Below are 72,089 nucleotides of genomic sequence, written 5' to 3' on the forward strand. Positions count from 1 at the left end.
TCATTTGTGACCTATGTATTTGATTTACAAGAATGATTTTCCTGTGGTGTTCCCGGAATCAAATATTATTCTCAGAATGTGTTACTGGTGAAAAAAATGGAACTCTTATGTCTGCTGGACCTGAAATGGTATCCATTGAAGTTAGAAATGACATTTACTTGGCTTAATATAGGAACCAGACCACCTATATGCTCACTTAGTGAATTCTGTCTCTGATATGTGTTCTATGTCATTTGGTTTGTTGTGCATCACAAGTCTCATAATATGCTTTAAAGGGATTAAAAGGATTCAGATTTAACTTCAGCATTCGTGAACCGGTACCAATACTATGTGATCATTCCTTGTTAAATGTAAACCTGATTAGGCTCACTTAAGAAGATTCTAGGATTAGATGGGTACATGCCTTTGTATGATGTTTTGCTGGGATTTATAAAGATGTTGAGATTACTATGTCCAGCTAATGTGTTAAAAAAGGAAGATGCCAAAGGCCTGTTCACATGACCAAATTCTATGCCTGCTGTCTGTTTGGTTTACATTTATGCTTCAAATGCACACGTCTGTTAGCAGGGTACTGCATATCGTGTCCCTCCCCGTATGGTTATCCATTGCAAATATGCATAATCCACTTGTCCACCTTGAATTTGCATTATACATGTTTAGTCGTATTTATGGGTTATGTCTTAATTCTTTTCTCTCTTTTCTTTCATTTTTTTTTTTTGCATGAACCTCACATATACGAGTCCGAGAGACTCGTTCTTCCTCCGCATTTGATGTTGGGGCTAAAAGCCCAACGAGATCTCTTCATCAACCCATCCCTGTCTGCAGCTCATTCTAAAGAAATAAACTTCTAGGCCGAAGCCCAATTGACAACAACAGCCGCAACAGGCTATATAAAGGAACTATTGGGCTAAAAGCCCAACAGCAGCAATCAACAGCCCATTTAATATTTCTTGCTTCCTTATCTCATTTTATACATTTGATTTGTATTTGTGCAACTAATACTCTTTTTATTTTTTCATTTTCCTGAACTTAGATGATTCTTAAATTAATTAGTAGGCTTAGTTTTTTTAGTAATGGGTAGTTAGTTTAAAGAAGATTAAAATTAATTCCATAAGTTTTATTGTTTTCTTTTCATGTTAAAACATCTAATATTTATTTTATTTTATATAATTGATTTGCAAAATGGCATGATCATATATTTTAAGTAAAAGAAATCATATTTTACTATCATAGACATTTCAAAAGCATTGTTAATACTCAAATATAAATTCAAGTATTATTTTCATAAATAACTCTTCAAGTTTGAATCAATCATATATATTTTAACCAAGCATAATTAAATAAAGTTTAAAAAAAAAAGGGAAAATTTATCATCTTTTGCATCCTATTTTAAGTCTATGATTTTCTACGCCATTGCACTCGTATGATGTAATTTTACTCTAAGTTTAAATTGGTTAGGTATTTTCTTAAAGGGTTCTATTTATGTACAAATTATTATATTTTGCAAGCCTCATTTTATAATAAAATTATCATCTCAAGCTTAACAACATTTATAAGTTTTATTTTTTAAGTGGACTACTATGTATTTTTCAAGTTAGTTTAAATAGCATCATTATGCTTTCCTTTAGAACCTCAACAACATTTACAACCTATTTTTTTCTTAAGATTTAAGCATTATATTTAATCTGAATTAATTAACCTAAGTTTGGTCGGATAACCGTAAGTTAACGGATCCTAAAGGATGCCTAATCCCTTCCCTTTAGGATAATATAGAGCTCTTACCTAGAATCACACTGGTTAAGCAGACTATTAACAGAGGTTTAGTTTCAACTTTACCTTAGTTAACATTTAGATGTCCTAATTCATCGTTAAATTAATTAGGTGGCGACTCCTTAAAAAAATAAACAGGAATCACCAATACGTCATACTCCTAAATCGACCCGGTTAAAATGGGGTGTGACAGCTTGGCGACTCTGCTGGGGAATTTAGGCTCTTAACCATAACAACTTAAGTTAATAAATCATTTGTTGGATGCTTTGTTTATTTTGCTTTATTCTGTCTATATTGTTGCTTTATATGCTTTTAAGTATTTTTATTCCTTATATGTATTTTCTGTGTAATATGTTATTACTGCTTTCCTTAAACTGGCATTCCGTTCATATTTCCTCCACTTTTGGAAAATTCACACTATCACACGTACACGCGAGGTGTGCTTAGCGCACCCGCAAATTTCTTCATAGAATCCAAATTTTAAGGGAGTTGGCGCATGCGCGGGGGTGCCCGAATAACGGGGACCGCGTAGCCTTCTCACTCGAGTAGTCCGCTCGGGAACCTTGTCTCTAGCAAACCCATTCTTAGTCTACTTAGGGTAGAGCGAAGCCAAAACCTTGTAAGAACATGCATCATTTTAAACCTAGGAGGCTTAATACCCTTGGTGTATTAAGTTCATTAGTCAACCTTACCAAATGTCCAAAAGAGTCCATGACTCTAAGTGACACTACTCACTATCTATGTGCATTATTTGAAGGATAAATATGTGGATTATGTAGACCTAGTACTCTATAGATAAGTATTTCAAGAAAAACTGACCTTTTGTTGCAGGTTGACGTGGAGCATCTAAAATTAATGTCGGAGGTTGAAGACAATTAAAAGAAATTAGTGGAGATAAAGCGTTAGATATCCTAGATCAACTTTAAATTGTATTATTAAACTGGCATGTAATAAACTTTATTTTCTTGTAAATTAGTTGTAAGAAGAGTTATGGAATGATACATAAAAGACATGTTTGTCCTTCAATGTTCGTTAGGCCTACCTCTGGCATAAAGAGGTCCCTTGCATTATAAAACGCGATGTATTATGTGCAATAATGGGTTTATATGCAATAATATTATCCTTACCGTATACTGACTCATTTTCCTTTTCTTTTTCTTGTTTTTATCCTTTTTCTTTTTAAACCTATTTTCAAAACGAAGAAGGTTGACTTGTGCTAAAAGAGAACTGGCGGAGCATCCATATTTCACACGGTCTAAAGCCAAAAAATTAGATTCTGACTCATCACTAATCACCTGGTTAACTAAAAGGACTCGTTCTAAAATGGAGCAAAGTTTGATCAATGCAACCACTTCATCTGAGCCATCTCTTAGTTTGCCGATCACGAGTGATCCCACATCTTCTAATCAACCAGAAACACATTTGGAGATCATTGCTCGTCTGGAGCGACGAGTTGCCGAACTAAGTCATATGGTACTTCATAACCGGTCATTTTCTCAAACACCGCCACATATGACTCCGCCTCAGGGAGTTCGTCAAACTTTGCCTGTGCCACATCCATTCCCAAATTTGGACGAATTTAACCAAGCAAATTATTTCACCACTTCTCAGCCAGTTCGTTCCGAACACCTCACTCAAAATGCTCCCTTTTTATTTACAACCACCTCTTCAAAAGCTCAATTCATACCGCCAGCACATGACACACATCAAGTTCCGCCGGTGTATACTTATACCACAGCTCCACCCATGACACAGATTCAAGGACAATGTCGCACAGATGTTGACCATTATGTCGAAGTTGAAAATGAGGCACGGTCAGTTAATGATGAAATGATAAATAGAAAGCTCAAAAGTTTGGAAGATGCCATGAGAAGTTTGCGTGGACTTGGTAGTAACCAAAGCGTGAGATATGAAGAATTATGTGCATTTCCTGAGGTAGAATTGCCACCAGGTTACAAGATTCCAAAATTTGAGAAGTTTGATGGGTCGGGGAACCCTTTCTTCCATTTGAAGGTCTATTGTGAAAAGTTGATTGGTGTGGGGAAGAATGAAGGGATAAGAGTCAAACTATTCAATCAGAGTTTGAGTGGAAAAGCCTTGGAGTGGTATTCTAAGCAAGATACAAACAAATGGCGTACTTGGGATGATTTGGCAAATGCTTTTGTGGATCACTACAAGTTTCATGTTGAGATCGCTCCTGACAGAATCTCAATTACAAAGTTGAAGAAGAAGTTCACCGAATCATTTCGAGAATATGCTATACGGTGGAGGGAAGAAGCATCTAGGGTACACCCACCCATGGAGGAGACAGAAATGGTTACTTTCTTCATTCAAGCACTAGAACCGGAATACTATGAACGTTTGGTGACAATGAGTGGAAAAACTTTTGCAGAAGTGATCAAAGCTGGGGACATGATCGAAGATGGCATTAAGACAGGGAGAATAACAAGTCTAGCAGCTTTGCAGTCTACCAGTAGGGCTATACAAACTGGTACTCTCGGAAATGGAAAGAAAAAAGAGAAAGAAGCAGCATCGGTGATGGCCTTGGGAAACACATCATACCACCATCAACGACCACCGCGATACCAGCCTAACGCTCACCACTCACAATATTTCCAATATTCTCCACATCCCTACGACCAAGCTTTGTCATCTTACCAACCTCAATCACCACAAATATCCTACCCTGTTTACAACACACAACCAGCATATCGAGCTCCACGACCACCAACATATCTAGCTCCACCATCACAAACTCATCATCCAAACAATGCATCTGCACCTCGTCCAAATAAACCGTTTCGCAATTTCACACCATTAGGAGAGCCACTGAGCGTTGTTTTTGAAAGGCTGCAAGCTTCAGGCTTAGTATATCCCGTGGAAGGTAGAATTCCAGATCCATTACCCAGAAGCTTTGATCCCACTAAAACATGTGCATATCATTCGGGGGTAAAAGGCCATTCCACTGATCGTTGTTACGCATTGAAGCATAAGGTTGAGGATCTTATTGAAGCAAAACAGATCACGGTCAAACCACCAACACCAAATATGGTTAACAATCCACTCCCGACCCATGATGGGGCCACGATAAATATGATTGGAATAGATGAAAATGTTGACGACCCAGCCGAATTTATAGTGCCTGTGGATCGTGTGGAGGATCATGATTTTGTAGCCGTTGCTTCTCCGGCTGTAGTGATAAGGGGTTGTGCGCCTGTCGAGATATTAGGAGCTTCATCAACGCCTGTGGAAGTAGTTCAAGCACCAAATCAGTTACCAGTGCTCGATACAAAAGCCGTACCATGGAATTATCAACAAACTGTGATGGAATGTCGAGGAAAGGACACGATCACTGACAAGGTTAAGACATCAGGAATGACAAGGTCTGGAAGATGCTATTCTCCAGAAGAGCTAGTTAGATTGGGGCAAGTTAAGGAAGCCAATGTACCTCCCAAAAGGGTCGTGACTGAAACCGAAGCAGAAGAATTTTTGAGGAAGATCAAGGCTAGTGAGTACTCAGTTGTGGATCAGTTGAAAAAGACCAATGCTCAAATTCCTATTCTCTCTTTGCTTTTGAGTTCAGATATGCACAGGAATGCATTGTTGAAGATCTTGAATGAAGCGTATGTTCCAAGCGAAACAACTAGTGAGGCGTTAGCTGGGATGATTGAGCGCGTACTTGACAGCCATCGAATCAGCTTCGATAATGAAGAACTGCCGCCGGAAGGATGCATGCATAACAAAGCACTCCATATAACTGTCAAGTGTCGTAACATGTTTGTGGCTAAGGTATTAGTTGATGGGGGTTCTGGACTCAACATCTGTCCATTAACAAGTCTGAAGAAGATCGGATATAATGTTAGCGAGCTCAAGACCAGTGATATGAATATTCGAGCATTTGATGGGGCTCCAAGGCGTCCTATTGGGGAAATAGAGTTGAAAGTGTTGATTGGCCCTGTTGAATTCATTATGGACTTTCAAGTACTTGATATTTCCACGTCATACAATATGCTGTTAGGTAGGCCGTGGATTCATCTGGCTGGGGCTGTACCATCTACTTTGCACCAAACTGTCAAATTCGAGTGGGATCAACAACAAATATGTATACATGGAGAAGGAGACACGTCTTTCTATATAGAGCAATCCACCCCATTCATCGAGGCAGAAGGAGGGTTCGACGGAGCAGCTTACCACGCTTGGGAGGTTGTGAATGTCACTAAGGAGAGTGAAGTATGTCAAACTCAAGAGTTCAAAAGATCATGTGCCGCAATTATGGTTGCAAAAGAAATGGTGAGAAATGGGTACCAACCTGGATTTGGGCTAGGGAAAACACTAAATGGGCGAGTTGAGCCAGTCGTTCTCCCTACGCAACAGTTTACATTCGGTTTGGGATATGAGCCAACTGAGGAAGAAGTGAAGAAAGCACGAAAGAATAAAAGGAAGGAGATTGCATTGCCAAAACCTATTCCTACCATTGATCAAACTTTCTCAAAACCTTCAGATCTGATTGTTGAAGTTGCCTATGATGATATCGTGGAGGGAGTCAAGAACCTGTTCGTGGAAGATGAAAATGATCATGCTGCGATAATCAAAGACTTTGCTGAAATATTGACTTTATAGGCTGCTGAGCCAGGACCTGAGTTGCAAAATTGAACTTCTATCTTAGCCCCGGTTCGCCGGGAGTTTCAGTATTTTAAGTTTAAATTTCCTTTTTGTAGTAGGCCGGAGGCATCAACTAGAACATTTAGTTCCTTTTGTCATGTTGCCTCTATGTTTTGTTACGGCCTTTTTAAATTAAGATTCTGTCATTTTGTTTGGAACGAACTACGTTTGGCCTGACTTCCTGTTGGATACGTAGGCAGCCCACATCGGGTTCGGCCACTTTTTCAAAATATTTCAGTGTTTTTGTTGTATGAACGAACTACGTTTGGCCTGACTTCCTGTTGGATACGTAGGCAGCCCACATCGGGTTCGGCCACTTTTTCAAAATATTTCAGTGTTTTGTTGTATGGGTGGAACTACGTGTGGCCTGATTTCCTTTTGGATACGTAGGCAACCCGAGGCGGGTTCGGCCCTTCTATCTTAAAATTTTTATCTTCAGTTTGTCCAAACATTTTGGTTCTTATAAAATACATAAGGATTTTTATACAAGACTTGGTCTTCCCACTACTTAAATTCATGTGTCTTAGTATCTTGAAACTGGGACAAATTTTTGAAATCGGTCAAATCACTTTCAAAAATTTTTCATTACAACTTTCTCACTTTTCGATCGTTTAGAACCAAGCGTTTCCAGGACTTGAAACTGGGACAAATTTCGAAGTCGGTCAAATCACTTTCGAAAACTTTCATTATAAGTTCTTATTTTTCATTTGTCCAGAATCAAGCATCTCTAAGACTGAAACTGGGACAAATTTTTAGAAGTAGCATAAAAGTGGTCTTAAACAAAAGTCCATCCATATTTCTAAAATGTGAGTAAATTCAAAAATTGAGTCTTCTTAATCATGTTACATATTAGAGCCACTAAGTATTTCCTTTCAAAGTCATCTAAATCTCATTACTTTTATTTTCAAAATACATTTTTTTTTATAACTGAAACTCCCCGGCAAAGCAAGATATGTGGTGAGACATCGAAGAACGCGGACGCGACCGAGACAAAAGTCAATTCAAGGGCCAAGTTTCCCCGACATGCACAAGTCAACCAATTTTCTTTTAAACTCACAATTTTTCTTTGTTGAGACAGGTCCAATTAACATGAACACGGTGCATGTATTAAATTATGGGCGTGATCAAAAAGTTAACTTTCTTCAAAATGCAAATACTCTTCAGCGTGGATGCAAAGGTAGCTTATGCCGAACGGTGGGCGTCGTTCCACTCATCACGAAATTTCAATTGCAACAGTGGACACAAGTTCATCTTCTCAACCAAGGGCTGTAAGTATAATTCTTTTAGACCCAGCTATTGATTCTTATCACTAACAGTTGTTTTAGCTCGTGACATTCATCGATGGATCGAATACATATAATCATGGACACTGACCTTGATCACCTGTTATTGGTTAGAATTCCTCAATTTCGTCATCACTTCATACATGTTCAAATCATTATCAAATTCTTTTAGAATGAAGTATGTTAATAAGATAACAAGATCGAAATATTGCATCGTATATCAAATTGTGGGGTTAATTATAGATTTAACCCCCGTCACAATGGGAGATCGAGTAAGATGTGGATATCTTTTTACAATATTATCTCTAGAGTGGACGTGGATTTACATTTATATTGTGGATACGAGTATGGGAGTGGGAGTAGAATTATATTACAGAAATATACATATAATTGTAGAAAGTGGATACAGATTTATGTTTCGAAAGTAAAAGTGAATTTATTTTTGCGCCGTATAATGCAGACGTGAAAGTAGATGTAAATTTACTGTTGTACCGTATAATACGGACGTCAAAGTCGACGTGGATTTATATTTTGTACCGTGAAATGCGGACGTAGATTTATATTTTGAACTGTGAAAGTGGACTTGGATTTATTTTTCTGCACCCTGAAAGTGGATGTGGATTTACATTTTTGCACCATGGGAAGTGGACATGATACAGGCACCCACCTTAGAATGCGGGTATTTCAATGTTCAATTCAGGCACCCACCTTAGAATGCGGGTATTTCAATGTTCAAATTAGGCGCCCACCTTAGAATGCGGGTATGTCAATTTCAATCTAGGCGCCCACCTTAGAATGCGGGTATGTCAATTTCAATCTAGGCGCCCACCTTAGAATGCGGGTATGTCAATTTCAATCTAGGCGCCCACCTTAGAATGCGGGTATGTCAATTTCAATCTAGGCGCCCACCTTAGAATGCGGGTATGTCAATTTCAATCAAGGCGCCCACCTTAGAATGCGGGTATGTCAATTTCAATCAAGGCACCCACCTTAGAATGCGGGTATTTCAATGTTCAATTCAGGCACCCACCTTAGAATGCGGGTATTTCAATGTTCAATTCAGGCACCCACCTTAGAATGCGGGTATTCCAATGTTCAATTCAGGCACCCACCTTAGAATGCGGGTATTTCAATGTTCAAATTGGGCACCCACCTTAGAATGCGGGTATTTCAATGTTCAAATTAGGCACCCACCTTAGAATGCGGGTATGTCAATTTCAATCCAGGCACCCACCTTAGAATGCGGGTATTTCAATGTTCAATTCAGGCACCCACCTTAGAATGCGGGTATTTCAATGTTCAATTCAGGCACCCACCTTAGAATGCGGGTATTTCAATGTTCAATTTAGGCACCCACCTTAGAATGCGGGTATGTCAATTTCAATCCAGGCACCCACCTTAGAATGCGGGTATTTCAATGTTCAATTCAGGCACCCACCTTAGAATGCGGGTATTTCAATGATCAATTTTAGGCACCCACCTTAGAATGCGGGTATGTCAATCTTCAATTTAGGCGCCCACCTTAGAATGCGGGTATTTCAATGTTCAGTTCAGGCGCCCACCTCCGAATGCGGGTATCTTATATTTCAAGTTCAGGCACCCACCTCCGAATGCGGGTATCTTATATTTCAAGTTCAGGCACCCACCTCCGAATGCGGGTATCTTATATTTCAGTTCAGGCACCCACCTCCGAATGCGGGTATCTTATATTTCAAGTTCAGGCGCCCACCTCCGAATGCGGGTATCTTATGTTTCAGTTCAGGCGCCCACCTCCGAATGCGGGTATCTCATATTTCAAGTTCAGGCGCCCACCTCCGAATGCGGGTATCTTATATTTCAAGTTCAGGCACCCACCTCCGAATGCGGGTATCTTATATTTCAGTTCCGGCATCCACCTCCGAATGTGGATTCAACTTTCGAAACAGGGGCTGCAAGTGTAACTTCTCCAACCCTGTCTTATTTACATATATTTCTTTATTGCTAACAATTGTTTTTAGCTGGTGGCTTTTGACAACATCAAAGTTGGCATCACACATCAAATCGTGGAACTATTTCTTCGGCAGCGAACTGGGGCAAGTTGTCGGGAAGGATAATCAAACTTCCCGACACGGGTCAAAGATCTACCTCGAACACTCGTCTCTAATTGCAAGTATTCTCTTGCGTTCCAGCAATTCAATTTTCAGAATTCTAAAGTTTCTATCACAATACCCAGTGTTATCATAATTCAGCACTGGGACAATATTTTGCAAGTTTTGCGCCAATTGGGGTTCAAATGTCGTAATTGTCCCAGAACTACACTCGACCTGATTCTCGTATAGCCCGAGATATGTAGGCAACTCAGAGACCGGAGTTCGGTCATAATCCTCTCAGATTTCCTTTAGCCGGGACAAAATAGGCTATTGAGTCAACGTCTTTGCCCGACAACTCTTTTCATCATTACCGGGCAAAGAGGGACAAGTTGTTGACACCCAATTTTGTCCCGCCTCTCTGCCAAAATACCTATTTTTAAGCTTCTAATATTTTTTTTGGAAAAAATAAAAAATATATATATATTATGTGTTTACTATAATTATTAGCCTCTTATCAATACCGCTATTGCATTATTCTATTAATTATTCTTATTACTATTACCGCATTTTATTATTATTATTATTATTATTATTATTATTATTATTATTATTATTATCATTATTATATATTACTATTATTATAATTCATAATTTTTTATCATTTCGGCATTTTACCAGCTTACGCACACGCATCGCATTTATCTTTGCATAATTAAATAATAGTATTTATTTTACTGTGGATTTTTCGCAATATTATTGCACTGCTATTACAACGCCATTTTTATCTAAGCATTAATGACGACATATTCCATATTGAGCAATATTTTAACAGAAGTTATTTAAACAAGTCTTTTATTTAAATTTAGAAGCCAAACTATTTCTTGCACTCGGTCCGTATTTTGACTTACCGGGCTCCAAATCAAATCCCGATTGACTCCTAATATTTTTTTGGACTAGTCCATATCTCTTATCTCAATTTTTAGAATAATTCGTGTTTTAATTTATTAGCCTATTGTTTTAATACCCAGTCTAAAATTGACCCGGTCCACTCGTGGACCGGGTCCGATCCATTTTGTCATTTGAATAAGGGAACCCTTTTAGGGTTCCCCTTCATTTGCCCCACTTTCTTCCGCCGCTCCCTCCTCACCTCCTCTCCTCGTCTCCCTCCCCATTTTCATCGTCATCTCCACCACCTCCTTTTCGCCATCCTCTCATCTTCCTCCCCTTTACCCCTAAACCCTAGCTATCTCCTCCCTTCTTATCACCACCATCACCACCGTCGCCACCACGTTACCTCCGCCTCCCTCTTCTTCGTCCCTTTCTTCTCTCCTCCCATCTCCGCCATCTCCATCTATCTCTCCGTCGCCTCCATCACCTACACCCACCTTACCCTCTGACACCCCACTAACTCCACCACGCCCCACTTCACTGACACCTCACCACCTTCGTCACCGACATCCCATCGAAATCCCACTCACCCCGACACCATCTGACATCCCACTCCCCTCTGCTCCACTCAACTTCACCACGTTACACCCACGCCTCCACTGCTCCGACACCGTCACACCACTTCACTTTGTCCCCCACTTCGTCACACCACCCGCTCCTCTCTCTCTTCTTTGTAATAAGCCCTAGAATCGCTATAAATAGAGGTTGGATAAGTCATCGGAGGGGGGACTGATAGAAAAAAAACCCACCCTTTTCCCTCAAAAATACGGAGGCTGGAAAACCCCCCGGGGAAAATTGAGGCTTTCGAATCGCAAAATCCCCCCCTGAAATTAAATTCTGAAACAAGCTTTTTTTTTTTCGCTGTTCTTGAAATCCTGAAAATCTCCAAAATATGAGTCTTTTAATCACCTAAATTCCGAGTTCTATTAGCACTTTGATCTTGTTTATTTATCAAATCAGAATACTACATCAATTCTATTCCATTTTCATTGGTTTTGGTATCATTGTGAACCCGAGCATCGCAAGCTCGGATTCGATAGTGTTCGAGTGGATATCGAGACCTTCGCCTCACTTCGCTGCACCCGAAGAAGGTAATTCTTCATTTTTTCTTAGCTGCTCTGTGTTATTTTAATTTGTTATTATGTGATTAAAACATGTTAATTTAGTCTGTCGAGTTAAGCATGGTAATAAGCTAGCTTAGTTGATGTTAGTTAAGCTTGTCTTATTTGTTAGTTTAGCTCAGTTTGTTTCTAGTTAAACATGTTCATATACGGATTTAGTAGAGTTTCATTGATTTAATCATTGTTTAGAATAATTCAGGTGTCATTAGTTTAAAGCCTACTGTAAGGTGCATATCAGTCCGATTCCTGCTCATCATTTTCCTAAGCATATGATATAATCCTATTCACTATCCTGTTAGTTCATTCATTAATGAAGTCTCATAGCCAGATTAAATGAGATGATGACATTGTAAAAGGACTAAGTATGTTAAGGTTAAGTATCCGAGCTTGTTCGAATCATGTTATTTGTCCTAAGCTAAACATGTCCAAAGTGTTTCAACACCACTTGTTTAGTTGGGATCTCATCTGATTAAGGCCTAATAAAGACCATTATCATGCCTATTTGGTTTACTTTTGCCTATTGTTAGAAGAATGATATTAATCCTCGTCTATTTTCTGGAACTTGGGTCTGTTGGCTCAATGTTATGACGTCAGATGAGTGTATGTCCATGTATGGCCTAGAAATCTGCTAATCAGGCTAATATGATTAAAATGTGCTATGCTTGGTAATCCTATTGACTGTTTGCGTCAAATCTGGATTGATGTGTGTTGGACTTGATCAATATGGTTAAATATACATTAGACAGTGTATAAGTTTTCCTGTTTTAACACTATAATTAGTGTACTCAACTCTTTGTCTGGTTTTAACTAGCATGGGAATTAATCTTGACTGCCTGAGACATACCTGTACCCCGTTTATTAAGTCCAGAGTCATTTGTGACCTATGTATTTGATTTACAAGAATGATTTTCCTGTGGTGTTCCCGGAATCAAATATTATTCTCAGAATGTGTTACTGGTGAAAAAAATGGAACTCTTATGTCTGCTGGACCTGAAATGGTATCCATTGAAGTTAGAAATGACATTTACTTGGCTTAATATAGGAACCAGACCACCTATATGCTCACTTAGTGAATTCTGTCTCTGATATGTGTTCTATGTCATTTGGTTTGTTGTGCATCACAAGTCTCATAATATGCTTTAAAGGGATTAAAAGGATTCAGATTTAACTTCAGCATTCGTGAACCGGTACCAATACTATGTGATCATTCCTTGTTAAATGTAAACCTGATTAGGCTCACTTAAGAAGATTCTAGGATTAGATGGGTACATGCCTTTGTATGATGTTTTGCTGGGATTTATAAAGATGTTGAGATTACTATGTCCAGCTAATGTGTTAAAAAAGGAAGATGCCAAAGGCCTGTTCACATGACCAAATTCTATGCCTGCTGTCTGTTTGGTTTACATTTATGCTTCAAATGCACACGTCTGTTAGCAGGGTACTGCATATCGTGTCCCTCCCCGTATGGTTATCCATTGCAAATATGCATAATCCACTTGTCCACCTTGAATTTGCATTATACATGTTTAGTCGTATTTATGGGTTATGTCTTAATTCTTTTCTCTCTTTTCTTTCATTTTTTTTTTTTGCATGAACCTCACATATACGAGTCCGAGAGACTCGTTCTTCCTCCGCATTTGATGTTGGGGCTAAAAGCCCAACGAGATCTCTTCATCAACCCATCCCTGTCTGCAGCTCATTCTAAAGAAATAAACTTCTAGGCCGAAGCCCAATTGACAACAACAGCCGCAACAGGCTATATAAAGGAACTATTGGGCTAAAAGCCCAACAGCAGCAATCAACAGCCCATTTAATATTTCTTGCTTCCTTATCTCATTTTATACATTTGATTTGTATTTGTGCAACTAATACTCTTTTTATTTTTTCATTTTCCTGAACTTAGATGATTCTTAAATTAATTAGTAGGCTTAGTTTTTTTAGTAATGGGTAGTTAGTTTAAAGAAGATTAAAATTAATTCCATAAGTTTTATTGTTTTCTTTTCATGTTAAAACATCTAATATTTATTTTATTTTATATAATTGATTTGCAAAATGGCATGATCATATATTTTAAGTAAAAGAAATCATATTTTACTATCATAGACATTTCAAAAGCATTGTTAATACTCAAATATAAATTCAAGTATTATTTTCATAAATAACTCTTCAAGTTTGAATCAATCATATATATTTTAACCAAGCATAATTAAATAAAGTTTAAAAAAAAAAGGGAAAATTTATCATCTTTTGCATCCTATTTTAAGTCTATGATTTTCTACGCCATTGCACTCGTATGATGTAATTTTACTCTAAGTTTAAATTGGTTAGGTATTTTCTTAAAGGGTTCTATTTATGTACAAATTATTATATTTTGCAAGCCTCATTTTATAATAAAATTATCATCTCAAGCTTAACAACATTTATAAGTTTTATTTTTTAAGTGGACTACTATGTATTTTTCAAGTTAGTTTAAATAGCATCATTATGCTTTCCTTTAGAACCTCAACAACATTTACAACCTATTTTTTTCTTAAGATTTAAGCATTATATTTAATCTGAATTAATTAACCTAAGTTTGGTCGGATAACCGTAAGTTAACGGATCCTAAAGGATGCCTAATCCCTTCCCTTTAGGATAATATAGAGCTCTTACCTAGAATCACACTGGTTAAGCAGACTATTAACAGAGGTTTAGTTTCAACTTTACCTTAGTTAACATTTAGATGTCCTAATTCATCGTTAAATTAATTAGGTGGCGACTCCTTAAAAAAATAAACAGGAATCACCAATACGTCATACTCCTAAATCGACCCGGTTAAAATGGGGTGTGACAACACTCTCATCCTAACCAATCAAAAATTTAAATCTGAAAATGACTAGGTGACCTTCCTGGTATTGAATACTCCAAAGCTACAATAGTAAATGTTCTTTGCTTTCTGCTATATATAACTCAGTATTATTGAATAGAGGAACAAAGAAAAAGTTTCTTGATTTCTTCTCTACCAACTAAATTTTTATAATTTTTAGTACAGAAATGGGTTATCAAAAACTTGCATTTTTTCTGCCATATATAGCCTTTCTCAGTCAACTTGTTTCCTCTTCATCCTTACCTCATTTGTTCCCCAATGATCAAACCCTTGCTCTTCTTCAATTCAAGCACATCTTTACCACAAATCCTAATGCTTCTGATGATTGTTTCAACAGTACAAACGACCAAATTAATTCATAGCCAAAAACACTATCATAGAACAAGAGCACAGATTGTTGCTCATGGGATGGAGTAAACTGTGACGAGATGACTGCATAGGTGATTGAGCTCAACCTCACTTGCAGCCAACTTCAAGGCAAGTTTTATTCTAACAGTAGCCTCTTTCAACTCTCCTATCTCAAAAGGCTTTATTTGTCTCTTAATGATTTTTCCGGGTCACTCATTTCACCTAAATTTGGTGAGTTTTCTAGTTTGATGCATCTTGGTTTGTCGTTTTCAAGTTTTTCTCGTCTAATCCCTTTTGAAGTCTCTCATCTTTCTAAATATCGGGATCTTCAAATCTCTGATCTTGGGCTTAGACTTAAACCTCACAATTTTAAATTGCTCCTTAAGAACTTGACCCAATTAAAAGAGCTTGACCTTAGCCTTGAGAACATCTCTTCCACCATTCCTTTAAATTTCTCTTCTTTTCTAATAACTCTATGGCTTCCAGACACACAGTTATTTGGTATATTGCCCGAAAGAGTTTTCCACCTTTCCAACTTGCAACATCTTGATTTATCATCCAATACCCAGCTCACTGTTGGGTTTCCCACAACCAAATGGAATAGCAGTGCATCTCTCGTATATTTAATTCTCAGTGGCATGAATTTTACTAGTAGGATATCTGAATCATTTAGCTATTTAACTTCATTGTAAATATTGTACATGAGGTCTTCAGATCTCTCAGGGCCCATTCCTAAACCTATATGGAATCTCTTCAGCATAACAAGCTTATATCTTGGGGAAAACAACTTGAATGGCCAAATTGAGTGCTTATCAAAGATGGTCCAACTAGAGTAGCTAGATTTTCCATCCAATTCCCTCACTAGTCTAATACGTTCTCATATATTCTCCCTGCCATCACTATATGAGTTAGACTTGAGCAATAACAGTTTCACTGGCAAAATTCAGTATTTCAAGTCCAAAACATTGGATACAGTTGTTTTAAAACACAATCAGCTACAAGGTCCTATTCCAAAGTCACTCCTAAACTGGCAGAGCCTAGAATTTCTTGTCCTTTCTCAAAATAATCTGTCACGACCCGACTAGGGCCGCGACGGGCACCCGGGCTAACCACCGAGCACCGCTCGTTTCCTCACTCGTCATAACCATTTTAAATTTCTTTATCATTCATAATCTCATAATCATAAGACAACCATTTTTCGTTTGAAAACACAAATAATTTTATATACACGTGCCCCTTAGGCTATCAAAATAACATATACAAATATAACATAGTAATCTTGTGAGACCATCTAACCCACACTGCGCCGCGCTATAGTCGGCCGGGCAGGCACGTAGATGTGCACACCACTATAGTGGGCAGCTTATACCCCGGACGCGGGAGGCCTGGACGCAGGCTATAATTATCACACCGCTCCTACATGGACGGGAAGCTTATACATTATCACCGTACCTGCATGGACGGGCATCTTATATATGTATAGATACATGACATGATAAATATTATGAGTAAGTCAGCATGCATTATTTCAGTTAGCTTTGATAGCCAGTACAGATTGCTCTTTCTTGATGCCTCCTTATCTCATTGATGCCTTCATATTTCATTGATATATTGTTACTGTTTATGCCTTTCATACTCAGTACAATATTCGTACTGACGTCCGTTTTCTTCGGACGCTGTGTTCATGCCCACAGGTAGACAGGGAGGTGAGCTTGATTCAGATTCTTAGTAGCTGTCAGCTGATTGAGAGCACTCCATTGTTCGGAGGTGCTTATGTTTATTCCTTTGGTTCCTTTATGTATTTCGCGCACGACGGAGTCTTGTTCCGTCTATATGTATAATATGTCAGTAGAGGCTCGTAGACGCGCAGTGTGGGTTAGATGGTCTCACAAGATTACTATGTTATATTTGTATATGTTATTTTGATAGCCTAAGGGGCACGTGTATATAAAATTATTTGTGTTTTCAAACGAAAAATGGTTGTCTTATGATTATGAGATTATGAATGATAAAGAAATGTAAAATGGTTATGACGAGTGAGGAAACGAGCGGTGCTCGGTGGTTAGCCCGGGTGCCCGTCGCGGCCCTAGTCGGGTCGTGACAGAAGTGGTATCAGAGCAGTTCGTCCTAGGAAGTGTCTACGAGCCGTGTCTAGTAGAGTCTTGTTTATGGTGTGTAGCGCGCCACACCAATAAACAGGAGGCTACCGGGCATTTAGGAAAAATGACCATCTTTCATCTTAAGAGATCGTGCGATAGAGCCAAAAGATAAAAAAATGGTATCCCTTATATACTGATCTTTGATTTCAGCAAGAGAGTGGTGTCGACAAGAGAAGACAAATAATGCTACTGGAAATTACAGAGATTAATATTTCATTGAGGTTACGTTATCAGAAATTGTATATACGGAATGACGACTGGTCATAATCACGGTTAGTAATTGTAAATATAGTAAGAAATACAGGGGAAACTGTGCCAAAATTTTCTTAAAAAAAAGGAATAATAATAATTATAAATCTTGAAAAGTCATGTCAACAGTGATAGAATTTGATCAAAGAATAAATTTTATGCATAATTGATTAAGGGGGCGTCTAGTGGAAGTAAATATATCGATTAATAGATAAGTTTTATTAAGGAATATGTAATCCACGTGCCACTGGTAAAATAGGACCAAGAGACTATTTACTATTAAGTGTAGCTAATGGTGACACATGTAGGACCAGACATTATTTCTTTAGAGTAATGGCAAAAGGGGGGGGAGACCCCACGGTCCACTAATATTCTATAACTATTGTCATACCATTGATGAATATACTTACCTCTTAAGAATGTATGTGTAAATGTTCCTATGACCAGCAAACGATGAGCTAGTATGGAAAAATATGTATTTTTCCTTTTTCTAAAATTAAGTTAGGCAAAGTCCCCTTAAAAAAAAAAAAAAAGGGAGCAGAAACGTTGGAGGTAGATATATCCTCTTATGTTAGAAGCGAAAACGTGAAGGACGACGCAGAGGCATACCCGCGTGGATTTCCTCCGAATAATAGAAAATCGGAGATTTGTTTAAAGTGAAATATGATGGAAGAAGAGGAGTTCTTAGCATATGAGGTAAAATCCTGCTCTACTAGATATATTTAAATTCGTCGAGGCCATAGTTAAATTGAGAGACGGGAATTACGAAATTAATTGCGAGAAATCGGATAAATTGTTATTGTTATCGTGTGGACTGTATGAACTATGTTAAAAGTGATTGAATATTTAAGTGAATCGGGGTCAAAAAAAATTAAATTAATTGTGTAATTGGCTAAATGAGAAATATAGTGGAGGAATAAATTAATTTATTAGTAATGGATAAGTGTTAATGTAACACTTCCAGGTGGTACCATTTTAAGGTCATTAGTGACTAAGTATTTAATTCATTAGTGTGTGCTAGGTAAAATCAATTGCATGGTCAAAGGACCAGCTATGTGTAAAATTCCTGCGCTCTCATTAAGTGGCTCAAGTCAAGTGAATGATTATAGTATAAGAGGTGGGGCATACGTGTTAACTATATATACTACCTGTATTATAATGTTGCCAACATATACTTATTAAGCTTATCTTGTTGTTTAGTTAATTAAAACAAAAACAAAATAAAAAAACACGAATAGTAGAAGTGCTAAGTGGACGACGTGGCATCACAAGGGCAGCAACATAAGCGACTATGCACTTTTAGGTGATTGGTGATATCATCTCTTGGTGGCTTAAAGAAGGAAGAGTCGAGTTATGACTAAGTGCATCAGGGAAAGAGTAAAATTTTAGCAGAAGAGCTCGCAACACAACTGTCAACCAACTGCGAAATAAAGAGAAGAGTAAAGACAAGGACGTGGAATTATTACCTCGAGAGGCAACATAAAGAGGAAATATTACGGGAATGGTTATTTAGAGATCTGGAATGCATTATAATAAATTGGAGGGCATCGACCAACGAAAGAGGCATGTGAAGGGAATAATTCAATAAAAGAACATTTAAGGAAGTATTGGGAGTGCACGACTAGTTTAACATTCGAGGACGAATGTTCAAAAGGGGGGAAGGATGTTATATCCCGTACTTTTGTACATTTGATTTGTCGTAAGTTAATCGACATAAGTTCAAGGGAAAGGTTAATTTTTGAGGCTATAAGTATTATGTGACGCTTAACGAGTGATAAGTAAGTGTCGTCAAAGGTTAAAGGTTAAACAAATTTGGGCTATAGTTCGAACCGCTCGCACCGGAGAATTTTTGTTATACTCAAGTATGCAAATAAAAAGGTAGGTGTAAAAAAAGATGAGGTTCTTAAATAATTTAGGACTTAAAAAGTATGACGGCAGTGATTAAGAATAATATTTGGTTTATGTATAAAGAGGCTAGGGACTAGAGTTTTACCACATGATTATAAAATAAAATGTGTTAGAAGTGAAAAATACTGAGTGAACTGACACAAAAAAAAAAAAAATTAATGATGTGTGTAAATTGTATGTTGGTTTATAAGGAGACGAGAAATAAATTGTGAAACAGCTGTAACGAACTTCATGTGGAGTCAACTACGTGGCCTTATGATAATGAAGCAAAGTAGTGACTAATACAATTAGATAAAGATGAAAGTTGTATTTAAAATGATAAATGCTTTAGGTGGTGGAACCCATATTTAAAAGAGAGGAAAAGGTGAAGGTTTATGCCTACAGATTTCACTTCTAATATAAATATACACGTTCAGCAACCTTCATTTGGAGGAAATTGGATATTCACTTAAGCATGGCATTAGCAACATATTACATCCCGTATTTTTTTTTTTTGGACTAGAAAATTTAATCGTCCAATATGAGAAAATTTACCCGAGCCCAGAAAATTCAATCATATCCAAGCATGAAAATCAAGAACTCAGTGTATACGAGGAATGAAGTCCCGAAATGATTTAAGATGGAAGAGTGTGACGACGGTAATTGGGAATAATATTTTGTGTGTGCCAAAAGAGATTATGGGCTAATGCTATATCTCATGATTATGATAATAAGTATATAAAGTGTGTTAAAAAGTAATCCATATTTAAATGGATTGAGATCAAGAAATTAATTATACGGATAAACTGCTAAGTGTTGAATTGTAAGTGAAGTATTAGTTAATCTTCGGACAAAAAGATAGGTATTATCTTTACATGTCTACGTGGGGCCTTGCCAAGGAATGGAAAAGATGACTAATGGCCTATATATGACACATGTGCTGAAAATAACTTGGGATAAGTTTGTGATATGGTAAAATATTGAAAAGGTGGGTGGACCCCACGGCTAATGAAATATGAAATATGAAATGCTTTGGATTGTCATTTTCTTTAGATCCAAAACGTGTTGCAACCACATGTGAGACCTTTTCACTTAGTGGAATATTGGTCCTTAAATACAAGCATGGCAGCAACGTTTTTTCTCCTCAGAAAGACACCAACAACACTTTCACTCCAAAAGAAACATAATAGTAACGTTATTTCCCAAAACACAGCAACAAGTTATCCTTCCAAAAGAGAACAACAATGTTTCCATTTACGTTGGGGAGATCGAAGGTTATTTTGTAGTAAAGTAAGGAGGAAGAAGATTATTTCTTGGCATATAAGGTAACAACGTGACATTGGGGAGAGCAAGTGAACGATAACATAGCTAAACGACAGAGGTATGTGAGGCTAGTCCTTTCTTTCTATGACATGAATCTTATAGCTTGACTCTCTTTTTATCCATGAGTTTCCTTAAGTTCCGAAAAATATGAGTCTATGTCCATAATTAGCCACACAAGGTAATGAGTAAAGTATAGAAATCTCAATACTCATGTTGTGATGATCCTATGATGTTAATGATGTTATTTATTGCTTACACTCACCTTATATGCTAATTCCTTCAAGGTGAGGCAGGATGTCAATGAATGTTCCATAATGACGTCGGAAGCCACCGACTTTACGTCACTCCGATATAGTTATGGCTTTGATTGGGCTCTTATGCATGCTTTATATATATATATATATATACGTATGTATTTTCTCACACCGCGCCGCGCTATAGTCGGCCGGGCAGGCACGTAGATGTGCACACCACTATAGTGGGCAGCTTATACCCCGGACGCGGGAGGCCTGGACGCAGGCTATAATTATCACACCGCTCCTACATGGACGGGCAGCTTATACATTATCACCGTACCTGCATGGACGGGCATCTTATATATGTATAGATACATCACATGATAAAGATTATGAGTAAGTCAGCATGCATTATTTCAGTTAGCTTTGATAACCAGTACAGATAGCTCTTTCTTGATGCCTCCTTATCTCATTGATGCCTTCATATTTCATTGATATATTGTTACTGTTTATGCCTTTCATACTCAGTACAATATTCGTACTGACGTCCGTTTTCTTCGGACGCTGTGTTCATGCCCACAGGTAGACAGGGAGGTGAGCTTGATTCAGATTCTTAGTAGTTGTCAGCTGATTGAGAGCACTCCATTGTTCGGAGGTGCTTATGTTTATTCCTTTGGTTCCTTTATGTATTTCGCGCACGACGGAGTCTTGTTCCGTCTATATGTATAATATGTCAGTAGAGGCTCGTAGACGCGCAGTGTGGGTTAGATGGTCTCACAAGATTACTATGTTATATTTGTATATGTTATTTTGATAGCCTAAGGGGCACGTGTATATAAAATTATTTGTGTTTTCAAACGAAAAATGGTTGTCTTATGATTATGAGATTATGAATGATAAAGAAATGTAAAATGGTTATGACGAGTGAGGAAACGAGCGGTGCTCGGTGGTTAGCCCGGGTGCCCGTCGCGGCCCTAGTCGGGTCGTGACATAATCTCAGCGGACATATTGATTCAACTATCAGCGGACAGATTGATTCAACTATCTGCAATCTGAAAATAGTGAAGGTGTTAGATCTGGGAAGCAATAATTTGGAAGGATCGATCCCGCGATGTTTTGGGCGAGATGAGTGAACTTTAGGCTTTGGATTTAAGCAATAATAGTCTAAGTGGGACAATTAATACAACTTTTAGAATTGGAAAGCAACTCAACACCATTAAATTGGACGGGAATAAGTTACAAGGAAAAGTCCCACCATCTTTGATCAATTGTAAATATTTGGAAGTTCTTGATTTAAGTAACAATGAGTTGAAGGACACATTTCCAAATTGGTTGGGAGCCCTACCTTCTTTGAAGATTTTAAGTTTGAGAACAAATAAATCGCATGGCCCTATAAAGATTCAAGGACTGAAAACTTGTTTGCTCAAATTCGAATAATAGATCTCTCATCCAATGGATTTAGTGGAGATTTACCTGTGAGACTTTTTGAAGCCATGAAAATAATTGGTGAGAACAGTGGAATCCGAGAGTATGTAGCAGATAGATATGCTTGTTATTACACAAATTCTTTGATAGTTACAACAAAGGGATTGGATCTTGAACTTCCTCGAGTTTTGACTACAAACAGAATCATCAATCTCTCGAAGAACAGATTTAAAGGTTAAATTTCAAGTATTGTTGGAGATCTCATTGAGCTTCGCACATTGAACTTATCTCACAATTGCTTGGAAGGTCTTATACCAGCATCACTGCAACATTTATCTGTACTTGAATCATTGGATCTCTCATTTAACAAAATTGGCAGAAAAATTTCGCAACAACTTGCATATCTCACATCACTTGAAGTCTTAAATCTTTCTCACAATCATCTTGTTGGATGCATCCCCAAAGGAAAAAAATTTAATACGTTTGAGAACATTTCATACCAAGGAAATGGTGGATTACGAGGATTTCCACTCTCAAAAGATTGTGGCGGTGATGATGGGGTACCATAAGGGACAACTCTAGTTGAGCCAGATCAAAGAGAAGAAGGAGATTCACCAATGATCAGTTGGCAGGCGGTTCTCATGGGTTACTGTTGTGGTCTAATTGTTGTACTGTCCGTAATATATATAATGCTGGCAACCCAAAATCCAGCATGGTTTTCGAGGATGGTTGACGAATTAGAACACAAAATTATTACGAGACTGCAAAAGCACAAGAAAAGAAAATAGTGTGTAACCTCAAGGTATCCAACTTGATCTTTATCCTTAAAAAGATTCTTTTTTAGATCAACGTATATATTCTACCTCCTTCATCCTTAAAGTTTTTTCCCAAGACCCCACATTGTGGAATTTCACTGGATATGTTGTTGTTGTTGTTCATCCTTAAAGCTCTTAAGTTTAATTATTCATTTTTGGGAAATTGCAAAATTCAAGTTGTTGGGGTTCAAATAAAGGCTTTTACTTTCCTAGTTTGTGATGTTTTATGAAGCGTTCGGTACCCTATGAATAAAGAGATGAGTTTTCGTTTATCAATAGTTTTTTTACACATTCAGCCTATATTATTAGTTAGCTAATTGGATTCAACTGTAAAGTTCAGTTAATTAATTGACGAAGTTATGTTTTTTTTTTTAAGTACATCAAGTGATTTCAATAGCAAGCTAAACACTTACCTATTAAAACTGTCCTTGATGATAATGATTAATTGGCTTAAATATCCTTATGGTATTAACTCAATTGATAAAGATTGCTCCAAAGTTCAAGCATATTACTTCTAAATATGAACACATTTAAGCATTTAACCCAAAATCTTAAGGCAATCAAGAAAGTAACTTGGGACTAACAAATCTCTATGCAATGGGATGTTCAAGTTTTCTGATGAATCAGTTTTGGAGCTTATTTTTCAATGCAATGAAGGCATTAGTACGCTGAATCAAAACCAAAGAAAAAATGTGTTCTGGTATCATCCGAAACTCGGCACAGACGGAAAACAAAGAGAAATTGTATCATGATTATCGATACTTCTATTTCTAACATTAGAAACTGATAACTCCATTAGCTCAAGGGTGGAATTACAGTGCTGGTTAACAATTTTTGTCAAGACTCCATAGATATTAACAAGTTCACTAAATATTTAATTGTGAACCTAATTATTATTGTATAGTATTAACATGAGATCGTTGTAGGAACCCATACACTTTAAATTCTAGATCTACCGATTTTCTCAAAAGTGAAAATATACGAGGAGAGAAGATGTGGAAAATGAGGTTCATCATCTACTCTATATATTTATTTTTTAAAATAATATTGACCTCGTACATTAAGTGTGAATTTCCGACAAAGGGGTTTCAATGAATGCCCCTCTAGCTCCTCCACAGGTACCAATCATCATTATTTTTAAATGAAAATTGCTCCGTAACAAATCGAACATCCAACAATAACTAAAGTAACTAATGAAAAATGGCCAACACCTTAAGTATATGTGTTGATTCTTCAAATAATACACATAAAGCATTCGCATCCATGCTTCTACATAAGTTGCAGTATAAAATTGTTACTTCATACAACCAGTACTAATGGTAAAAATCACATAACTCTCAAAGCTCATGGTCAAGCTGCTATGTAAGTTTGGTCCTGATTCCTGAAGCCTGAAAGTGTCAAAAATATCAACAACCTTGATGGCTTGATCATCGACACCTTTGTCTTCATCCGTACCTTCAACAGATGGGTTCGCCCCCGATGTGTTGTAGAAGAGTTATCTATCGGATAGATACCTTACCAATCTATTAATAAGAAGTAGATATGCGCCACGAGAATTAGTAATGTATCAGGAGAAATTAGTACAAGAAGCTGTGGAAACACTTCTTGACAATGGAATCTGAGGACAACCAATGAGGGACTGTCATAATAAAGTTTACAAGTCATTTTATGATGCAATTGAGGGCAAAGAGGGAAAATTCCATGAGACTATACTTGGCAAACGAGTCGATTATTCAAGACGTTCTATCATTGTCGTGGGTCCTTCACTTTCATTACATCAATGGCTCCCTGAACGACCCACTTCCTTTGTACTTCCGAGAGTACTCTATTCTCAAGTCTGTTTAAGGAAATGAATCTAAAAGGAGCTCATCACCGGAGAGAAGATCCTGATAAACCAACATGCTTGCATATAAGTTTTCTCTATTTCTACCTCTGAAGAACTTGCTTAAGAAAAACGCAGTAAAGTGCACCCGTTTTTCCAGCTCTCTAACAACTTCTTTTATTAGGATGTTGAGCAGGACAACCAGTTGCGCAATTTTATGCAAAATAACCACTTTGATTCACTCGTCAGTCTTAATTTGTTGACAACAAAACTGAGGTTGAGAGAAACTAAAATTTCGTTGAATGATAATGCCAACATTTGCACCATCCACCACAACATTGAATGAACCATGCTTCTGAAGCCACTCCTTGCCGCAACTATGAAGATAAAGCATCACAATTTTTCATCAATAACGTCCATACTAGAAAGAGGTTGATAATGACATTTGAGGCCACCACAAACTAGAAAGATACCATCTTTGCCAAAGTTCACTAATAAGAGCGCACCTGATATGGAGAAGGGAAAATAGGTAGGTCCATTATACACAGAGTTTGAAACTTGTGTTGGCTGGCTCTCGAGAATTTCTCGGTTATTTTAAAAAATACTATCAGAATCAAGGCATTGAAAATTCTGAAGACAGATTTATTGTCATGATCTGTCACCGCATTTTCCTCATTTTTGTTCCTTGTGTCCTAGAAATCTTGTGTGTGTTATAAGATACAATTTCATGTTATATTACTTGATGACATGAAAGAAAAAGAGTAATAGAGATATGCAACACAATGATAAATCCAGAAAGTACTAAAGCTGACATTTTATCTAAAATATTTGCAGAATTCCATTCCAATGATGTATGTTTCTTCTTCTTTTTTTTTTTTTTGGGATCATTCATTTTTATTAAAAGAAACAGTATCAAGGTGATACTGTTAAAAGTACACAAGAAGACGCTGGACTTGGTTACATTAAATAGCTAAGCTGTCTAGCAAGTCCAGCAAATTAAGCAAATTATGGGTTGCTCAGAACGCTTTGTGTCATTTAAGTACCTAGAGAAGAACTTGAGAGATTAGATTGGTAGAATTCTACTGGTTGATAGTAAACTCATTAGAGATCACGTACAACCCACAAGCACATGATCATACTAAAACATGAGAAATTTGCTAGAAAATTGGAATGACAGTAGAAAGCACATTAAAATTCCTAAAACAGTTCCAAATTCTCGTGTACTTTTAAATAGAGAAAGTATTCATTGATATTGGTTAACATATATTGCGACGATCACAATGGAGGTGGTATAGCAATTGAAAAGTTGGAGAAACAACCTCGGATACTAAGGTAATCGGCAGCACAAGCGAATGTATGTGGTGCAGTTCATTGTCTATCTTAACTTTTACCTCGTTCATGCATATTGAATTCTCATTTTGTAATCCCCTCTGCTATTTTTCCTTCCTATCCCCTGTGTATATATTAGAAAAATTTTAAACAAAAAAAAAATTCCTAATCGGCTTGCTACATTATTAAAAATGACAAGTGTTTTTGGCTTTGTAAGTTTAAAAGTTCTCCTATTTGGAACAAGATTGGTGGCAGCAAAATAAATTTTGATATTTTGAAGGATAGGAAAATAGGGTAACAAATGCTTTAATTTTTTATTTTATTTTTTGGTGACTGACTGCTAGTCAGAGTGTTATTGTCATTTGGATGTGAAGAAATTTGTTGAATAAAAAAATAGAAAATTCCAACAGTCTAAGGAGCATAACAGGTTATTGTTATAACACTGTTTATGTCTCCAAGGTTCAACTGCCAACAACACTTGCTGTTTAACATTTTAAAAAGGGAATATCTTCAAATAAAAAATTATGTTTATTAGACCGGTATTCAAATAAATTAATCTATCTGTCTTGGATGAGTTTTCATTGCTGAAAACAAGTACTAGTAAAGAGTAGGGAAAAAAGACTTTAGGTGAAAAATAGCTAATTTTTTTCGGTTTTCCATTCAATGTCCAGTATCTATTTTGAGGATATTTATTTAGGAGCTCAATTAATTCGGATTTGCATTGAAAAGGAAACAAATGCAGAAATAATCGACTTTGGGACCCCCATTTAACCATAGTCACAACTTATAAAAATTTGCAACTCTTCGAATCTAATTTCAGGCATACCCCGATGACATTGCAAAAATTCACGTATTAAATTTAGCAGTGAATCTTCGACATTTTTACCTTAAAATTTGTTTTCGAAGGCCAAATTTCAAATATGTATTCTTGATATTTTCAAAACTAAACATGTATGTTCGAACTATCAATCTTTATCACTGCCAATATTTTTAAGTTTTTTCAATAACATCCACCAAATTTACTCAATTTTCATTTTCAAATTTCAAGACGCACTTCTTTAAGCTTTGCAACAATGATATTTTAATGGTGAGGACCCTTAACTAGCTACAGATGTAAAAAATTTAAATGGTGGCTGCACCTTAAATGACATTGCGCAAATACTCTCCGGTATGAAAGTACTTCGCTGAAAAATCCTACTTTGAGGGTAAAGCGTTCTCCACCAAAAACGACTCCATTCCAAAGACTCAAACTCAAGACTTCTAGTTTAGAAAAAAAAAACTTATCGCTTGCAAAAGCAAAACAAATGGCCAAACTTCTTTGCTCCCTGGTATTTTCTTTTCTCTAAAAGTTTTGATTGTGGAGATAGGGGATAGAGGGAAGAAAAAGCTAAAACTTTCAGTCTTTCACAGTTCAAATCCTAATTATTCTTTAATTAAAGGAAAAGAAAATCTGGTCTTTAGATTTTCAGCAGTCATAATCACACTTTGGATTCTTGTAGCCAACCATTGACAAATGATCCTCACAACATGACAAGAAAGGCCTAATATTATAATAAGACATTTTTATAAATAGAAACAAACATGCTTAAAGAACACACAATATGTGATAAATAATCTCTGTACTATGCAAGCATGCATGCATTTATTAAAAGTGCCACAGAAAAAGTACACAAAATCATATAAATTGGAGGCCCAAACAACAAAAACATCAACAAGTAGAACATGGCTGGGACCCTATATAGGTATGACATATATACATACCCCAACAAATATTTAATCATGACTCATATATGGATAATCTTATCCTTTTTATATCTCCTCTATTCACATGTGAAAATAACAAAACCTCAAATTCAAATTGGAGACCAAACAATGATCATCATCATGTGACAATATAGAGAAAAACTTGTGACCCTTGGCTTTACATAAAGGACACATCATCCTTCAACTTTGATCTGCTACGGCGGTGTCGTTTCCCGTGATGATGGCGGGAACCACCAAACGTAACGGGGTCGAATGCTCGGAGTCGTTCAGCTTCCTTAGGATCGATCACACACTCGGTCGGAGGGACCTTGTACCGAGTCTTGTCGTAGCAGTACGAATACTGCATTCGCCTCTTTCTGAAGCTCTCCATTTTTCGTCTTTGGTCAGGGGTGATACCGGTAGGGATCGATGCAGTTTTTGATGAGGTCTCGTCACATTTGGATGATAGTTCAATCGGATCGACTGCGCATCCGTGGAGGACAAAATCGGAAAACTCAGCAATATAAGGGGCATATTTGTAATTGACTTTGTATTTTCCACCATTTGTAGCCCAATCAGAACCATCCCATATTGTAGCAATCAAAGACATTGGCTTAGATGGGAAATCCCCACCCATGGCTTCTGTCCTCTTGATCTCTCTTATGGGGACATTATCTACATAAAAGCTGCAACAAGATGCACAAAAAACACAAATACAAACAAAAACAGAATCAGGACAGGGCATTCTTTACCAAACATCACTAAGTACATGATAGTCCGAGCTATGTTGCTCGGACTCTCCAAAAAAGTTGTCACACCCGTGTCAGATCCTCCAACATCCAAAATATACTTACTTTTGGAGGATCAGATGCGCACCAGGCAGAGGCCGAGCAACATAACATGATAGCATATGAATTCTGATTTTTTTGATCAGCAAGGCAGTACAGTTAGATATACAACAAATCTAGCAAATACTGCTTAAATTTTACAGCAATGAATCTTTAAGCAAAATAAACAAAAAGAAAGAAACAAAAGATTCCCTTAGTCCCATGCCAACAAAAGGGCATCTTGAGAAAGCCTAGTCACCCTTGCACATTCATTGACACAACATATAAATCATAAGGCCTGTCACTCTTGACCATTCATTTGACAACATATCAATCAGTACACACTTTCTAGTCACAACACTAGTTCTGTTTTTTCTTGGGTTTTCCACCCGTTGTCTGACACCCGCATTGAGGCCCGACTAATCCAGATTCAAGGCACATTTAAGGGGGAAGCTCTCTAACATGATTGTTAGGCTCGAACACTAGTTCTTCAAATATGGTTCTTAAGCTTAACCATGAAAAATAAACAAATCAAGAAAGTCTGGCAAATATAATACTTGCACTCATTATATAATTAGTTAAAATCCAGAAGCATGTGTATCACACAACACCCAAACATCAACAGAACAGATTTAGCAAGAACCCTCCATCTAAATTTATTAGCACCTGGACCATGCCAAATTATGGTTTTACAGCTGTTTAAAATTTCATCCACAAGAACTTTTTTATGACAGGGATTTCTCTCATTAATTTGTTTCCTATGGTTGGCTTTGAGGAGTACAAGAGGATGATATATCTATATTTAGAATTAATGTAAGAGCAAACTATAAGGTAATTGCACCAACTATGGTATACAAACAAAACAAACAATTGACACTAAATATAAGATAGTACATCTAATCTAAATGGACCTTAGTGATAAAAGGAACCCATTTTTCCATCATATGAAATGAAAAGATCACAATATAAACACCAAAATCAGTAAAAACAGCTCAGAGGACAAAAGATATTTCAGTATAATATAGCTGGATGTGAAGGTAACACGTTGTATGAGAAGCAAAAAACAGCTGTACAGGACCATATATGAACAAAATTAGGAAAAAGAATTTTGAAAGGACAGAGATATTATTATTAACTAGGAAGTTACTTACATGATTATATTATCAGTCCAAAGTATACTGTATTGATGGAAATCTTCAGATGGATCAAACCAAAGTCCATATCTTTCTTCTCTGCCAACATTTGTGCTACCATTACCATAAATATTTGTCTGAATTCTCCAATCTTTGCCTCTAATATTTCCCAAGAACTCAAAGTCTATTTCATCATGGTTCTTTTCAAACATGTCTCCATTAGACATCTGTCATCAAACCAAACTTAGTAAAAAAATCAACAAAAAAATCAACAGAACAATCAAGATTTTAATTTGGAGAAATCCCAGGAAGAACTTATGTTGCTCCGACTCTCCAAAAAAGTTGTCGAACCTGTGCCGGATCCTCCAAAAATGCACTAGCTTTGGGGATCCGACACACACCCGTTAACATTTTCGAAGAGTCCGAGCAACATATTTACTCATTATTAACACAATTTATAAATTACCAACCAATTTCCATTAGGTGGCTAAAACTCCATTCTTTAAAGGTAAAAAGAGTTTAAAAATAACAGAGGAAAAAGGGAGCAAATTTAGAAAATTAATTACATCCTGTTAAACAACATCAAGAATTCATATGGGTGTGAAGTAAAAGTCTAAAAAGATCAAAACTTTCCCCTTTGGGAAGCAAAGACTGATAGTAATTTATAATTAAAGAACATTATAAACCAAAAAAAAAAAAACATTTGGAGAAATCCCACACAGCATAACTTGTGGTTCATTATTAACACAATACATCAAAACTACCAATTTCCATTCTTTACAGGGAAAATTTTCCAAAATCAATTAGCATTTAAAATAAAACACAAAATTAAACAAACAAAAAAATCCAGATTCTTACATTAGCACGAAAAGTCTGAAAAGATCAAAACTTTTTCACACATGGAAGCAAAAAAACTGCATAATTTACATAATGAAAAAAAAATAAAACAAAAATAAAAAAATTCAAAGATCATCAAAAACACATATGAGTGTGAAAGAAAAATCTGAAAAGATCAAAACTTTGCTGAAAAAACTGCTAATTTACATAATGAAAAAAACAAAACAAGAATCAAAAAATACAAAAATCATCAAGATTTAACATTTATTATTAAAATAAAAAGAATAAACATATCATTAATCAGTTAATAAAAAAACTTACATAAAATGCAACAACAACACCAGCTGTATAATCTGCAGGTAACTTAATAGAAGCACTGAAATATCCATGTAAATAAAGGTCTTGTGACACAAATCCAGCCCCTAAAACAAAAAATTAAATTCATATTAATAAAACATACTATATATTAATAAAAATATCAAAACCCCATAATAACAAACAAACCTGTTCTTTCATCTAATGAAATATGTGCTGATTTACCATCTTTAAGTATCATAAGATTATTATCACCAAATAAATGTGAGTAACCTTCATCAAAAGATATAATTGGAAGGTTTCTTGAAAAACCAGAAACAAAAACAAGAATAGAAGAAAAAAATATGAAAAAAAACAGATTATACTTCATCATTTTAATAATTTTTTTTACCCTTTATTGAGAGGGGTAGTATTATTTGATCAATTATGAACACTCAAAGAGTAGTGTGTTTATTTGGTGTATTTTTTTTTTTTCTATAGAGTTGTAATGCATAAGCAAAAACTGAGAGAAGTGGGGACTGAAAAATGAGGTTTCAGTTTAATGTAAGGAGAAAGACAAAAGTGGAAGAGAGGCTTATTTTATGGGGTAGTGAGACTTTTAGGTATGAGCTGTTCACAACGTTTAGAAAGAAAAACAAAAATACTCTTTCCGTCGCATAATAACTGTCATCTTAGTCAAAAAATTTATCTCATAATAAATATTACCTTAGAAAATTAAGATATAATTTGGCTAGTTTTTTAAATTTATCCTTAGCTAAAAACTGATAAGCTAAAGTAACGTCTAAATAATGATTGGAAAAGCCTCATAGTAACTTGTTATTATTGCATTCTCAATGTCAAATAATTTACTGCTTGTGCATGTTTTAATCAAGAGAAAAAAATAATTTATTTTTTATTATATAGGGGTAATTTAGTAAATTTTATATTGCATTATTGATTTCTTAATATGCGTGTTTTTTGCTAAGATGACACTTATTATGGGACGAAGGGAGTAATCAATGAGGATTGTGATGCGATGGATACGACCGTTTTACCTTAATTAGAAGATTGGGTCCAAATCTTGAAAATAAAAAAAAATTATGTTAAAAAGCATTGTCTTGATTTTACGCGATGTAAATCCTGATTAATTAGGCCTCCACGCGGATACTGAATATGCAGTGGGAAAAAAAAAAAGACAAAAATTTCAGTTGAAATTTTAAATTTAAACTTCTCTTTTTGAAAATAAAATGTCCCTTTTGTAGTTTTATTAGATTCCCGGGGAAAATGGGGCTTTTTTTCTGGTTGTGAATAATGGGTTAATTATATTTTGTTGATTTTCTTTGTAGTTTCAAATTTGGCTATAAGAGAAAAAAAGATTTTTTAAAATAAAAAATAATTAACAGAGGCAAGATGTAAATAAAGTGAAAGAAGTTGGGAAAACGAAAAAACAAAAAAGGAAAAGAGAGTGAAAGAAGTTGGGGAAAAAGGAAAATTAGTTCATCCTTTTTTGGGTTTTACAACTAATTGTTCTGAATTTATTAAAAAAAAATCTGAATTTATTTTTTCCTTTTTGGGTGTTGTACATGCAAAACATACTAGGCGTAACCTTTTTTCTTTAAAATGGTCTTTTCTTCACTCTATAATAATTGGCGATGGTTTTTCTCACTAAGTGTACAAAATAATAAGGAAAATTCTAATCATAAGTTTGGTAAAATGAATTTTTTTTTTCTGATTTTCATAAATTATAAGAAGACTTTTAAGCTCTTGCATTTTAACCTCTACCCACCCCCTTCCCAAATGAAAAAAAAAAAAAAAAACAAATTTGGTGGAATGAGGAAAAAAGAGAAACAAATATAAGGAAAAGGTAAACTTGGATTTTGCAAATAAACTATTACTAACCTAACTTGGAATATTTAAAAATAGAAAGAAAAAATATTTAATTAAGCATCACATGTTGTTTCCTGACACATTAGATGTTTGTACCTCTAATTAAAGTGATGTTAGGAGAATGTCTTTTAGCCTAATTTTAATAATGAGAAGAGAATGGCATTTGACTAATTAGCATTTAGCACTTGCAACAATTAAAGCTTTCTCATAAGTACTTTGAAGAAGAAACCATAAATATACTTAAATTAGTCATAAATCATAATACGTCATTAACTTCTTGATTGACTAATTTATTTATTTTTGTGCCCGATCAATTAGTGCTTAGTTCACATTCAAAGAGATAATAAAGTAGTGGCTCCAATTAGGTTTTGCTTTTCATTTTGCTAAAAATAGTTTTTTTAAAAAAAAATTATTATTTAAGAATTATTAAAGAAATAACTATTTTATCCTTAGTATCAATAGAAAAGATTTGTACAAATTATGTCACTTTGTGAAAAATTATTAGGTATGAATATATTAGACCGTGTGACTCGAACGGTAAAATTGTATTCACTTTCTTTCCTGGAAAGCATATTTTTTAAACTTGTTGCTTGATTAATTTTTCTTGTGCCCAATCAATTTGTTCCTAATTCATTTTTGGTAGTGGTCACACTTAATTCTAGAGATAATAAAGTAGTGGCTCCAATTAAGCATACAAATAGCTTGGTTTAGCAACAAAAATTAGCACCTAAGCTCATATAGATGGGGACATCCTTGTAAAATAAAGTTACTCCAACATGTCTTATGTTTGGCAAAAATAGTTATCTTATAATATATATTATTTTGAAAAATCAAGAAAGAAATAATATTGTTTTCACTTTTAGACCTAACATTAATTGGGTGAATATTTTTATAACTGTACAAAGAAGGGGGGGGGGGGGGGGGGGGTTACAAGTAGTCAACCAACTGCATTGTCCTAAACCTCTTCATATAGTGGGGAGAGAATAATATGATAAAAGATCAAAGAATAGATAAACTTAAATTTAACTGAATACATTTTACTGTAAAAAATAAATGTTTGTTTGAACTGTTTTTGCAACAAAGAAGAACTCAACTTTTTAAAAAATTCTCAAACATATTATCTCAAATCTTTTCAAATAATGTAATTTTTGTTTAATAATTGTTCTCTTTGCACTGTCATCATAACTTTCTATTAATATTTCCTTTATTATTAACGGATTTATCTCTCTACTAGTAATAATTGGTTGAAATTTTACAAAATTGGGTTAACTTAAATTTCAAAAAAAAAAAATCAGAAACAAAAACAACACTTAAATTTCAGAAACTTTATCATTGCAAACTACTGATTAATTGCATATAAAAAGGTAATTCAAATATAATGCAATCCTTGCTCCTAAATTTAAGCAGTAAAATAACAAGGACCATAACCTCTTTTTGAACTTTTTTTATAGTATTTTTTTTTTCTTTTTGGTAAACTTGATGTAAATTGTTATTATTATATCAACCAATTTATAAAGTATTCCGAACATGATAATACTGTCGCAATTATAATTATTTATTTACATAAAACATGAATTATGGCATTAAGGGGCCACTTGACTTCACATATAAGTTTAGGACAATTGTATCTTCAAGGAAAAACTACAATTACCATTTTTTAATACTATTCATATCTCGAATTACCATAATTTCAACTTGAATAAAGAAATAAAGTACCAAAATTACTGTTTTTCGTATAAAATATGAGTATATATTCACACAGTTTAACATTTGAAAAGTCATTAATAAATGAAAATTTGTTAATGGAGGTTCTGAAAGTGCAGAATTAATTATATTAATTGTATGTTTAACATGCTTGATTAAAATTATAACAACCGATAATATATATAGGTAGTTCAAATTCTCTTAGAGGAATAAGAGGATGTAGGTCCAATTCTTGCTAGCCGCGGTTTCTAATATTTTTAGCTCTTCGTGTATTTGTTTCTTTAGTTTTTTGTTTTATACTTGCTATCCACAATTTCTAATGTTTTTAGCTCTTTGTGTGATTTTCTTTAATTTTTTGAATTCCCTTAAAAAAAAAAAATTGCCTCCATCACTGCCACCACGGGTTGTGATGGGTGGGTACAATTTATCCACCCTTAATTAAAGGTCTCAGATTTAAAGCCTAAGAATAAAAATAAATCTAGCGGAAAATATTTCCTCCTTTAACAATATTTATGGTGCGCGAGTCCAGACTAGTTGGACACCAAATGAGATATCATATACAGGGTGGGTAACAAAAGAAAAGTCACGAGATATCCTATTCCTAGCATTAGAATATATATCAAGAGATTCCTTAACCAAAGTAGAAATGCTAAACATCAAAGTAATTTACACTAATTAGCATCCATTAACAAATATAGAATAAAGATCACAATTTTGCATTTTGTCACTAACAAGAATGTTGGAGGTGATTCAATAATTGAGCCCTTTTATATATTAATTTTCCTTATGATCTTTTTACTCCAAAAACAATTAAATTTTGTCCACTTTGTCCCACTAAGAAGTCTTATAGACAAAGTACTAAAATTACCACAAACGCAAAGGTACCCTTTTAAAGCTCACGCAAAGGATAAGAAGTGGGGCCAGATATGCTTATTATTATTTTAGTTTATAATGAGGCTCAAATCATTAACTTTAAAAATAATGATGGATAATGCTTTTTGGAGTAGAAAGTGGTTTCCCTTTCTTTTCCTCAACCTCTAATTAGTATTTATTAGTACCAAATATGGTTATTGGATTTTTTTATAAAAAAAAATAACAATTCTACAGTTTTATTATTGTTACTGCGGTTATCTCTTTTAGTACTTGAAAACAAACATAAATTAATGATTTGACCAAACTTTTAAAATTTGCTTATTGTGAATTATTTTATTAGAAATAATTTTTATAAAGTAAATATTTTTAGAGAGTAATAATTTGTGTTTAAAGCTAATCTTGTTTTATCAATATTAGATCAGTAATTTTTGCTTGATAATGCTTCTGAAAATAAAACCTTTGTCAATTTCAGAAAGATAATTTCTATTACTATTCAAAAGTTATTCTCTATTTTTCAAAAACTCGGTCAAATACCTCAAATCTTTAAAACAAGTGTTTTTTTTTTAAAAAAAATGTTCCCTCCGTTTTAATTTGCTTGTTTGGTTTTGACTTGCATAGAATTTGAGAAAGTATTTTTTTTTTTTTATAATCTTGTGGTCTCAAACTAAAAATATATAAATTGCATCAAAATCTCATTTAATCTTGTGGTCTAAACATGTCATGTAAAAACTAGAATAAAACAATTACCCAAAAAAAAAAGATATTCTTTTTTAAACCGATTAGAACATAAAGTAAGACAAATAAATTGAATGAAAAGGCCTTATATTTTTAACATCTCAAAAGCTTAACCACACAGATTAAATATAATTCTACCATTATTTATTTATTTACTTTAATATAAAATTTTGGTATATAAAATGGTGAAGAAAGTGAATGAAAAAGTAGACAGCTTTGTTTGCAGTGTTCACCAGGTAACCGCCCCACGCTCCGACCTTTACGGCTAAGTTGACAACTTTACAAAAGTAACCCTGAAATTATAATAGAACTTCGACTTTGCCCTTATCAAATGATAACAACTTGTTTAATTCCACCTAGTAGTGTTAGTACTAGTTTCGTAATTTCTTGTCCTTCGATCTATGTTAGTACCTGTTGTTTATACCACACAGATTAAATATAATTCTACCATTATTTACTTTAATATAAAATTTTGGTATATAAAATGGTGAAGAAAGTGAATGAAAAAGTAGACAGCTTTGTCTGCAGTGTTCACCAGGTAACTGCCCCACGCCCCGACCTTTACGGCTAAGTTGACAACTTTACAAAAGTAACCCTGAAATTATAATAGAACTTCGCCTTTGCCCTTATCAAATGATAACAACTTGTTTAATTCCACCTAGTAGTGTTAGTACTAGTTTCGTAATTTCTTGTCCTTCGATCTATGTTAGTACCTGTTGTTTATACCACACAGATTAAATATAATTCTACCATTATTTACTTTAATATAAAATTTTGGTATATAAAATGGTGAAGAAAGTGAATGAAAAAGTAGACAGCTTTGTCTGCAGTGTTCACCAGGTAACCGCCCCATGCCCCGACCTTTATGGCTAAGTTGACAACTTTCCAAAAGTAACCCTGAAATTATAATAGAACTTCGACTTTGCCCTTATCAAATGATAACAACTTGTTTAATTGCACCTAGTAGTGTTAGTACTAGTTCCGTAGTTTCTTGTCCTTCGATCTCTGTTAGTACCTGTTGTTTATGTTTTTCGGTTATCCCAGTATCTATAGTCTATTGTCCTTTGATTCTTGCTACTATATATTGTTTCTTGTACTTCGATTATCTTATTTATCTATAGTAGATACTGCTTCTTTTTCTCAGACTGCTTTATCATGACTCTTTCGCTTTTGTTAGTTTCATTTTCATATTGCTTTGAATTGCTTATGCTTATCTCACATTTTCTCGTCATATTTTCTCCTGAGCCAAGGGTCTTTCGGAACCAGCCTCCCTATCTTCCGAGATAGAGATAAGTTCTGCGCAGACTTTACCCTCCCCAGACCCCACATTGTGGGATTTCACTGGGTATGTTGTTGTTGTTGTTGCTGCTTATCATAGTATGTTACTATTGTTACTGTTCTTTTTATGAATGTTATGTAATGATTTCGTTATTACTAGTTAGTCTGCTTCACCTCTATATATTATTTTATTTTAATATTACTTTAATATGAGTTACTCGAGCCGAGAGTCTTTCAAAACAACCTTTCTACCTTCATGAGATAGGGTAAGGTCCGCATATAACCTACTCTCTTCATGTCATGACCCAACCCCGTGGACCGCGACTGGAACCCTACTTGGGCACCCAGACTGATTCACATATCCAGTTATCAAACCCAAATTTAACTCAAATTTCATAATGGCCACTTTAAACATAATTCAAATCAAAACTTGTCTTAAGCGGTCACGCGTACCAAAAATATCATATCAGAACAGAAGGGAGCGGCGGAATGCACATCGCCGGTCACATGTACAAATATAAACATAAGGGCCATTTTGGCCACCATAACAGACGGACCGCATTAAGACACATATCATAGCCAAAACAGACACATATAGGACCCTCGACCCACATATATGACTACAGGCCTCTACAAATACAAAACGAAGACATATGACGGGACAGGGCCCCGCCGTACCCAAATAGTCCGATATACAGAAGTATATACATAGCAAAAGATGTATGTACCAAAAGTGGGCTCCGGGTCAAGAGGGAGCACTCCGAAATAGCAGAAAGTGGAGCCTACAGTAGTGGATCACCGGTGTCTGTACCTGCGGGCATGAAGCGCAGCCCCCGAAGAAAGGGGGTCAGTACGAAAGATGTACTGAGTATGTAAAACATAGAGTACAGAAATATAAGCCACAACTGAAAACAAACAGGATACAAAAGGGAAATACTGAACGGTATATCAAAATCTGTACTGAAAACATATATACATAATGCAGATAGAATCATGCAAAAGCTCAGGAACGTGGTCACCACTCCGACGCTGGTGCCACACACAGCATAACACCAGAAGGTTCAAATCTCCGTACATCCCCAAACACACATATCATCATAGCATATCACCAGCCATATCACAACATAACTCCAAACGGAACCCGGCCCTATGGCGAGGTCTCGGGAACCGTAACACAGCATACGGCCGAATTTATCATAGCGCGCACGAACCATAACCGGCCCGGGAACCGGTGAACGAAGTCATAATAAAGGCACGAACAGAGTCGTGAGCAAACAATGCAATTTATATATTAAAACACCTTTTGAATCTCAACAAAATCATATGTTAATTCAACGGTCAATACGGGGCTTATTTCACAATAGTATTTCCAAAATGATATTTATAGCTCAAAATATAATTTCGAATATTACGGCAATCAAGACATTATTTTAGGATGGCCAGATTCATTAACGAATATTCTTTGCCGACATTATACAAAAATTAGCATAATAGAGTAAACAAAGGAATCTCGGGATTAGCGGGCCCACCTCAGGTCAAGTCGAGGTGGCGGACATGAATCATGGACATTCGGGGTCTATGGGATCATACATGGAGGTTTCGAAGCGATCAGATTACATTTACAAAAGTTTCGGACATTTGATCACTTTTCAACAAAATATGACTTTTATAGTTCAATTCAATTGAATGAATAGCGCTCGATTTCCAATTCGGATTTCCATGAATAGAATTGCCTACGGGCTAAAAAAAATGACCTAGTATTCCTAGGACATGCCAAAAGAAGGAATGGGAAGCCTTACATACCTTATAAGCGTCCCACGCTCGTCAAAACTCAAATCCCGTTTCGCTCAGAATCTACAAATGGTTAAAGTTACCAATTAGAAATTGCGAGACTTTAAGAATTCACTTAACTTCATATTTGTCTACCGAAATTTCGGCAGCACTTCCCCTATACATATAACATCCCCGAGGCTTAGCTCGGCTCAATATCAACAACAACAACCCAACAATACCAAATGAATCAAGAATCACAAATCACAACAGAATAGGTTCTAGCATCAATATTCTTCCTTTCTACATAAAGCGACAACTTCCATTCAAACTCCACAATATCAACTAATATCAACATTATCATATTCATTCACTCATTCAAGGTTATTCAAACGTATTCCAATAATATTCCATGCAATATACATGAATTCAAGTAATCCGCCAATTTCCACATTCTATCCAAAACTTCCACAAATGCGACAAACCTACCAACTCGCATCGTTTTCATCCAAATTCATTAACAACAACATTAATTCACATTTAAAGTCTTACTTTCACAATTATATAAGAATATACAAAAATCATATAATTTCCCATAAAAACCCGCAACCATCTTCAATGCCAATTCAACTCGCTAAACATTCATTTACGTCATAAATGCCACAACGACGCAACTAACAAACTAAACAAAATCAAATTCACCTCCCCTTCCACACCAACATGGCTCACGGCCAAACACACCCTTCACACACACACACGGCCATGCTCAACACAACACAATTCCGAAATCTTCATGTAACTTTAATCACTAACACACGTATACCCATTCCATAACATAACAACATAGAAATCTTACCTCTTTCTTGAAATTCCGATTTGCCGCAAACGTCGCTCTCTTGCTGAACTAATTGTATCACATCGGAGAGCGTCTTGCATACACTACGAATACGAGAAGAACAAGATTTTTAGATTAGAATCAAAGCTTGGAATTTTTTTTTCTTTTCCTATAGGGTTCGGCCGAGAGGGGCTTTTGAGCTCTTCAATTTTTTTGGTTTTGATTTGTTCTTCTTGAACATTCTAAGGATTAGCATGAATATATAGTATGCTTCCTTGATTTAATGATCACATGCAAAGCACATGATCTATTTGTTGGGTTTGGGCCATGGTTTGGACGGCCACCCCTTGGCTTTGGGCTTCAATTTTTGCATTAATTTGTTGAGCCCAATTAGTTACAACTCTTGTTTTGTAATTCCCGAAATCCCAATTTTTGCCCTTGGCCTTCCTCCACATTTCCACACCAATATTTTTCATAAACAACCTAGACATATTAACTAGAATCAAAATATTGCCTTATAACATACAAGTCTTAATTATTTCCAAGATTTCCCAATTATGCGAAATTACGGGATATAACACTTCAGATGCCACCCGTTAAATTTTACTAGATATGTTGTGTTTGTTGTTGTCGTTGTCGTATAGTACTCTTGATGAGAAAAATTATATAGTAATCTTTTCTATTCTTTCGTAATTAGTGTAGGGTCAAATATACCCCTCGTTATACTTTCGGTTCAAACAAACCCCTGTCGTTATACTTTCTTCCAAATATAGCCTTCCTCCGTTAAAATTGACCAAGCTGGACACCAGGTCTGACATGGCACTAACAATTCGGTGAGGTGGACACTGCATGACATGCCACCTCACCACTCCAACCCGTTTAGCCCTCTCTTCCCTCCGCTTGTCTCCTCTGCTTGCTGCCAATTCAGTGGTGACGATGATGCACTGTCACTCAACCGTATTCCCCTTCAGACGATCTTTCCCTTCGTTCCGTTGGATTGTAACGACGTGATGACGAACTTCAAAGCCTTGCTTGGGGAGCTCCGGTGAACTGTTATCAACTCTCCAATCGCTGGCTGACTCATGAGGCATACAACTCATCCTGGTGTCTACCTTAGACAATTTTAACGGAGGAGGGGTATTTGGACCGAAAGTATAACGACAGGAGTATATTGAAACCGAAAGTATAATGAAGGGTATATTTGACCCTTTTCCGATAATACAGGGTATATTTGGCCCTTTCTGATATTCAAATAAAGTAAAAAAAAAAAAATTGAAAAAAAGTGAACCATGATAAATCACATACAACAAGTGCGGCGATTAATTTGCTTTATGCATGTCCACGTCAATCATGAGGCTTTTTAGGACCGAAGTTAACGGCGTTAATTATGGGGTCAATTCGATTAAAAGGTGCAAGCGTTAATTAAGGTGGACTTTAACTAATGATCGTAACGTCCGTTTAGAATCGTGTCACGGCTTACACCATTAATCTCTTTGCTAAATGGGAAAGTTTAGGCCTCAAAAAGATTTACGAGTCCACTGTAACTAACTTCATCCTTAAATTAAACAAAATTAAATTATTACTCAAAGTACCTTAAATTTCTAAAAGAAAATTAATTAATGCTTAACACACAACCTCTCAACAAATTTTATTTAGACACTCGAACTATTACTTGTTCTAATTAAACATTCAAACACATGATAAAATGTTCATATTAGACACTTGCAATACAAATTCGGAACAAGCTTTTGCGCTTATTCTCAAGCGTCTATTAGGTAGGTAATTTAAGCACATAAACTATGACATCTTAATTACAACAAACCTGATGTTTTACGGCTTATTGAGGCTAATTTGTATAATTAAAGGAGACGACATATTTTAAGTGATTAACCTATTTACGTAATGCGCACTTTAGCAAGCACAAAAGTGTTTCCAAATTTTGAACCTAAAATGTCTATAAGAACACTTTATCATGTGTTTAGGTGCTTAATCGAAACAAGCTGACGTTGGAGTGTTTAAATGGAATTTGCTGACAAGTTTTATGGACTATCTATGTTCTAAGTCATTAATTAATGTTTAATAGTAATAACACCATATAAAACGAGACATATTTGTAATTTAATTGCGAGTGCTTATTTAATTTATTAATAGAACAAAAAGAAATAAGTGTAATGCAAGATTTTTGAAAACATGTATTCTTCTATTTCAATTTATTTGTCATATAATGTGACGCGAAATATAAGAAAAAAATAAATATTTTTAAATTTATGAATTTAAACAAGCCGTAGTACTAGTGAAGGTATAACACCAAGGAGTGTGACCTAGTGATCAATGAAGTAAATTGAGAATTACGAGGTATCAAGTTCAAATTTAATGGACACAAAATCACTACATGATTTTTTTCCATTTGTCTAAGCCTAATTGGAGAGAGTTACCCGATACGGCTGTATCTGTGTTGGTGCGATGTAGCAATTAATCCGTCAAAATAATCGAGTTGCATGCAAACTGACTCTTGCATAAGTATAAAACTTTTAAACTTATGTTAAACATGTCATAACATTTGGCTACGCAACTTTGTGAAAAATTGCTGGACGTTGTTTTTCAAATTAATTTAGAACTTGATTAAAAAGTTATAACTCAAAAATGAACAAACTTTCATAAACTATTTATCAACTATATAGTTATAATCTGACATAATTTCTGTTAACGAAAGAAAGATTTCATATTTGCAAAAAAGAAGTAGATAAATATACAAGATTTGTTAGTGAACTATTGTTGCTTTCTTTTTGTTTTCTACTTTTTGTAGTTTTTCAAGAACTCGCAACTTTAAGTAACAAGAGGATCTATAATATTGAGATCCCAAATGCATTGTAAATGATGCTGATGTTTATGTTAATTCTCGTTTTTATACTGCACACGTGAGGAGTTTGTATGCCCAGTGTCAGAAAATGTTTTACTCTATACTTTTACTTCTTTTTATAAAGACTCAACTGATTAAAATAAAAGGATTCCCTAGAAGTAGAAAGCCTGTACTGGGATATCCCAATGTTAGGGTACCATCCCAAATATAATGATTATTTTATGGGCATATAAAGGAAAAAGGTCCAAAGTACACCTAAACTTTGTGAAATGGTGGTCTAGATTTGTCTTTCATTAATAGTTGAGATCCAATATTTATACCATTATAAGGTTGGTCCAAATATGCCTATATTTATTAATAGTGAAAGCTTTCTAGCACATGAGTTTTTTTACAAGGGAACGTAACTATGTTGTTCGGGTATGGTTCAAATTTGCCCATCAAAATATGCGACATACAAAGAACCTAGCAAATTGATGTCAGTAGCAATATCCCTAGCTAGACTAAGAGCATTTTCATAATAGCATGATGACACATTATAATTCTGGATTAAACTTGAGTAATATATATATATATATATATATATATATATATATATATATATATATATATATATATATATATATATATATATATATATATATATATATAATACCCAATGAATATCATAGCAAAAAGAGATTTTTGAAACGAGCTAATTATAATGTATTGCATCACATAACCATTTTCTGTTGCAGAAATTTGAGATTAAGAAATCAGCTGATTGAGACGGACAAAATTATATGGACACAAGACAGAAGAGAAAAAGGAAAGAAAGTTCAATAATAATCTCATGCATACATGCCCTTTGCAATCTATAAAAGAGTTTTTCATCACCACCTAGAGTGGAGTTCAACAACCTCAATTAAAGTTGAATTGTATTATAACATATTTTCTTTCGACGTCCCACATATACACAAACTCATGCAACAATTATCTGCTTATCACAAGTTCACAACATCACTCATCAAAGAATGTATAATAAAAATTTGATAACAGGTTACAAATTTTATGCTTATAATTTTGATGAGGGTGTTCGAATAAGTAAGTAACATGTTATGGCAAATTTCTTTCTCTCATTTATTTATTAATACATTTATCTTACTCTTGTATTATAAGTTTTCCTCCTCTACATTTTTTTCTAACGATTTCACTTACCAATTTCAACACAACTTTCCTAATTAAATTAGCTATTCTCGTTTGATTAATCCAACATCCATATATAGAAAGTAAGCTTTTCCGTCTCATTATTAGTATATGAATTTTATGAAACAACCTCTTATTATATAATCATTTGGTTTTAGGTCACGAATTTTATTGAGCGTCCCTGTCCACTGGCTTTGAAAATCGCCAGAATGTTCTCCTCGGGATCAAGGAAATTGACCTCAATATGCCTCTCACAGATGAGGAGTCAGAGCAGTTCAGAGTTGTCAAAGACCACTATGATGATGTTTTCTACCATGGCGTCGGAGGCTGCAAGAATGGAGTTTTCTTCCATTGATTGGAATATAAGTGCACTCAAGTTTTACACACAAATTGGTGCTAGAGTTTCTGATGATTTTAGGGTTTTGAGTTGGATACTAAGAGCCCGTTTGGATTGGCTTATAAGTTGCTTATAAGCTGTTTTCAGTTTTTTTGAGTGTTTGGTTAGCCAGCTTAAAGTTATTTTGTGCTTACAATAAGCTCAAAAAAATAATTGGGCTCATTTGACTTAGCTTATCTAAAGCAACTTATAAGCTGAAAACAGCTTATAAGTCAAAAAAAATAAGTTAGACTACCCCAACTTATTTTTTTTAGCTTATAAGCTATTTGTAGCTTATAGGCATAAGTCCATCCAAACAGGATCTAAAGCTCTTAAAGCTTTCGAAGATTGACAGTACAAATGATACCTTCATGGCAAATGAATTAGAAATTACTTTTGCCAGAAATGTTACGGCTTGTAATAGTAAATTAGGACAAACTCCAAATAAACTTATAACGTCTGCTCTAGCAGCTTGGTGGTATGTAATAATATATATTACTAGGATTCTCCAACAATACTATCGTGCACATTCAAAAATATTCGGTCATAGGTTATCCGAGCTTGGGGTGGGTCGGGTTTGTTTGTTTTTTTTTTTTTTTTTTTTTACTTTGTAATTTTTTATTTGTTTGAAATTATAATTAGTCTGTAAGTGGACACAAATTTGAGAAGAAGCAGGCTCAAATGAGTCTTTAATTTTATTGATAGATAAATTCGCAAATTTAAATTCAAAATTTACAAGTTACATGATCATTTTTCTAGTTTCATAAACTAGAATTAGAAAGAGGAGAACTTCAAGGCTTCAGAGGTCTTCAATTGTTTTCGTCAATTCATTCAGATTCCAATTCATCCATATTTACAGTAAGAGGAATTGTGTCACGCCTCAAACTGGGGTCGGACATGACTGACCCCGCACCAAATTAAAGCTATTTGTTGAGCGAACTGCTTGAGTGTCATAATAACTGAATTAACAAGGTCATGATATTATTTATCGAAAAAATTTGGTTGTTACTGTTCTTTTTTCAGACGGCTTTATTCATGCTTGTATAGTATTCTGTCATGGTTTATTCGCGGTTGTTATTTCTTTTGCATACTACTTTGCACTATTTGTCTTATGCCGAGAATTTATCGGAAACAACCTTTCTGCCTCCTAAAATAGAGTTAAAGGCTGCATACAGTTACCCTCCTGAAACCCTACTTTGTGGGATTTCACAGGATGGATACGTTATTGTTGTTACCAAGCTAAGTCACAAGTCTCTTTAGAGTACTGATGAGTAAAATTAGAATATAAATTTGTTATGCTTTAATCAGAGTAAATTAACTCTTAATTAAAATTTATTAAAATACGGCGCCTTTTGGTGTACATTTTCTACCGTTAAAAAGATTCTCTTGGGCCGACAACAAAATCTCCAAGAAATGATTATTCATACTAAAATAAAAGACAACTCAGTAGTTATAAGTTGTCACTTCAGATATATATCAATTGACAAACGATCGACATTTATTTTCTTTTTCCTTTCAACCCAAATAGTATAAGATTTATGTAACCGTTTAGATAGGCTTAAAAAAAACAATTTTTTCAACTTATAAGCTAAAAATAATAAATTTAGGGTACTTTAACTTATTTTTTTTTGACTTATAAGCTATTTTCAGCGTATAAGATGTTTTTTTTAAACTAAGCCAAACGAGCTAACTTTTTTTTTTTGACTTATTTTAAGCATAAAATATCTTATAAGCTGGTTAGCTAAACACTCAAAAAAGCTGAGCCAAACGAGTTCATAGTTTCAGAAATTGAATTCTACAATTGATGAATATATATAGCCCATTTACTTTAGCTAATTAAAAGTGGCTGATAAAAATTAAATGCTAAAAGATTATATTTAAGTAAAGTTGATTTTATGAATAAGCAATTACGTGAATATAAATATTGATAATAAACCGTTAGTGTATTTGATTAAAAAAGTGTTAAAAAAGAATGAAATATCCTTATAGCTATTTACAAAAATACAAATTTAAAAATAGTTTTACATAAAAGAAGTACGGATGAAAAAAAAAAGAATAGAGAGATAATTAAAATTAAATTTTATGAAGAATATTTTAGATATTATAAAAAATACTAAGGACAAACTCATAAAAGACTTGGTCAAACCAAAAAATGTTTATAAGGTGTAAAGTCATAGATTGAGAATGACCAACCTAAGCTTTGAATAATTTCAGCTTAGTTTGCTTATAAGCATCTTTTGTTTTATCAAACACATAAATAAATTAGAAAAATACTTATAAACTAATTTAACCAGTTTATAAGCTCACTGTAATATTTAATATTCATATCAATTCAATGAGTATCAACTTCAAATTAAAGGATTAATTAAAAAAATCCACCGAAAAGTGCAAAGAACAAGTGTTTTGCTTATGGTGGGGTTTCATTGCCTTTAATTTCACCTACTGCAATATTTCTTCATGGTTGTCACAAAATAAAATCTTTTAGTCAATTCTGGGACCCATCAACTTATATATTCCCGACAAATATCAAGTGGCAAGACAATATTTAAATAAAGTCATAAAATAATTTTGCCCAAAGAGGAATTGTTGAGTTGGCATAAGCCAGCTAGGACATGAAAATGAAATTGAAAGATGCTTAAATCTCTCCATATATAGTTGTTGACAGTTAAGTTATTGTTGGAGTTATTATAGGGTTTGGAAAAGGGGAAACTTCCACAAATATATGCTTAGAGAAAACACCACGCTAGGTGGGAATATTTTGACATCTTCATTTAGAATCTTATACAAACATTTTGAATTTATGATTGAAATAATTTGCACCCTTTTTATAATTACACGGAAATACTTTCCATGCCAAGGAGATTCATCCGTTAATATATACCAAAATAAATTTGTTTTATTTATTTTTCACAATATAATTTTTTGGTGAAAGATATTTAATTGAACCCTTTCCTTAAACCTAGTTTTGCACCTAAATCCCAAATATGTGTGTGTGTGTGTCTAGAGGGAGATAGTTTTTACGGTTTTATACAAAGGAAATCTAAATGCATTCACGCTGAATCCCTTGTAGAAAAGCCTTTTATTACAAGGGAAAGGGTTACAAAGTAATTAAATTTTATTATTTCTTGACATATAGTTTGACCAAAAAAAGTTTCCCTCCACTAAGCATTTTGGGCATCCCATATGCTTTCGTTGCTCCAATTCTGATTCCTTCTCTAGATGTCATTTTCATTTATTTGAATAGGAAAACAAAAGGGCAAATTCACGATAACCTATCAATGGTCCGCCTCCACAATTTTGGAAACTAACAAGTTATTATATATCTAGGCATTTAGCTTTATATTTCCTCCCTTAGTACGAGGAATCCTGAGTATAGAAAAAAAATTGGTAGCTAGAGAGTGCTTCCCCCTTTAATTAATTGTCGAATCTGGATTTGTCATGTACGTCTTACATAACGCAAGTCTCAAGCTTGAGGATCAAATTGTGCGCAAGGCAAGGGACTAACATGTTTGTCGCTAACCCGGAGTGTGCACACGGACAAGAATCAGCATATGAAAGACGACATAGGAATATGATAGCAACTAGCAAGTCAAGGCTTGAGGCCATGCATGACATCAAACGGGTGGCAAAACTGAAACTAAGCCTCTGAGGCAAGCTTCGTAATATGCACAAGATTGTGCCAATTAGAAATCTTGGATAAGAGAAGGCCGACTTGTAATCATGTGGAACTATGGGCGTCGCACATGCTATTTGTGTATCCCTGCCGCTAGGGGAAATCGACTCATGTATACTAAGCATATATAAAATTAGACGAAATACATATGTCAATTTTTTTAAATAATAAATATATATTAAAATTCTGAACATCATTAGGAAAATTCCTGACATTGTCCATTAATCGAGACATCAAGCCCCAATAAGAGTACCAAATATCGGGTCAGAAACCAAAAACAGAAATAATTTTTTCACACTATTGAATTATATAATGAACCAAAAACAAAGTTTCCCTTCTTTTTTCTTTCAAATCATCATTGTTTCCCAGTATCATAGTATGTCCTAACACAAAAAAAATGCAGGATAAAAACATTCGAGGAATTGAAAAGAGAAATCATTGCAGCAAGGCACAGTAGGTTTCTCTTTCTCTCCACATCTTAAGTTAAACTAGAAATCATGGTTCTGATTTTTTTCTATTTTTTATTTTTGTTCTCATGTTTTTGTCATCATTACAGATATTTATTTAAATCTGCGTATATAAATTAAGAAAAGAAGAGGAAATGATCACTATACATATATAGTGGATGGCAGCTAAGGCATATACCATGTATAGTTCTAACCTTTCATAGCATCAAACTTTTTTATAGCAATCATTCATATCCTCAAATTTTCTTCTAAAAAACTCAAAACTTATAAGAAGGGGGAGAGAAGGATATGAAATTTCTCGTGGACCACACAATTATTGATACTGGGTCAATGTAAAACAATTTTGTATTACTAGTTTAGATTTTCTCTAATATATTGTGAATATAATATTTGTAGGTAATTTACATTTACAATTTTAAGATTCAGATGATGAAAGGATAAACAGTTTTGTTAAAAAGTATTCAAATTTAAATGTCTTGTCTTAATAAAAATATTACTCTTCTTTTCGTTGTTCCAAATTGAAAAAAGTAATAGAGATAATTGATTGGTTAAAATTAATTTGGTCTACAATCAATCTCGATTTGTGGAAAGTCTTTGATAGCTTCCTTATGAAAACATAACTTTTTATTTGTCGATAAACGTCATCTCTTTATCAACAATAGTTGGTCTTGCTTATCAAATTTTGGAGTGCAACTGTTATTTGGAAATGAGGAAAAGGAAAGAATCACCAAAAGTTGTGGTGATAAAGTAATTATCAAAGTTTGTGGTGGAGTACTAAATACCTCTCCATGCTTAATTAAAAATTTCGGGTTCGAGCTTGAATATGATCAACGTGTTACTCTCAAGATGAGGCTTTCCTAAGCTGATTCGAATTAGTCGAGCTTCAAAAATAAATACCGGATGCAGATTGGGAAACCAGAAGAAGGAAAAAAAGTAACATCTAGGGGAAAAATTTTGTCCTTTCTGTGCACTATGTAAATTAAATGACAAACTCTTTTAGACTCCATTACTCTCTTCAAGATCAACAAGTTATGACTGATTTTCACTGCGAAGGTCCGAAGTTCAACGATCACTCATTTTCAAGGTCGTTGGGTGTAATTTCATGAACTTTCCCAAGAGGAAATGCAAGATAAATGTGGCCCATGGTTGGTCCAATACTCAGTCCGGGTCATTGGAGAAGAGAAATGACCCACATCCTCTAATGGGCTTAAGGAGTATTAGGCCCATTTTCAACTTTTTTCGAAAATTAATATAGTTCACTAGCATAAAATTAAATAATTAGAATCAAGAAGTCACAAGTATAAGTGATTTGTAGTATTTATGTAGAGCACTTCGTCGGTAATATCTTATCTCATTTTATTTGTCAACTTTATAAACTGCATCTTAATTTCAAAAAAAAAAAAAAAAAAGAACTTGTTACTTTGCAGTTACGCTTCAAAAGATTAAATTAATTGTTATTCACTGCATATAAAAAGTTGGTTAAGTCAAATTTTGGAAAACGAACAAAGACAAACGTTGGGGACTGATGAAATTTCTTTTAAATATATCAATCTGTTAAATTTATATAAATTAAAAGTTTGTTTCCATCACACTTTTCTAACCACTTATATCTTTTAATAATCTATTGTGACATGTATCTATTTTTTTAAAAAGAATTATAGACGGTGGAAAAAAGAAAAAATCAATTCCTCTACGTAGTGGATGCATCATGCATGCACAACTTATTATAATAATAATTTCCCTCAAAAACAATATTCTTAGGAAAGCTCGTATTAAATTAAAGGTTGGCGGCTCAAGACAAATCAATATTCTTCCCAATGTTAGTTTAAATTAAATTAAAGGACTTTAGAACATCGGATAATGATATCTGAATAAATAAAGTGCAAATGGATTTGACAATTAATAAATAATAGTCATGTGACTTCTCCGAATCTTGATTTTGTCATACTAAATCTTGTGGAAATCCTTTTGTTACTATCTTTCATCTTTCTAAAGAAAAAATAAATACAATCGTTGGGTAGTTTAACATAGTGGATGAGGATTTGTAATATTTTATTATTTTGGTTTTTGCTATTATTATAATCATCGTAATGTTCTATAATATAGAAGTATAGCTTATTTTATGCATTACCATCCATACCTAAAAATAAAAAATGTTTACTGAAAATTATTATTTGGCGGAGAAAAATGTAATGGAATTGAGAAAATGATAAAAATTAGTCCCTTGAGATTAAGGGTATGTTCAAAGTAGTCCCTTAAATGTAGTCATGAACAATTATGGTCCTTTAAGTTTATCTGAAGTAAACAATTTTTTATTTTTGTCAGATATTTAATAAATCATGTTTGTCAAATTTTAAAACATCAATTCCTAGAGATTACAACATAAAAAACTGTACTTACGAAGAAAAGAAAAACAGAAATTGCGCCTTTTGACAAATTTTATCAAATCTAACAAATAGATTGTTATACATTTAACCGATATTAAAAAATGCTCTCTTTTGACAAATTTAAAGAATCAAAACTGCTCACTGACATATTTAAAAGATTATTTAAAACCAATCCATATATATAATGAGTTTTTTCTTCTTCTTATTTTCTCTAATGGGATACATCAGCACGTGCAAATATAGAAAAGCTCAAGAGGAAGTGTTTTAATGTCTTTCATTGGGTAACATACACCATATGAAGCTGTTGGTAATAAATAATTGTCACGCCCCAAAATCCACCCTAGACGTGACCGGCATCCGACGTCATGAACAACATCGGAAGAACCTAAACAATGCTATAATAACACTTGAACCCGCCAAGTTCAACATTCACCTCCAGCAGTTTATAAAATAAATGTAACATCAAGTTTCTTTTTAATAATCTTCCCTTATTAAATTAAAAAAAGTTATAAATAACTGCACATATCAGGATCATAATTATGAACTAAGATCAGTGGAAGTCTAATATAAGTAATAGTCATAAACGTGACAACCACACAGTAAGTCGTACGAGACTTTGACAATCTATCCACAATTCTGACCACTATCTATGGAGCTTCTAAAGACACAACAATCATATAACTTCGGGACGCAGCCCGGAAATCTAGAATAGTAAATGAAATAGGAAGTGTCCCACGAACAAGGATGTGAGCTCACCAAATCAACAGCAGCAGCAAGTTCCCCTGAGCATCGAGAGTATCACGAACCTGCTCTTCTCCGTTACCTAACATACCATCAAAAACAACAATGGTATGCTTGAGTACTTTCGTACTCAGTGAGTGCCTCGGCGACAACAAGTATTATAAAAATAAAATATAATAATACATAAAGAAATCAGTTCTGAAAAGATAGTATAGAAATAGTCATTCCACTTTATGATTCTTATTATCATTTGTTAAACAGTTTACAAAGCCATTAATCAATATAAAAACAGGTATTCAGCTTATGTATCTCAATAAGAATTACCAAAACTTGTCAAGTTACAACTTTCAATTATGCCTTTCAAATCGATCATGATTGTCAACAGCAGTTCCATGAGAGAATAAGAATATCACACATGCCAATACAGGCCCAAGAATAAATCATATCGCGCATAGCGCACCACACCGGAACATATAATTCACGGTGGCTATCCTTCCTCCCGAATAGCTAGGCATAAATCACACTGGATTATGTAGTACGCTGTGACTATCCTTCCTCCCGAATAGCTAGGCATACATCACACCCCAGGTAGCGAACTCAGCGGTGGCTATCCTTCCCCCCGAATAGCTAGGCTTGAATTACACCCCGGGTAGCGAACCCGGTAGTGGCCACTCCTCCCGAATGGCTAGGCAATTACACACTAGGATCCATAGTGACTACCTTTCCTCCCGAGTAGCTAGGCATATATACACCGGAATATGCTCGGTGACCACTCATCCTCCCGAATGGCTAGGCGTAAGCACACCGGAATATGAAATCCTCGGTGACCACTCATCCTCCCGAATGGCTAGGCATAATCACATCAACAGAGTTCATAGCATAAAAATCGAATTACAATTCATCTCAAGGTAGTCATATCACCATTTACCATTAAGGTTCATTATTCCATATCATAAAGATAAATCATTTCAAAGAATGTTTTAAAAACGTATAACTTCTTTACAAAAGATTCCATGTCCTAATTCATCAATGAGAATATCATTACCAACCCTTAACCATCATTATTAAACATCTTCTATAGAAGAAAACATTCATAATATCACATACATATATAGGGTTTGTTACAATCTAGGTTTAATGTGGGTTTGTCCCCCCACACACATTAACCATTAATCAAAACATGTAATAGATTTCAAGAGTGTAAAACCAATTTATCATATCATTCAAAACATGCTTTTATAAAGAATCAATCTTTCAAGAGAGTTTGCAAAAGAGACATACATTAGGGTTTTGTATGAGAAATTCACACTTTTTATTCAATAAAGAACTTTCGAGAAAAAGACATATATCCATAATAAGGTTTTTAAAAGAGAGACATACATTAGGGTTTTGTATGAGAAGTTCACCATTTTTATTCAATAAAGAACATTCAAGAAAAGAAGTCATGCATTCCAAAATGAGGTTTTCAAAAGAGACATACATTAATTTGTTAAACAAGGTTTAACAATTCATTTTTCTAATGAAGAACACCCAAACCCTAGCTTGAATCCCTTTGGAAAGAATTATGTTGCAACCCTAGGTTTTTGTCACAAAAATCATGTTAAGAATCATGGGTTTATTGTTAGGATTGATAATCAATGATTAAGATGTTCTTACCTTAGTGTTGGATACTTGGGGGGAATGATTTTCGTCCTTAGGGTTTTTGAGAGTGAAAAGAATGGAAGAAAAACTAAAATTTTGCAACTTATATAATTTCAGCTCGGCAGGCACAAACGACGGTTCAAACGACGAAGCGTCGATCAGATCGACGGAGCGTCGATCTGCTCCTTCAAATTCATCAAATTTCCAGTGAGCAATGCACAATCGACGGTTCAAAGGATGGACCGTCGATCAGAACGATGGAGCGTCGATCTGCTCCGTCGAAGTCACCTAATTTCCAGCGAAGACAGGCTTCAGTAAAACGGGCATAACTCTTTGTACAAAACGTTTCTCGGGCTGGGCGACCTACCGTTGGAAAGCTATTTCAAAGATCTACAACTTCCATTGAGGAAGTTTTTCCAAATTATCAATACAGTTTCACGAAAATCGTCCATAAGACAGACCTACCAAAACTTAGGCGAATTTAAGAGCCCTTAAGAACTTCACTAGTTGGTTTGACTTCAAAACGACCATCTTCCACCCGAATTCATCAAGAATGGTTTCATATAGATAAAATATCATCTTAACACTAGATTTTCACAAATTCACACCTAGTTCAAGTTTACGAGGTGTTACAATAATGCTTCTAACTGTAAATCATATTAGTTTGGAAATCTTTGAATAAGCTGCAGGGGAGTGTTCAGTATTTATTGTTACCTTTTATTCAACAACTTTCGATATTCTTAATAAAAAAGCATGAGGTGAATAATAGTCATTTTCAACAGACTTTAGATGGCAGTGGTCATTTGGACATTATCTAGAATAAGGGTTTCATTGAAGGTTGCGAAGTGAAAACAAAATAGGAAAACACAATTGAAGAAGAAAAAACTTAGTCGTGAAAATTACTTTTTTTGAAGAGATATTGTGCTGTATACTTTTTAGGAGAAATACAAACAATTTTTTTTTTCTTCAGAATCTAACAAAGCCCTAATATACTACAAGTTGGCTTTCTGTTAGAATTAAACGCTTATCATCATGCCTTCTTAGAGAAAGTACAAGCAATTTCCTTCAAAATTCAACAGAACCCTATAGACGGCAAATTACTAACTTTTTGTTAGAAACAATGATTACCATCATGCCAAAAATGATAGCTAATAACAAAAGCGTAACTTTACCAAATCTATCAAATAAGCGTCATGTTCGATCATGACTCTGATCTGGAGGTCCGGGCCATCCCCATGGTCCAAAATCTAAGCCTCGTCATAGGCAGAATTTTGGCGTTACCCAATACTTTCTCTACTTCAAGAGAGCCTTATATTTATAAAAAAAGTCTCTCGCAAATAGATATGCTTCTTTCTATACATAGGGTTAGGGATGGAGTTCTTAATTTTGAGAGTTATTTGTCGAATTTGGCCTCCCCAGCTGGTCACTATTGACATAAAACGGTTTTTCCAACTATATTTTTAAAAAAGAAACTTGATTTTTGCTTTTGTTTTAGAGTTTGTAGACCTATTGTATTGGAACTATAAATGGCAGTACTGGCTCTACTAGTGAACTAAGTACTACATTTCAATTGCCCAAATTTTCAATCGCTTGGTTATTAGGGTAGAATCTTAATTCCATATGTTGCTACTTAACCAACAAATAATTGACCTATCGAAAGAATATCCAGAGGTAGATGTAAACACAGCGCACAGGCCACAAGCGAATCAAAAGCCTTACGATATTCCTTCCAGTTCTGTGATTCTTCTTGGTCAAAGGAAAAAGCAAAAGCAAGATCTAAGCAGTCAGAAATTGAAGATCTCCTGACTCCTTTCTCTGAATCTTTCTTTCTCATTTTCCCGACTATATTTCCGGCTAATAAACAACTCTGCATCTCTATATTTGTGTCATCTCAGATCTGCAACAAAGTAAAGAGAAAAAGCAAAGACGCCCTTTTGCAGAAAAACAAAAATAAACTATAAAGAAGGGCAATAGATTCAGTTAATGAAAGAAGTGCTACGGAAGAAACAAGAAGTGAAGGACACAGATTCAAGCAGCAGGCGCTAGAGTTTTAAAGATAACGTAAATCACAAGGGGCGAATTCAGATCCTTAAGGTCTTGGAAAAGAAGTCTGTTCATGAAGTTGAAAATTCAAAGCAAAATGGATTACTAAAAATTCAAACTGTCCGAAAAAGCAGTGTCACACCCCATTTTAACCGGGTTGAAGCGGAGTACAACATATTGGTGATTCCTAAATTGATTTATTTTAAGGAGTCGCCACCTAATTTATTTTAAGGTGAATTAGGGCACCTAATTATTAACTAAAGTAAAGCTAACTAAACCTCCGTTAATAGTCTGCTTAACCAGTGTGATTCTAGGTAAGGGTTCTATATTATCCTAAAGGGAAGGGGTTAGGCATCCTTTAGAATCCGTTAACTACGGCTATCCGACCAAACTTAGATTAATTAATAAAGGCTAAATATAGTGTTTGAATTTTTTTTTTTTTAAAAAAAAAAAAAAAAAAAACTTACAACTATTGTTTAAGTTTTAAAGGAAAATAATGTTAGTTAAAATAAGATTTTATAGAAAATATAACAATTTGTTTAAGAGAAGAACTTTAAAGGGTATTTTAAAACAAGACTTATAAAGGTTGTTAAGATTTTAAAGAAAGAATATAACAATGCTATTTAAATAGGACTTATAGAATGATTTGCACGAAAAGAGACTTCAAATGCTATTTAAAATAAACTATAAATATTACTATGCTTTAAATAATAATATTATTTAAAATAATACTAGCAAAAAAAATACAATAATCTTGCATATGAGAAAAATGCGGGTTTATGCAACGTTTAATAAATATTTGAGATAGCTCCGAAGGTGGGGTATTGATTTTTTTAACAAAACTAAAAATATGTTGAATAGCTATATAAGATGGATAAACGGCTAATGCCAAAAAAAAAATAACTTTGTGAACAAACCTTCCTTGATTGATTTAGGCACTTAACGAAAATGAAGGCTTCGAAAACATTGAGAACTAATCTTCTTCAAAATATGCATTAAAAGGCTACTGTGGTTGTAAGAAATAATGTCCATAAAAAGAAGAGTAATAAGAACGCTTCTGTGGTAGTAAGAACACTTCGTGAGATGAATAAGAAAAAGACATTTTATTATCTCAAGCTACCATCCGTTTTTTTCTTTTTATAGATATACTGAAACCTTCGTGAAATGAACTAAAAAAAGGTTTCCATTACTGTGTGAACTAACGTCCCAAATTAATCCCCACTAAATTAGTTATTCTAAAGTAGCTAAATAATAATTTACTAAACATAATTAAATAAACTCATATAAGATATGCTAAAAAAACGCAGCAGCCTTTCTCAATCGTTTTTAGCCGAATCCTGTGGACTAAGAATACGGAATGGAGCAATGAGATTGTTTGATCTCGTGGCGGAATCGAGTCTCATTTGAGACTCCTCGCAATCCCGGATGTCATGCCAAAGAAAAGAAAAAGAAAAGAATTAGAACAATGATATAATTTTATAGTGTGCAAGAAAGGGAGACTTAAAGAAATAAGAAAGCAAACCCAAACCAGTAAGCCCAAAATAAGGTGGTAGTTTTAGTTTTCAGGACAGGACAAATGACTTATGTATACCTTTTAGATGGAAGAGTTTAATCTGTGGTTTTTATCAACCGTAAATCCATCTATCTAAAAAAAAAACCTGTGAATGCTAGAAACTTGCACCTCCACCTCGTGAAAATTGAATATTGTATCCAAGTTATAGGAACTTGTATCCCCACATTACTCTCATTCCCACCTCAAAAAAAAATCAATATAATAACTATGAAACAAAACTTCATGTTCTAATTTAAATCCTGAGAACACACATCAACTTAAAGGGGCTGCATTGAACTGAAAATCAAATATTTATGATATGGAAATTTCAAAGCTAGTATTTCAACATACAATGGTTATCCTCGCACTTCTCTTTAGTATTTCAGCATGCAATGGTTATCCTCGCACTTCTTTTACAGGTTCATAATCATCCTTTTTTTAGACAAAAACAGTAAGACAACAACCACGTGCAGGTTTTTCTCAATACCTATGACTTGTGTGTATTATGCTTATGACCCGAATACAACCTATTATTTCCTTTAAGCTCACACTGCAAACACATAATTCTCAAGACTGTTCATTCCTTTTGGTAGATTGACCTTTGTCACATTGAGCCAACAGACATGACTCACAAATATCATCACTGATATCAGGCAATTCGCACATCAGATTAAAAAGGAGAGTGTTTAATCAGCAAGCTTTATTTTGAGAGGAAAGCAATCATAACTCATGAAAATGTAGTATCATTTTAAACTCCTTAGTTGACTTTAAATGAATGAATCAAAATGGACTTCTCGATTGCTAATTCTTCAACTTATATCGACTAAGACTAAACAGATCTATCTTAGTTTTAATCTAAACTAACTCATTTTTTCTTTTTACAAACAGAGGGCTTAACAGGATTATGACAACCCACTAAATCATAATCTAATTATCAATCACACAGAAGTAAATGCATGATACTCAGATACGTCCATGATAGTAAAAATGCAAATTCAGGCAGATTTTCAAAATCAGAACAAGAGGAAGAATGGTGGCTGACAAGGACTAACGAACTTAATCCAAACAGCCCTATAATTCCCATAAGAGGAAAGGGATAAATAACTATATCACATATTGTCTTCCATAATAAAACTATCAAACCAGACAAAACTAGAAAAAGAACAGTCCCGACAATTTAACTTTATCGTGCATGAGTTTAAATGAACATAAAACAAAACCACAGAATAAAATGAAATGTCGAGCGGCATCAATATTGAAAACCAAAGAGACAAAAGATGAAGATTACTACTCTAATGGTCCTGTTGGCAAACATCTCCGCGAACGCGAGATAATGATTTCTGCTGTGATGGTAAAGTGAAAACTCAAACCGACAAACCGACTAGACTCTTTAACACAATAACAAAATACAGAAAAGGATACTTAAATAATCATTTTTGTTTTACAAAAAAAGTTACAGGCTCGAAAACAAATTGGTTATTTAGAATGACTAACTATGATGACATAAATGGAGTTTAAATAAGAAAGGAAATGGAAATAAACACCTAAACTTGCCTCTTATACTTTCATCACAACTAAAGCAGACAATGAAGCTAGCAGGGAAACAAGTACAACGTCATCTAAATTGGATCCTTATGAAACTAAAACAGGATCATAAATTTCCATACGAGCCCCATTTTCTAACATACGAAGAAGGAGTAAACTAATCCCTTAATTCAAACAATGATCGAACTAAAACACATACACTAGAGACAGAACTGAAAAATGGTAGAAATAAACAAGATCAAGCAGAACCTAATTAAACTAAAGATTTAGCCCACTTATATTCCAAAAACTAGCATAAACTCATAATAGGCAGCAAACAAGATGAGGAGAGGATAAATGCTGAAATAACGAGAGAACTACTGATACCATGCTCTTTGCGTAGTAGGGATCGATTCATCGAGCAAACAATAGGGAACTGCAGCTAACCAAGGCTTTTAAACTAATCAACATTTGGAACATGAGCTAAACAGGCATAACGCCGATTAAACTAATCATTTAGCATGCTTAAATCAAGGACCTGAACTGATATTTAACTTGCTCTTTAACATGATTAAAATTAACAATTAGGACGACACAACCAAACAAGGCTAGCACTTAACACATATCTACTTAATTTATACTAACGATTGTCATAGCTAATCAACTTAACACATATAAACGAAACACAAATAAAGCCTGAAATATGCTAAAAAGAGGGAAGTTTACTAACCTTCTTCGGGTGCAGCGAAGTGAGGCTTCGAGTCTCCGACCTACCTCGAAACACTACCGAATCCGAACTTGCGATGCTCGGATTCACAACGACAAACAAGGCAATCGAATACAAATTGGATCTAGTATTTTGACCCGATATTAAATAAGATTATGACTGCTAAAAGGACTGATTTTTTAAGGAAATTTTCACGCGGCTGAAGAACTCTTTCTTTTACGGGATTTTCGCAAAAATAAAAAGGGCCCTTAATTCATTCTAGGAACGATTATTTATAGCTAGATTTTTGGATTTTGGGGGTAGGGTTTTCGTTTTGAGGAAGAGAGAGAGAGGAGCGGGGGGACAAGAGAAGTGGGGTGGCAGAAGCGTGGGGGGAACAAGGTAAGGTGGAAGTGGCAGAAGCGGCAGAGGGGAATGGGGTGTCAGACGCGTGGGTGGTGACAGAGGCATGGGGAACGAGGCGTGGTGGTGTCAGAGCAGGCGGAGGTGGAGAGGCAGGTGAGGTCACGTGGGGGAACAGGGGGGAAATGGGGAGGCGCGGCGGTGGCGATGGGGGTTGGAGGCGGTGATGGGAGGAGGAAGAAAAGAGAAGAAGGAGGCGACGAAAAAATGGGATAAAAATGGGAAACCCTTATTATTTTGGATAAAGATGGGTCGGATCAGGTCCATTTGTGGACCGGATCAATTTTTAGACCGGGTATTAAAAGAATGGACTAGTGAATTGAACCATGGACTAGTCTAAAATTTAAGATAAGCGATATGGGCTAATCCAAAAAATATTAGGAGTTAATCGGACTTTGATTTGGGGTCCGGTAAGTCAAAAATGCGGACCGAGTGCAAGAAATAATTTGGCTTCTAAATTTGAATAAAAGACCCATTTTGATTAACGATGTACCAAGGGTGCCAGAATATCACCTGGTACGAAAATGTGCAATTGTAAAAGACCCGGATAATAAATTATATGTTGTTGCAATGACCGTGCAATAATATTTTAACAATAAATAAGGCTATCATTTAAAGATGCACGAAAATAAAATGCGATGTGTATGCAGTGGTGGATAAAATGCCGAGAAACGCGAGTCTCAATAATATTAAATAACTGTAACGAATGACTAGTGGTAATAATACTGCTAATAATAATAATACTAATAATTAACCACAATGATAATGATAAATGATGACGGTAATACTGATAATGCTGATGATAATGGTGATAAAAATAATAATAGATATAATAATAATAATAGTAGATAACAAATATTGACAGTTAATAACAAAAATAACAATAGGAATAATGATAATAATTAATAATAATAATACTAACAATAATAATAATAATAATAATAATAATAATAATAATAATAACAATGACGATAACGATAATAAATAACAATTGTTGATAAAATAAATGATAATAATTAATAAAAAAAATGACAATGGTAATGATGAATAATAATTAATAACAAAAATAACGCTGATAATAGTGATTACTAATTAACAATAATAATAATAATAATAATGATAATGGAAATAACAAGAATAATAATTAATGACAATTAGTAATAATGGTAATTTAAGAATAATAATAATAGTCGTTAATAATAATAATAATAATAATAATAATAATAATAATAATAATAATAATAATAATAATGATAATAATAGTTGTAACAGAATAATGAAACGCCGTCATTGATAGGGACTAACCACTATAGTAAACATCATATATATTATTAGTTATTATTTTTTTTTATTATTATTTTTTTATTATTTTTTTTTTAAAATATTAGAAGCGCAAATATGTATTTCGGAGGAGAGGCGGGACAAAATTGGGTGTCAACAACTTGTCCCTCTTTGCCTGATAATGATGAAAGAGTTTTCGGGCAAAGACGTTGACTTAGTAGCCTATTTTGTCCCGGCTAGAGGATTATGAAGGACTAAGGGTAAAGTAAATTACGGCCGAACTCTGGTCTCTGAATCGCCTACATATCTCGGGCTGCACGAGAATCAGGCCGTGCGTAGTTCTGGGAAGACTACGACACCTATGACTGGCAACTCACGATTTGATGCGAATCTTCGCAAAAATATTGTCCCAGTGTCGAGTTATGATGACACTGGGTATTGTGATAGACCCCTGAAAATTGATTGTGCTGGAATGTGAACGGGAAATTTGAATTTGGAGCCGAGTGTTCGAGGTAGATCTTTGACCCTTGTCGGGATGTCTGCTTGTCCTTCCCGACGTATTGCCCCAGTTCGCTGCCGAAGAAATAGTTCCACGTTGCGCTAAAGCTCCTGCGAAACTTTAAACTAGATAAAATAGTCAGTAACAAATAAATATTGAAGTAAAGTGATGCAAGTGCGGTGAAATGCGGCTGCGAGCGCGCGCAGGGCATTTGAAAATAATAATAAGACAGGGAAGGTGCGGTGCGATGTCTTATGCAGCAATTTTTCAAAGGGCGATGCGCAGCCTTATGCGGAAACTACAAAGGGCGGTGCGCAGCCTATGCAACATGAAAGGTGGTGCACAGCCTTATGCAGAAAATTTGAAGGGCGGTGCATGGTCCAGGCAGTATATGAAAGCGATGCAAAGGGCGGTGCGTAGCCCATGCATCATATGAAAGGCGGTGCGCAGCCTTATGCGAAAAATTTAAAGGGCGGTGCATGACCCAAGCAATACATGAGAGCGATGCAAAGGGCGGTGCGCAGCCCATGCATCATATGAAAGGCGGGGCACAGTCTTATGCAGAAATTTAAAAAGGGCGGTGCGTGGCTCAGGCAATATATGAAAGCGATGCGAAGGGCGGTGCGTAGCCCATGCATCATATGAAAGGCGGTGCGCAGCCTTATGCGAAAAATTTAAAAGGGCGGTGCGCAGCCCAAAATGTCCTATTAAAGGCGGATTAGCCTAAACTGCCCTATTAAAGGCGGACTAGCCTAAAATGTTCAATTAAAGGCGAACAAACCTAAAGTGTCCTATTAAAGGCGGACGAGCTTAAAGTCCTATTAAAGGCGGACGGGCCTAAATGTCCTATTAAAGGCGGACTAGCCTAAACTGCCCTATTAAAGGCGGACTAACCTAAAAGGTTCAATTAAAGGCGAACAAGCCTAAAGTGTCCTATTAAAGGCGGACGAGCCTAAACTGCCCTATTAAAGGCGGACTAACCTAAAAGGTTCAATTAAAGGCGAACAAGCCTAAAGTGTCCAATTAAAGGCGGACGAGCCTAAAGTCCTATTAAAGGCTGACGGGCCTAAATGTCCTATTAAAGGCGGACGGGCCTAAAATGTCCTATTAAAGGCGGACGGGCCTAAAGTCCTATTAAAGGCGGACGGGCCTAAACGAGGTGCTTTTGCGAACAATGATGATGTGCCTTTGCAGGGCATTTGAAAGTAATAATGTAATGCAGGTGCGGTTGCTTTTGCAGTGCGGGGCATTTTGAAAACAGTAGTGCAGTGCGGGGCATTTAAAGCAATAGTGCATGCGCATTGTATTTGAAAGCATTTATGCAAGGCATTTGAAAGCAATAGGAAATGTTTGTGCATCGACATGTTTGAAAAATCATTTGCAAGACTCAAGCATTAATTTGTTGCGAATCTCGCAAATTATTGATACTCGAGAGGCATAAGAAAGATCAAACCGTTTGACGTGCAATCCTTGCAAGGCTGCGAACATTATATATTTTGGCTTCAGCAACTTGGGAACCGTGAAACAAAGCGAGCGTCCTTTCTCCCAAGTCTTCTTTTTGCCTGATGACTCTGTTGGCCATATTCTCTTTCATGTTCCTCGATGTCGCTTGTGATGATGCCCTTAAAAATTGTCCCAGTTACTCGCATAAGAGGGTGTCGTTTTGCTATGATGCCCCTTAAAACTGTCCCAGTTTCTGGTATAGGAGGATATTGAGCTTTTGCGGTGATGCCCTTAAAATTTGTCCCAGTTTCTGGTATAGGAGGATGTTGCTTTTGCGAATGACGAGATCGAGCCTGACATAGGCTGCCTATGTATCCCACTAAGGGAATCAGGTCAAGCGTAGTTCAAATTACAAAGCAGAATAAAATTGAGATAGAAGACGGTGCTTGGTCTTATGCTAAAATTTCAAAGGGGCGGCGCACAGCCCAAAATGTCCTATTAAAGGCGGACGAGCCTAAAATGTCCTATTAAAGGCGGACGAGCCTAAGTGCAGTGCTTGATTTATGATTACTAAAATTAGTGTGGAGCGAGGAGCTTTTGCGATGCTTTATTTGTATGCGGTGAGACGAGTTTGACGCAATGCGTAATTTGTAGCAGCAAATATTCATGACGTAATGCCGAAGATTTGGGGACCTTCTACCTTGCCAAAATTTGCATCTAAAAGTTCCTGTACTCAAAGAAATTTGTAAGTTTCAAATTTAATCAGTATTAAGTTGACTTTGCCCTTTGCTCTATCCGAATCTTGCAATTGCCGACTTGATACTGTGCGATATCCTTCAAAAATGGCTAAAATATGCCCCTGCGTTACTCAAAGAAAATTTGTTAGTGTAAAAATAAAATGGTTGCCTTGCATTGAACACCAAAGTTTTGGCATTGAATCTGCATTTCTCGAGGTGATGTCATTGCAACAATCTGGTGACGCTAAACATTGCTCGAGATTTCGATTCATGCTTTTGTCGAATAATGATAGGCCATTTGCAAAGCTGCCCCAGTGTTGCTTTATGGGGAAGATGGAATTTTCACTATATTAAGACCGTGTCCGAGAATGGACTGCCTACTTATCCCGAAGGAATCAGGTCGAAAGTAGTTCATAACAAGCTTTAGCAAAAATTACAAGAAGGAAAGCTGATGGGTGGAGAATGCTAGTGACGGTAGATCCTTTCAATAGTCTTACTTAGTCCTACACTTCCTTTTCAAATGTCTCGGTGCCAATTTTGACAGATCACCGGTAACAATAATTGCATTTGCAACTGAAGGGTTCATTGTCGTACAATTTATTTTGTTGCACACTTATCTTATCCTTTTCGATCATGTTCTGGATCTTATGCTTAAGAGCCGGGCAATTTTCTGTGTCATGACCTGGAATATTAGAGTGGTAAGCACAACTCTTGGACCAATCAAAATCTGGCGGTAGGCTTTTAGGGATCCATCCTTTCTTTGGCTTCAGGAGTCCCTTGGCTTTCATTTTCTCAAATATGCTGGTTAATGACTCTTCAAGAGGAGTAAAAGTGCGGAATTTTGCGTGCTCTGACTGTCGTAAGCTAGACTGTGCTTGATCGGGTTGATTTTGAAAGCCTCGTTGATGAAGGTATACATGATCACGCGAACATTGATAGTTCTGTCGTGATTGCGGCTGACGTGTAGACCTGACAGTTGAGTCGGTCTCTCTGTTTTTGCCTTGCAAGTTGTTGAATGTCTCGGCTTGAAAAGTTTCTTGTACTGATGAAGTGTCAACAATTCTTCCTGCTCGAATGCCCGCTTCTACTTGCTTTCCAACTTGAATTAAATCAGAAAAGTCGCGTAACCGCGCACATAACAACTTTTCATAATATATGCCCTTTTGCATTTGGATGAAAGTTGAAATCAGCTCATTCTCAGGCAACGGAGGGTGTATTTTTGAAGCTTCCAATCTCCACCGGATGGCATATTCCTGAAAAGACTCATGTGGCATTCTTTCTATCTCAAGCATATCATACAGATTTGGACTAACCCCGATGTTAAATTTGAAATGTTCTACAAAGTCGCGGGCCATGTCCTCCCATGTGTACCATTTGCGAAAGTCTTGTTCCGTGTACCAATCTAACGCCAACCCTGATAGGCTCTGAATGAACAATTTCATTCTTATGGCTTCATCTTGTCCAATTCCCATTAATCTACTACAATAGTCCTTCAAGTGCGTAACAGGATTTCCTCTGCCATTAAAGGTGTTGAATTTTGGCACTTTGAATCCTGGCGGCAAATCAACATTCGGAAGCATGCACAAACTTTCATATCTTAAACTTTGGACATTTCTTGCCCGCATCTCTTCTTCGATAATTCTCCTTAAATTGTGAAGCTCTCTATTCGAGTTATTCTGATTGATTGCATTCGTTTCATTTCTCAATCTCTTGTGTGGATATACCGCTAGTTGATTTTGCTGGTTTTCTGTAAAGGGCGTTGCAAGTGCAGGCTTTTGGACATTAGGTATCAATGTGACTTGCAAAGCTTCTGGTTTAATAGAGTATCTTGGCGGTATGTTTGTAGGAGCTGGGTGAGGAGAAATAGTGAAGGAAATGTTTTGGGTAGAGCTGGAAGCTGAACTTGTGTTAGGAAGAAGGCTGAGGGTATTTCCCAAATTGACCAATACGCTTCTTTGTACTACATTCTTCTCGCTATCCTCATTTTGCGCTTGCACCAACCCCACACCGGTGTTGAATGACTCAAATCTTTTTTCCATTGTATCTCGTCCTTAATGCAGATTCGCAGCCAAAACAATGTTCAATGCCAGATAACCCGTAAAAGAAGGACACAAGAAGCTCTAGAATTTGTAGTCTGACGGTATCGTGACAGGCTGAATTGATGGCACGTAATCCTGATTTGATTCGTCTTTAATCTCGTCAACCTTCAAAAACAGGTGTATAAAGTTATAGAATTATTTTGATAAGAAAAAATAAATTAAAGGATAAGGCTGAAAGCAAAGCCGCATGGCTTTTGAGGCGAGGCCACAATGGCCCTGATTAATAGACTTGATTGTTGATCTCGCGATTTTAAGTTCCTGCATCCAAAGAAAAATTCTCAGTTTGGGAGGGGGAAAGTTGATTCGTGTTGACTCGAAGCTTGACTTTGTTGGCGCCCCATTCATCCTGTTTGTTTGGATCTTGCGGCCTCCATTTAAAGCCTCGGTAGATGAACAGTAGTGAAACAATTGAAAGAAAGTCTCCCATTTGAAAAATATATACGTAAGTGTATGTATGTAAGGAAAGATATATATGAAAATATATGTATACAAGTTGTAAGATATTCCTGCTAACTTTCGATTGCGACACTTCCGAGAACTTTGAAAGGTCATTTGTGTGTACTATTCTTGTCTAGTAGCCTTAATAGTGTCGATGTCCAACTTTTCTCTTGTCTAATCTTCCAAAATATGCCCCAGTTTTGATTCTGAAGGGTACACTAAACCTATGCTATGTTGTGACCGAACCTTGTATAGGTTGCCTACGTATCCACCAAGGAATCAGGTCTGAACGTAGTTCGTGACGCACAAGATATTTTGGATTTTTGTTATAAAGCAACCGAACCCTATGTGGGCTGCCTACGTATCCCACCATGGGAATCAGGTCAGCGTAGTTCGGACCTAAAGGAAAGGTTGCAAACTAGGTTGTCTAACCTAATGTCGTACATTGATTTCTTCTTGAATTGCTAGCTTTTAGGCTTATGTTGTCACCTATCGGCTATTTCAATTTCTCGAGTGGAATCTTGTCTTGTCCCCTAGTTTCTTTGTTACTCTCTCAGGATTTGTCTATTCGTTCATGTCACAATCGTAGAGTTAGCAGATTTGATAAGTAAAGTAGAAAATAGATGATTAAGGAAAATCCGAAATGCATTCATAGTTTTGCAATTCAAGCTTCCACAAGGTGAAGCAAAACAAACAAAATTTTGGGTACGGTTCAAGCATCAATAAAAGAAAACAAGTTCACTACATGTTCATGCCACCAAGGCTCCTGGCGAATCAGGGGCGGAGTACAAGTCCAGTTCTTCAGAGTCTCTCCTGGTTCTGTACCCTGGATGGTTGGTATCTCAATAGTTGTTGCAGCCATCTTCATTGGCACTTGTTTTCGGATCATCCCCACAGGCGCAACGAACGTTGATGACACGCCTCTCTCCATCTTCTCCAATTGGCGTAACAGCCTCCCTCTGATTCTTAACTTTTTGATAATTATCATATTCACGTTGGCGTTTTCGTGAGTAGGAAAAGGGATGGAGACCCATATCGGGTCGAGCTCCAGTGAGCTGGATTGTTCCTTCCTTAATCAAGGCTTCGATTTTGCTTTTGAAGCCATAGCAATCCTCAGTGGCATGCCCAGGAACTCCAGAATGATATGCGCAATGCTTGGAACTATCAAACCATTTTGGGATAGGATTGAGAGTTTTCCCTTCAATAGGTTGTACCACGCCTGCCGCTTTCAGTCTTTCAAATAGCTGAGACAAAGGTTCAGCGAACTGAGTGTAATCACGGGTGTTTTTTATGACAGGGTTTGGACGGGCTCTATGTGTGGTATGTGGTCGATTTCGGTGGGTGGAAATTTGGGCAAATTGGTGTGGACGTAAGTTTTGATATTGAGGTGCTCGGGGTTGGTAGTAATTTGGTCGAGTACTATAGACAGGGTAAGGGAATAGTGAAGCTTGGTAGGGTTCAACGTAATGGTAAGGGTAGAAAGGTTGTTGTGGATGGCCAAAGTATGTAAGGACTTGGTTTGGTGGGTTTAGAGGAGTAATTGTAGGTGGTGGGTTAGTGTTGGTGGGTAAAGCAATGTAAGGAGTATTACATAGTGATTGATTTGGTGGGTTGACGGGTGGTGGATCAGGAGCGGCATAGGTAGTGTAGGTGGGTGATTGATTCTGTGGAGGGGTGTAGATGGGCGATGGATTTGGTGGATTTGCGGAGGTGATTGGAGGTAAGTTGTTGTTGGGAGGTGCATTGTTTTGTGGAGGAAAACGTTCTGGAACTAAAGGTTCAAGTGACGGAAAATGAGGCGGGTTTGGTGCGACACTCCTAGGTTCAGGAGGTGGACTTTGGAGTGTAATGGATAAGTTGGTCATGTTTCTAACCCGATTTAGCTCTCCACGCAGATCCTCAATCTCTTGAGTCAGGCGGGCGATATGTTCATCCCGTTGAATAGTAGTTCCGTGTTCAGAAATCTCGGGAGGGTCATTAGAAACCATGATGCTTTCCGGGCTAGTTGAAATAGATACGGCTGGATCAGACGTAATATTTGCTTTTCCTTGAACAAACCAGCTGCGTTGAGGTAACGATGATGTCTTTGACCTTGTGATGTAAGGATGGTCGGCCATTGAGTGTCAACACGAATCAACTCTTTTTTTTGGGAATAAGATAAAAGAAACATAAAGTATAAATGATGTTAGTCTCGTGAACATATCTAGGTAAAGTCATGATCATGTAAAGTCAAGTAAGACATGTAGCAAATAATTCATCAAATAAAGTCAAACAAGTATATCAAACAATAACGTGTCCTAATATGCATGTGACCTCTTTGTGCCAGAGGTAGGCCTATCGTCGTTTGAAGGGTAAAGTGTGCCATAATATGTCATCCTGTTGCTTTAATTAATTAAACGGATTCTATTTCCCCAAAATAAAGTACAAAACATTGTGTAACATTTATTAACACATTAAATGAATACAACATGAAGTGTTTCCTAATCTGAGTAAAGTAAATACAGCTTCCTATGTCTAACTTCTAGCTCCGTTTTCGATGTCCTTGATCTTCGTCATTTATTGTACTCCAATGCAAATTCAAACCTGTCATAGAAACGTTAGTCATCCCCTCCTTCCTAAAGTTTAATTAATTAGAGCAAATAGTCAATATTTAGGCACAGTTATCCTTCAAACATGCATATAAAGTATGATTGGTGTCACTTGGGGTCGTGAACCCGCTTGGACGTTTGGACAAAGCCATCTAATGGGCTTAATACACCAAGGATATTAAACCTCCTAGGATATGAAATGTATGCTCTTAATAAAAGGTGTTGGTTTAGCCCTATCCTAGGTTGACTAGGAGTGGGTTTACTAGACGCAAGGTTCCCGAGTGGACTACTCGAGTGAGAAGGCTACGCGGTCACCGTTATTCGGACACCCCCGCGCACGCGCCAACTCTCCTAAGATTTGGATTCTACGAAGAAATTTGCGGGTGCGCTAAGCACACCTCGCGTGTACGTGTGATAGTGTGAGATTTCCAAAAGTGGAGGAAATATGAACGGGATGCCAATTTAAGGAAAGCAGTAACATATTATTACATAGAAAATTTCTCATAATAAAGCAAATACTTAAGAGAACACAAAAGAAACAAACAAGGCAACAAATAAAAGCAAGCATAAAGAAAACAATCAAACATCCAACAATTTAATTATTAACCTAAGTGTGTTATGGTTAGAACCTAGAGTCCCCAGCGGAGTCGCCAAGCTGTCACACCCCATTTTAACCGGGTTGAAGCGGAGTACAACATATTGGTGATTCCTAAATTGATTTATTTTAAGGAGTCGCCACCTAATTTATTTTAAGGTGAATTAGGGCACCTAATTATTAACTAAAGTAAAGCTAACTAAACCTCCGTTAATAGTCTGCTTAACCAGTGTGATTCTAGGTAAGGGTTCTATATTATCCTAAAGGGAAGGGGTTAGGAATCCTTTAGAATCCGTTAACTACGGCTATCCGACCAAACTTAGATTAATTAATAAAGGCTAAATATAGTGTTTGAATTTTTTTTTTTTAAAAAAAAAAAAAAAAAAAACTTACAACTATTGTTTAAGTTTTAAAGGAAAATAATGTTAGTTAAAATAAGATTTTATAGAAAATATAACAATTTGTTTAAGAGAAGAACTTTAAAGGGTATTTTAAAACAAGACTTATAAAGGTTGTTAAGATTTTAAAGAAAGAATATAACAATGCTATTTAAATAGGACTTATAGAATGATTTGCACGAAAAGAGACTTCAAATGCTATTTAAAATAAACTATAAATATTACTATGCTTTAAATAATAATATTATTTAAAATAATACTAGCAAAAAAAATACAATAATCTTGCATATGAGAAAAATGCGGGTTTATGCAACGTTTAATAAATATTTGAGATAGCTCCGAAGGTGGGGTATTGATTTTTTTAACAAAACTAAAAATATGTTGAATAGCTATATAAGATGGATAAACGGCTAATGCCAAAAAAAAAATAACTTTGTGAACAAACCTTCCTTGATTGATTTAGGCACTTAACGAAAATGAAGGCTTCGAAAACATTGAGAACTAATCTTCTTCAAAATATGCATTAAAAGGCTACTGTGGTTGTAAGAAATAATGTCCATAAAAAGAAGAGTAATAAGAACGCTTCTGTGGTAGTAAGAACACTTCGTGAGATGAATAACAAAAAGACATTTTATTATCTCAAGCTACCATCCGTTTTTTTCTTTTTATAGATATACTGAAACCTTCGTGAAATGAACTAAAAAAAGGTTTCCATTACTGTGTGAACTAACGTCCCAAATTAATCCCCACTAAATTAGTTATTCTAAAGTAGCTAAATAATAATTTACTAAACATAATTAAATAAACTCATATAAGATATGCTAAAAAAACGCAGCAGCCTTTCTCAATCGTTTTTAGCCGAATCCTGTGGACTAAGAATACGGAATGGAGCAATGAGATTGTTTGATCTCGTGGCGGAATCGAGTCTCATTTGAGACTCCTCGCAATCCCGGATGTCATGCCAAAGAAAAGAAAAAGAAAAGAATTAGAACAATGATATAATTTTATAGTGTGCAAGAAAGGGAGACTTAAAGAAATAAGAAAGCAAACCCAAACCAGTAAGCCCAAAATAAGGTGGTAGTTTTAGTTTTCAGGACAGGACAAATGACTTATGTATACCTTTTAGATGGAAGAGTTTAATCTGTGGTTTTTATCAACCGTAAATCCATCTATCTAAAAAAAAAACCTGTGAATGCTAGAAACTTGCACCTCCACCTCGTGAAAATTGAATATTGTATCCAAGTTATAGGAACTTGTATCCCCACATTACTCTCATTCCCACCTCAAAAAAAAATCAATATAATAACTATGAAACAAAACTTCATGTTCTAATTTAAATCCTGAGAACACACATCAACTTAAAGGGGCTGCATTGAACTGAAAATCAAATATTTATGATATGGAAATTTCAAAGCTAGTATTTCAACATACAATGGTTATCCTCGCACTTCTCTTTAGTATTTCAGCATGCAATGGTTATCCTCGCACTTCTTTTACAGGTTCATAATCATCCTTTTTTTAGACAAAAACAGTAAGACAACAACCACGTGCAGGTTTTTCTCAATACCTATGACTTGTGTGTATTATGCTTATGACCCGAATACAACCTATTATTTCCTTTAAGCTCACACTGCAAACACATAATTCTCAAGACTGTTCATTCCTTTTGGTAGATTGACCTTTGTCACATTGAGCCAACAGACATGACTCACAAATATCATCACTGATATCAGGCAATTCGCACATCAGATTAAAAAGGAGAGTGTTTAATCAGCAAGCTTTATTTTGAGAGGAAAGCAATCATAACTCATGAAAATGTAGTATCATTTTAAACTCCTTAGTTGACTTTAAATGAATGAATCAAAATGGACTTCTCGATTGCTAATTCTTCAACTTATATCGACTAAGACTAAACAGATCTATCTTAGTTTTAATCTAAACTAACTCATTTTTTCTTTTTACAAACAGAGGGCTTAACAGGATTATGACAACCCACTAAATCATAATCTAATTATCAATCACACAGAAGTAAATGCATGATACTCAGATACGTCCATGATAGTAAAAATGCAAATTCAGGCAGATTTTCAAAATCAGAACAAGAGGAAGAATGGTGGCTGACAAGGACTAACGAACTTAATCCAAACAGCCCTATAATTCCCATAAGAGGAAAGGGATAAATAACTATATCACATATTGTCTTCCATA

At 35.4% G+C, this 72,089-nt stretch overlaps 1 protein-coding gene, 1 long non-coding RNA gene and 1 pseudogene across 2 annotated transcripts; 1 reads left to right on the forward strand and 2 right to left on the reverse strand.

Moving 5' to 3' along the window:
• The first annotated feature begins 14,886 nt into the window (after window positions 1–14,886).
• Window positions 14,887–23,410, forward strand: LOC132624381 (receptor-like protein Cf-9 homolog; annotated as a pseudogene).
• Window positions 23,411–27,932: 4,522 nt separating this feature from the next.
• On the reverse strand, window positions 27,933–31,722 carry LOC132625840 (probable xyloglucan endotransglucosylase/hydrolase protein 28). Its single transcript, XM_060340433.1, has 4 exons — window positions 31,357–31,722; window positions 31,174–31,274; window positions 30,034–30,242; window positions 27,933–28,741 (listed from the first exon to the last, which is right to left on the reverse strand). The coding sequence occupies exons 1-4, from the start codon at window positions 31,538–31,540 to the stop codon at window positions 28,234–28,236; spliced, it is 1,002 nt and encodes a 333-aa protein (XP_060196416.1). The 5' UTR covers window positions 31,541–31,722; the 3' UTR covers window positions 27,933–28,233.
• Window positions 31,723–38,186: 6,464 nt separating this feature from the next.
• On the reverse strand, window positions 38,187–40,513 carry LOC132629214 (uncharacterized). Its single transcript, XR_009578147.1, has 3 exons — window positions 40,250–40,513; window positions 39,427–39,477; window positions 38,187–38,434 (listed from the first exon to the last, which is right to left on the reverse strand). It is a non-coding gene; the product is annotated as an uncharacterized LOC132629214 (long non-coding RNA).
• Window positions 40,514–72,089: the final 31,576 nt, after the last annotated feature.

This window comes from Lycium barbarum, chromosome 2, assembly GCF_019175385.1.
Source record: "Lycium barbarum isolate Lr01 chromosome 2, ASM1917538v2, whole genome shotgun sequence".
NCBI lineage: Eukaryota > Viridiplantae > Streptophyta > Magnoliopsida > Solanales > Solanaceae > Lycium > Lycium barbarum.

Excerpts from the sequence above, each read along its gene's own strand:
- LOC132625840 (XM_060340433.1), bottom strand. The coding sequence starts at position 31,540 with ATGATGAAGTATAATCTGTTTTTTTTCATATTTTTTTCTTCTATTCTT. Across the intron at positions 30,243-31,173 it reads GTGTTGTTGTTGCATTTTAT|ATGTCTAATGGAGACATGTT; the intron begins GTAAGTTTTTTT and ends GTTTGATGACAG. Across the intron at positions 28,742-30,033 it reads TGGACTGATAATATAATCAT|CTTTTATGTAGATAATGTCC; the intron begins GTAAGTAACTTC and ends ATCTTGTTGCAG.